The following is a 72,089-nucleotide window of genomic DNA, read 5'->3' as shown; positions in this document are numbered from 1 at the left end:
TTAATAATGTTGTCTACCTAATCGGGAGTGAACTAAATATTTGAAAGTGGAGTTTCATTAATATTCAACTCGTTGCATATTGAGCTTCACTTAATGTGTAGTGTTTGCGTGAGGTGAATTGCCATGCCATGCCTTGCCTTCCATATTTGAAACTGATCATGTATCATATGTGTTGTGCATCATATCGTGCATGTGTGTGGTGAATATCGTGTGTTGATGCTTGTTTCTGGTTTGCTTCGTCTCGATAGAGTTCCACAAGCGTGTCGGAATGTGAGGACCGTTCGACTATGTCAGTTCGTCTGCTTCACGAAGTCGTTCTTCTTCCAAACAGGATCTTAGGCAAGATGACCATTTCCCTAGATACCATTACTATCAATGCTATGCTAGTTGTCTCATTTCTTTCGTGATGTCTCGCTGCCTACCACCTGTTTAACATGCCTTCCAACATTGCCATGAAAACCTTCAACCTATTCCCAACCTAGCAAACCACTGTTATGCTATGTTACTGCTTGCTTAACCATGTGTTAGCATTGCTAGTTGCAGGTGCAGTTGCTTCCATGTGCAAACATGGGTTCCTTGTTATACCACCAGATTAATGCTATTTAATTTAATGCACCTATATACTTGGTAAAAGGTGGAAGGCTCGGCTTTCTAGCCCGGTGTTTTGTTCCACCTTTGTTGCCTTAGTTTCGGCTACCGGTGTTATGTTCCATAAATGAGCGCTTCTAACATGCTTGGGGTTGTTATGGCCCCCCCCTAGATTCTTGTTTTGGAATAAAGCTCGTCTGGCAAGGCCCAACATTGGTAATATATTTGTCCAACATAATAATACTGATATTAATGTGACGCATAGGGAGTTAGCGCTACCCGAGGAGTAATTCAACATAATACAGGGGGCCAGTGCTGATGGTGTTGGTCCGAAACAGAGCAACTTATTAACGCTACCCGGGGCAACTCGGTGTCTGGCGTGGTAACCATCGCTCATCCGTCGTGTCCTGAGAATGAGATACGCGGCTCCTATCGAGATTGTCGTCACGTCGGACGGCCTTGCTGGACTTGTTTTACCTTTCTCGAGCGTCTTGTGCGAGGGATTCCGAGGATGCTTTGGGCTATCTCGAGGTTGAGGTTTTCCAATAAGAACCCGAGGAATCACGGGTTTCCCTGATCGAGGTCATTCCGTCGCAGCGTGTGCTAGTTTGTGATGGACTAGGTGGAGCACCCCTGCATTGTTAAATCTTTCGGAAAGCCGTGCCCGCGGTTATTTGGCAACGTGCAAACTTTGTTTGACATCCGGCTCTAGATAACTTGAAGTAAGCTTAATGAAAATATGCCAACTGAGTGTGTAACCGTGACTGCCTCTTTCGAGAGCTCCTTCTACGATCGAGGACACGGTGGGGTTATGTTTGACGTAAGTAGGTGTTCATGATCATTCATTTGATCATTATTAGTTCACGTCCGATATGCGTAGATCATCCCCCACTTTTATTCTTGTACTCGTAAGTTAGCCACCAAATAAATGATGCGTCGCTTGTTGCAGCCTCACCACTTAACCATACCTCACCCATTAAGCTTTGCTAGTTTTGATACCTTTGGAAATGAGTTTGCTGAGTCCCATGTGGCTCACAGGTTACTACAACACCAGTTGCAGGTACATGTAAAGAGTTATCATGACGTGAGCACGATGATTGTGCTTTGGAGTTTCTTCTTCTTCTTCATCATCGATCTAGGATGGGTTCCATGCCAGCAGCCTAGGATAGCAAGGATGGGCATCGTTCTTTTATTGTTTGTTTTCGTCCGTAGACGGACCCTGCTCTTCTTCATGATGATTGTATGTATTGTACTGATGCGACTCTGATGTAGCTTGTGGCGAGTGTAAGCCAACTCCTTATACTCATCTTTTCAGTACATGTACTTGTAATGATATCCATTCTTGCGAAACGACGAGATGCGTTTCTATCCCTGTCGAGGCCCTCGCGCCAAAATAAGGATAGGACCGCATCTTGGGCGTGGCATGTTGGTATCACAGCAGTACCAACCTAGGATCCCCCTTGATTGATCGAACTTGGCCGAGTGGAGTCTAGTGAAAAACTATTTTGATTCTTAGTTATATCGGAGAGTAGGTTTCTTTTTTCTCCTCGTCTATGCTCTGGTAAGGTTTACGACTTAGGAAATTTTAATTCTACTCCTATTCTCACTCAAAAAATATTAGGATCACGTGGATATTTTTAGAATCTATACGATGTCGATGTGAGGAGTTCTGACTTGGTGCCTCCTGCTGTGTTGATTTTATTCTAGGGAGTTGAGCTCTAGGGGATTCTTGAGCACATCACTATCATTCAGATTTCTTAGTATCTCAGGATGAAGGATGTTCAAAATTTCTTCAATGATGGTAGTGGCAGATAACCCCGGCATCTCCAGTATTGGTGCAAAGAGTTCGGGGTACTGCCATACTTGGTATCGTTGTGATTACGAGGATCTGAGATAGATGAGTTTCTGACATCTCTGGTTATGTGTTGACGAATGTGATACACTGGACGGGTAGTGTTATTGCTAGGAGTTGAGTGATGGATTTTACTCCTTGTATCCGTGGACCCGATTGCATGTCCAGAAAATTTCAGGAGTTCTTAGGTGGGAATTCTAGTAGTTACTTATAGGACAATCTTCCAACAGATGCATGATGTGAGGTTGGGGTTCGACATCTAGTGGATTCGTTTGTTCACGGTCGTCTTACAACGGTTCTCGTTGTGTCTTAAAGAGTCCTTGTATCTTGCTATGACCCGGGGATGCTTCGTATGTCGTGTGCACTACCTTGTACATGATGGCTACTATAGGATAGAGCCCGTGCAAATCCATCCACGAAAATATCGTATGGAATCTCAGTCATGAATTTGTTCTGGCTTGTTTCATAAGACGCATCCTTTGTTTTGTTGGAATATGGTAATTCGAGTTGCTTTGATGTCAAATAGTGATGCATAACTTTCCGAGAGGTGTTCTCACATTGTTATGGGAATGCACATTCTTTTTCTCAATTAAATTCTCTTATCAATTCTTCTCAACCGGCGTCGTCATGTCAATTCTTTTCAACCGATGTGCTTCTCTTCAAGTCAATTCAATCCTCTTCAATATTTGGAAGATCAATCTCTCATTTCTTCCGGAGTTTGTCTCATCTGTCTCAAGTAGTCTTTGTTTTTCCCCGCCCTCCCTCCCTCTTTCTCCAATGATTCAATTATCATCTAAGTGCATTTCATTTCGTTGTTGCTTCCGCTATCTTTTATTTTCTCTCTTATCTGGTGATTCTTGTGAAGATTTGCATGGGTTTCGAGTTCATCATTTCTTTATTTTGTTATTTTACCTGATGGATTCAATTCAAGATTCTGGTGTTCATCATATACTTTTCATCCGTTCAATGATTCTTGTTCTGGAAATTCTTATCAAGCCTTTCTTGTTGTAATCTCTCTCTATTCTATCCGGAGTGTTCTAGATATCTTAGAAGCTTTCATTCTCAAATTCTTCTCAATTGTTGTCTCTTCGTTCATCTCTCAATTATCCCGGTGCCTTGTTGAATTTTTCTATTAGGCGGCTCAAGATCTGTTCGTTCTCATGTTTTCCATCCATTTCTATATCCCCATATTATCTAAATTCTTCAGGTTGATCATGATCCCTTCGTTCTCATGTTTCTTCATTCATTCAAGTTATTCCCATTCAATTGTGAATTCTTTCGATGGTCCGTTCTAGATTTCTTCAAGTTTGTGATCTATCTCTCTCTTCAACTTCCTCAAGAAGAATAAGTGCTATGCAAAATCCGCTGCTTGTCATCAATTTAACTTGACAAAGGATAAACATAACATAATCCTTATTCTTGTTTCAGCAAGCTGGTTTCAATGACTACAACATGATCCACCCTATAGCAACGGTTTTTTCCGTATCTAAAAGTCCATATATGCGTTGTTAGTGTCTTTACCAACGATTTGAGATGCGTTGCCTTATCCAGTGTTGCTAACGTATAATGCAACGCTTATACTTCCGTTGGTAAAATAGACCGTTGCAAAAGTACAACACATAAATCAGAATTTTACAACACTTTTATATGTTGTACTTAATGTACATGAATTCAAATCTAATTGCTTGGCAACAAAGAATTTGCAACGCTTATTCTTCCCATCAATTAAATTAATGCTCCGCATATATAACTTTCTATTGCAAATGAGAAAAATATAAGAGAATATATGTACGAAAGGAACAAATCATATATTGGATAAAACTTTAGGATTACAATAGTGGATATTACAGGAGGAACATCATCCAAATGTGATGCATAATGTAAGTATTTTCTAGAAAAAAAAACTTAAATTGAAACCATCCATCAACATCCCTACAACTTAACAACAAGTTAATTGAGCGACATGATCCAACAGGAACAACATCCCTACTAACTTAATTAAAACTAAAAGCATCCATCATCGTCATCATGAACCAGAACACCATCACCACCATTGAAGTATACTTGCCTCATGCATATATCTTCAGAATCTACAAAAAAATAAGAATATGAACTGTTAATACACAATATGTTGACATGACACAAGTAGTGATAGAGGCATGATGTTTCACATACAAAGGTCCAAGGGAATGCAATCTTTGTTTTTTCTTCATTACCAATAATATTATAGGTTTTGCGACTCAGTACCAAATCTTCAGTTTTCAGAAGTGTCATGTGAACATGAAGTCCGAGAATACATTACAGTTTCAGCACCATCAAGTTTAAATTTAGGATCAAAACTTACAACTACAGAAAGAGCTACGTACTTGTTAAATGTAAGTGGAGACATGATACAATGAAAAATAAGGATAAAGCCACGTAATTGAAATGTTTAAATAATCGAACCATTTTATTAACGAAGTGAAGTTATAGAGATGTAAATGAAACTTTAGTCTATTTTAGGAATACAAATAGAAACATGGTCAGTCTACAATAATGATTGCAAGTTGACATCTTTCAAGAAGTCTGGTGCAAATAAAGGAATTACAATAGGGGAAAGAAGTAGACATATAGTTACTAAGCTAAATAACAACTATGGTGAAAACCTTTGTGTGATCTTTCACTTCATAGCCTTGAACTGGCCTGCATATATGAGTAGCAACTAAGAATTTATAAAAGAAAATCCCTCTGTTATTAGAACAGTGTAGAAGTATACAATGAATGAGAATGGATTAACACAAAAATTGTAACTAGCACATAATTATAAGCCAGCCGCAAGGAATGAATCCTTACCATATGGTATGGCTTATACGAATCTATTATTGTCATTAGCCTTAGTTTGCTAATACTAAAATTATAGAAAGATAGTTTGTATAGATAGTTTTTAACACCTAAGCCAATAAAACATCTATCAATTTCTTCACTTGGTTCCTAGCATCTTACTTCATTTACATTCCATAAACATCGCCAAAAGAAAATTCATTTACGTTAAATGTAAGGGAGACTACAGATGCAGTGAAACTAGTCTCATGATTTGTCAACTTCAAGATTACAGCGAGAGGAAGGATTCTAGCACTTAGGTTTATCTATCCATCGAGTAGGCCTTCCTACGGGCTGCAGATCGAGTGCTAACATGCCCTTACGTATCCCTTCCTGTCATAGTCGTATTCTGAATTTATTTTTGATTTATTTTGGTTCAAAAAATGTGATACGAAGGGATATGAGTATCTCGCGTGTATCCCAGCGTAGCCCCGCCCTAGTGCAGTATCCTACACCGATACAATACTTCTGTGTCGTATCCTTGCAACATAACATGGCTGTTGTTTCAGAACATATGATTCAAGAGATGAATTTGTCGATGTTTGGCATTAGTTATGGACGTGTTTTCAAGGCAGTGACTGGTGTTGTGCATGTGGGGGTTCTCCATCTATGCAACCTTCCCTATCATACCAAAAAATGATTTTAATCTAAGTAGCAGGCAAGACATAGATAATAAAAAAACTCGACAGAACAAAGAGGCCACTAAATCCATAGTTTTAGGTTGATCAATTATCCTGATGTTTTTTGAGTGAGGTAGCATTGGATATATTCAGATGTTAGGAGGTTCGGCCTTTACTCCCGGGGTAGTTTGAAGTCAAGTCACTGTCACATACCTAGCCTACTCAACGTACAACGTCGCGTTGGCCATGTCCTCCACCCCCAGCACCGTGCCATCGAGTTCCATGGTCCTGTATTTGCTTTCAACTTCCTGCCTAAGCGCATCCTCGTCGACTCCATGGCACATCTCATCATTGACAGTCAGCAGTGTCATGATGGAGTTCACAAGCAGCTGGTTCCTCCCTGCACGTGTACAGTAGAAGAGGACAACATCGGTTAGAGGAAGGGGGAGGGAGAGAGGACGTAGCCACGGGAAGGGACACACTCATCAGACGCGAGGAGGATGTCATGGCCACCGGCGCCGGAGCCAACACCCGAAACCCTAGGGGGAGGGTCGCAGGTGGTCTTGGGTGGCCGCAAGCACCAGATGGAGTGCGCCACGATTTGATGGGGATCTTGGGGTCAGGGTGGGGATGCGGTGGATTCGGCAGTCGCTGGAGATTCAAGGTGGGAGTACGGGAGGGGGAGATCTGGTGGCGAGGTGGGAGGAGAAGAGGGGGAGATCCGGCGGCGAGGTGGGGAGGAGGAGGAAGAGGTGGCGGTGATCTAGGAGAGAAGAGGGGAATCGTGGGCTTATTTTTCATACGTATGCTATGACAGGGGCAAGGCCAACCTTTTTTTTTGCAGGGAGGGGCAAGGCCAACGTGCAATGTATACACTACAACGTTTATATCCATATCTGTGGCAAATTCTGCAACATATAGTTAAAATGTTGTAAAATTTGTGTTGCTTTATAGGGGGTATCTTTGTAGTGAATTCTTCTCCGAGAGTGGTTCATGATATCAATTCTTTATCACAAGTGCTTCATCTTTGTTTTATTGCAATACCATAATCTTATTCTTTCATCCTTCATATATTTGCATCATTCCCTTGTAAACGAAGGTTCATCATGGTGGTTCTTAAGCATTCAATTCTTTCTCAAGGTGTTCTTCAAGATTCTTGTGGTAATACCTCAAGTATTCTTGCTCTGCATTTCCAAGTGCAATTCTTCACACGTTATCCTTTGAGGTGGTCTTATAGTGTTCTCATTAGTGGAGGAGTCTCGAAGAGAGTTTGTTTCAAGAATGAGATATTTAAATCCACCAATTCCCTGATCATGAGATTTTTTTCAACCCATGATTTCTTCCTTGAGCTATCTTGGTTTAGATTTAACATGAAGCTTGTTCTAAGGATTTTTGCTATTATGGTGTTGCCATTAATCCAAGTTTTCGATGTTTCCTCTTGGTGTAAGAAGTTTTCATATCTTGTCGCTCCCAATGAATCAATTGTTTTCCAATTGTGGCTGGTTTTCACCTCATTATTTGAAATGGTTTCCATAAGCCCACAACAAGCTTGTTCTTTTTGTTGTTGTTTTTCCAACAACTATGTTCAATTCTTCTTCTATCTATCATCTTCAATTCAATTCAATTCTTCAATTCAATTGTGATAGTAGTTGTCATTTTCTTCTACATTCTTTCTTCCCTATGACCTAGTTTCTATTCTCTTGTTCCGGAGTTGTTGTGATGTTGCTCTCTTCAAGCTATCATCTGTTCTATCAAGTTCAAGTGTTTTTCCCTTGATTATCAATTTAGTTGGTTTTTTGTGAATCTTGTCGAGATCTATTCTTCTTATCTAATTTTTTTCCTCAATTTCCTACCGAAGTGGTGCCGAAATTTTGTGTGAATTCTTGCCTATTTCTCACATCATTCTTCATCTCTTTGCAACCTTCAAGGATCCTTGGTTCACTCGTTTGTCAAGAAGCAACTAAGTTCTACTTCTTGCTTTCTCATCCTCTTACCCCCTTTCATTCCTAGATCTTGGGGCGTGATCTCTTGTTAGTGTAGAAGAGTTGTGACAGCCTGAGACCGACGCTCCAGAAGATTCCCCTTTTATTCTGTTGCCGCCATGCAATTAGATTGTGTGTCACATTCATCATCGCATGATGCGCATCATGCGCATTGCATCGGCACTCCGTTGCCGCCAGTTTTCAAAACTGCATCTGTTATTAGTTGTCGGTTCTCCCCGTTTTTGTCGTTGACCGTTTTGAGACCAACCACACATGCACGCGCCCGCGGGATCGTTAAATCTTGTTTTGAAAAGTGCCTTAAAAATATTCTTGGATTGGGTTGAAACTGGGCGTGCGGCCTTTATGGGTTGTAGGTAGGGCTGCGTGCCAAATTTCATCGCAATCGGAATCCGTTTGATACCCGAACGGTCGACCATAGCGGCTCCGCCATCGGTTTATCGTTGGACATTTTCGTTGTTTTAAAACTCGTGTCACGGGCTGCTCATTTCCCTCTCATCTTAGCCCAAAACCACTCTACACAACCCCACTAGCCACCTAGCCCTACGCCATGTGCGGAGCCTTCCAACTGCGATCGAACGGCTCAAATCAGACTAAAATCTACTAACCCTAGCCCCTACCCTATTTAAACAGCTCCCCCTACCTAATTTAGACGCCCCTAACCTAGCCTCAATTTCCACGCAGCCCCAAACACTAGCCTCCACTTGGCGCACCTTGTCCCACCTCCCAGCCGCCAAGGCCCGCCAGGCCTGCAGCAGGCCCTCCCGGGCCCGAACCAGGGCCACCGCCGCCGCCCGCGAGCAAGCCCGCGCTGCCACACGCAGGGACTTGCCCGCAAGCCTCGTGCCCGAGCCCCATGCAGCAGCCTTGCTGCCCGCCGCCGCGCCCTTGTCTGCCGGAGACGCCGCCTCGTGCCGCCAGCCACACAGGAGACACAGCCGACCAGCAGCCGCACCATCCCGTGCCTACCCCACCACCCCTCGCTGCCTGCCATGGAGGTTGCCCGAGCTTGCCGCAGCGGGTGCGCGCTCGCCACCTCCCTGGCACCTCTCTGGCTAGCAGCCGCAGTCCCCATCGCCGGATCCGCCCATTTCCCCACCGGATCTGGGCACCCCGTCGTGTGGAGTCCGCAAGAGCTCCGACAGTTGCTCCGTTGACACGGGGCGCACACAGCCATGGGAGGAGGACGACGCCGCTGCAGACGCATGCATGGGCTGGCCTCCCATCTCCTTGCATGGACATGCTCCTCCACCAGGCAAGCAGGCCCAACCAGCCGCGCCAGCCTCCTCCACCAAGCGCCACATAGCTTGCCCCAGCCCATCACCAAGCCGGCCTTCTAAAGCCCAAGGTGAGCGAGCCCCCGATAACCCCTCTATTCCACGCCCAGGCGATGGTTAGATATGTTGCGCCCGATGCACTGTTTAGTTTCGACCCGTTAGTATTTTTTTAGGTTTTGCGAATTTTGTTTTTATTCTAGAAAAATGGATATTTTTCAAATGCCCATATGTTTCAATCTGTGCGTCGGATCGCAGCAAGTTAGATATGTAAAACATGTAGAATTTGACATAGATTAAGATTTTCCAACTCTCATGCATATTTAGAGCTGTTAGACATACTGTTTGCATCGGTTTGCGTGTCGGCATGATAAAAACAGTTTAGTTCATAGTTAATTAACCGTAGCACCGTTGGAGATGAGCCATATATGAAAATGGACTACAACGACAAGTAGAATCACATGAACCACTTTGTTTTGCCGTTTAACAAACATAAAATGTGGCTAGGACAAATCCAGAGAGATTACAAAGTAAACATGTGGGGTCATTTCGGAGATGCTATATGTCGTTTCCGGCCTCATTTAAAATGCCTAGATAGGTAGATTACTTGTGCTTCACCCCTTGCCATGTTTAACAACATTTAATAATGTCGTGTACCTAATCGGGAATGTGGAGTTTCGTTAATATGCAACTGGTTGCATATTGAGCTTCACTTAATGTGTATTGTTTACGTGAGGTGAATTTCCATGCCATGCCATGCCTTGCGTTGCATATTTGAAACTAATCATGCATCATATGTGTTGTGCATCATATCGTGCATGTGTGTAGTGAATATCGTCTGTTGATGCTTGTTTCTGGTTTGCTTCGTCTTGATAGAGTTCCGCAAGCATGTCGGAATGTGAGGACCGTTCGACTAAGTCGGTTCATCTGCTTCACGGAGTCGTTCTTCTTCCAAGCGGGATCTCAGGCAAGATGACCATTTCCCTAGATACCATTACTATCAATGCCATGCTAGTTGTCTCGTTTCTTTCGTTATGTCTCGCTGCCAACCACCTGTTTAATATGCCTCCCAACATTGCCATGAAAACCTTCAACCTTCACAACCTAGCAAACCACTGTCTAGCTATGTTACCGCTTGCTTAACCATGTGTTAGCGTTGCTAGTTGCAGGTGCAGTTGCTTCCATGTGCAAACATGGGTTGCTTGTTATATCACCAGAATAATGCTATTTAATTTAATGCACATATATACTTGGTAAAAGGTGGAAGGCTCGACTTTCTAGCCTGGTGTTTTGTTCCACCTTAGCCGCCTTAGTTTCGGCTAATGGTGTTATGTTCCATAATTGAGCGCTCCTAACATGCTTGGGGTTCTTATGGGGACCCCCTAGATTCTCGTTTTGGAATAAAGCTCGTCTGGCAAGACCCAACATTGGTACTCTATTTGCCCACCATAATAATACTGATATTAATGTGACGCATATGGAGTTAGCGCTACCCGAGGAGTAATTCAACATAATATATGGGGGGGTAGTGCTGATGGTGTTGGTCCCAAACAGAGCAGCTTATTAACGCTACCCGAGTTAACTCGGTGTCTCGCGTGGTAACCATTGCTCATCCGTCCTGTCCTAAGAATGAGATACGTGGCTCCTATCGGGATTGTCGGCACGTCGGACGACCTTGCTAGACTTGTTTAACCTTTCTCGAGCGTCTTGTGTGAGGGATTCCAAGGTTGCTTTGGGCTATCTCGAGGTTGAGGTTTTCGAATAGGAACTCGAGGATATCACATGTTTCCCTGGTCGAGGTCATTTCGTTGCAGCGTGTGGTAGTTTGTGATGTACTAGTTGGAGCACCCCTACATGGTTAAATCTTTCGGAAAGCCGTGCCCGCGGTTATGTGTCAACGTGGAAACTTTGTTTAACATCCGGTTCTAGATAACTTAAAGTAAGCTTAATTAAAATATGACAACTAAGTGCGTAACCGTGACTGTCTCTTTCGAGAGCTCCTTCTTCGATCGCGGACATGGTGGGGTTATGTCTGACGTAAGTAGGTGTTCAAGATCATTCATTTGATCATTATTAGTTCACGTCCGATATGCATAGATCACCACCCTCTTTTATTCTTGTATTCGTAAGTTAGCTACCAAATAAATGCTTACTCGCTTGCTGCAGCCTCACCACTTAACCATACCTCACCCATTAAGCTTTGATAGTCTTGATACCTTTGGAAATGAGATTGTTGAGTCCCCTGTGGCTCATAGATTACTACAACACCAGTTGCAGGTACATGTAAAGGGTTATTATGACGTGAGTGCGATGATTGTGCTTTGGAGTTTCTTCTTCTTCTTCTTCATCGATCTAGGATGGGTTCCAGGCTGGCAGCCTAGGATAGCTAGGATGGACGTTGTTCTTTTATCATTTGTTTTCGTCCGTAGACGAACCCTGCTCTTCTTCATGATGATTGTATGTATTGTACTGATGTGACTCTGATGTAGCTTGTGGCGAGTGTAAGCCAACTCCTTATACTCATCTTTTCAGTACATGTACTTGTAACTATATCTATTCTTGCGAAACGACGAGATGCGTTTCTATCCCTGTCGAGGCCCTCACGCGAAAATAAGGATAGGACCGCATCTTGGGCATGACAGTATATCCCCAACATTAGCCCACAGGTTAGCCTTAATTTATTCATGGTAAGCTCCTGAAATAAGAATAATAAAAATGTTAAGGGACCGACTTTCTCCTTGGCCAAATTATTTCAATGAAGTGGCTCCTCGAAAATCCGGGTTTCTTCTTCAACCATCTTGCAGGTCTGTATCCTTTGCAATAATATTTTGGGAATAATAACACATGTGCCGTTGAATCGGCCTCCAATGCTTTATTTTGATGGAAATTTTGGGAATAAGAAAACCACACAATGTTGAGCCGGCTTCCATTGCTTCGACTTTGAAAAAAATGGTGGGAATAAAGAAATCCACGTGATAATGAACCAACTTTCAATGCTTCAACTCCACTTAAAATTGATCGATTGAGGATGTTCTTCCTCTTTCTTTTTTTAATCTCCATATTACTTGTAGCCCCAAGCTCCGAGTGTGACAGCCCGATGCCGACGCCCCAGAAGATTCCCCTTTATTTCCGTTTCCGTCGTGTGGTTAGTTTTATTTGTTGCATCATCATTTAGTTTGCATCGTCGCATCATGCATGGCATCATGTCATTCGTGTTTTGTCGGTGTTGCTTGTTGCTTCGTGTTGTTGGGTGTCAGTGCCTTGTGAGTGGCGTTGTCTTGTTGGAGTGATGAGAGTGGATGCGTGAGAGCCACCTCAAACCCTGTTGCACCGCACACCTAAAATCTCCTCTCCCCTCGTATTTCGTTTTTGTGGTTTTGCTAAAGTTCCGTTTTAACCCCTATTTTTAAAAATAAAGACTCGTCTTATTTTAAAGAAAATAATTTTATTAAATGTGGGGGCAACCCCTAGGTTTTGCTTTATTTTTTTCCCTTTGTTATTTAAAAAAAACTAGAGACCCTTTAATTTATAAAAGGGGTTTGATTTTTTTATTCTTTTGTAAACGGGTTTTAATTTTAATTCTTCAAAAGATTTTATTTTATTTCTTTTAAAAATGCCCAACTATTTCTTGTAGTTGGGAATATTTTTTTCAAGGGATTCAAAGGCATTTATTTTATTCTATTTTTGTTAAAAACTTTTCTTTGTTAAATTTCTTCGGTTTTAAAAGATTTAAAGAAAAAAAACCAAAGGGGGAGGACCCCAGGCCAAGGCCTCCCCTCCCTGCCCTAGCGAGAGGAACCGCAGCCCCTCGTCCTCCTCGCGTCTCCCCCTCGCCTCGATCCTCCTCCCTGTCCCTCGACCAATCCCCTCCACCTCGGCCGCCGCCTTGCCCCCCTCTCCTGCCGGTTCCTCCCCTCCACACCCCCTCGACCCGCGTGCCCTGCCTGCTCCGCCGTGCGCCGCCTCACCGCCGTTCCCCGCATACTGGGCTCGAGCTCGCCAGCCCCCGCCTGCAGGAGCCCCACGCCGCCTCGCCTACAGGTGGCCTTGCCCGCCGTTCCCCATGCGCCGGCGCCGCCTCCAACTCTCGGCCGGCCCGGGGCCCCCGCCAACGCCGCTGTGCCATGGCCTCTCCTGCTGCTGTTGCCCCCGCCAAAGCTCTTGCTATTGCTGCTGCGTTTGGTGTTGCTGTCGAAGGCTGCTGGTGGTGTTGCCGCTGATGTGCTGCGTGCCGTTTTTGCTATATGATGTTGCTTGCTTGCTGCTGCTAGATAACTGCTAGTGTAGCTTTGCTGCTTGCTGTCCCTGCTATTGCTGTTGCTAGTTGATGCCTGCTGCTTGCGTTGACTGCTAACTGTTGTCGCTGATGCTGCTGCCGCCGCTTGCTGGTTATTGCCGCTGCTGTGCTGTTGTTGTTTTGTGCTGCTGCCTTGCCGAGCCACTGCAGCTGCCCTGCTGATGCATGCTGCTGCCCTCCTTCCCGGTTGCGCCGCTAGCTAGCTTGCCTGTTGCCTGTTGCCTTTTGCTGATTGCTGTTGCGCGTGTTGCTACTAGCTGTTGTTGCTAGCATATGCTGGATGTCGTTGCTTACTGTAGCTGCTTGCTAATGCTATAGCTTGCTGCTAGCTAGTCGTGCCATAGCTTGATTTTGCCATCGTCTGCTTTTAGTTGCTAGCAGTAGTTTCTGTTTATTGCTAGGCTATTTGTGCCATAGCTTATTGCTATGCAGCTGTTGTTGCGTCGCCGGTTACCGACGGCGAAGGCCGTGTGCACCTTCCCCGCCTGCCGTGGTTCGTCGACAAGTTCGCCGGGAACCACGACATCCTCGACGGACCCCGAACATCGACGAAGACGTGATCGACTTCCGAGGTGAAGACCGTAACCGACGCCGAAGACCGTGCACCGACGACAAGAGAACGACTACCGTCGACGTGACCTGAGTACGACTACTTCCTCGACGACAACTACGACCACGACGACCGTTGTTCTCCTTCACCTTCACCGAACCCCTCCGTTTGCATGCGTCGAAGGTATACCGATGAGACGTGGCCGAGAACCGTATGCATGTGTTGTATGAGTTGAATGTATGTATGCACCGTATGTTTGACCGTTGCACGTTGTCGCTCTATGTTGTGCCCGACACATGGGAACCCGGTAACCGGGATCACCCCATCTTATTTACCGTTCCCGCACGCGTTCCCAGTTAGCTGGCACCGATATCTCGACGAGTTATCGGGAAAGGGACGTTGCCGTGGCATCGTTTCCGATTTGACGCCATGGTCCCCTTTCGCTCGCCTTGGCGACACTTGTTTCTTTCTCTTCTTGCCGTGGTGTTGATAAACTTGCATGCATGACGCATACATGGCATATACCGTGTGTTGCATGTTCTTGTGCCGTAGCTCCGATCTTTGTTTCGCGTGTTAACCGACTAGGATGACTTGTAGGATCACCGCTTCACCCCTTGCCATGTTAACCACACTTCATATTGCGTGTAAATTAACGGGAGTGAACTAAATAATTAGTCGTGGAGTTTCGTCGATATGCAACTCGTTGCATATCGAGCTTCACTTAAAGTGTAGTGTTTGCGTGAGGTGAATTGCCATGCCATCCCTTGCATCATTGATCTAACCATGCATCATAATAGGTTTGCATCATGTTGTGCATCGTGTGGTGAATATCTGTATTGATGTTTGTTTCCGGTTTCCTCCGTCTCGATAGAGTTCCGCAAGCGTGTCGGAATGTGAGGACCCGTTCGACTACGTTGGTTCGCCGACTTCACGGAGTTGTTCTTCTTCCAAGCGGGATCTCAGGCAAGATGACCATTTCCCCAGATACCATTACTATCATTGCCATGCTAGTTATTTCGATGCTATCGTTATTGTCTCACTGCCTACCACGTGTTAAATATCAACCTCTCAATCATGCCATGATAACCTTCAACCTGTTCGACCTAGCAAACCACTGATTGGCTATGTTACCGCTTGCTTAACCATGTTGTTACGTTGCTAGTTGCAGGTGTAGTTGCTTCCATGTGATAACATGGGTTCCTTGTCATATCACCATATTAAATGCTATTTAATTTAATGCACCTATATACTTGGTAAAAGTTGGAAGGCTCGGCCTTTCCAGCCAGGTGTTTTGTTCCACCTTTCCCCCCTTAGCTTCGGCTACCGGTGTTATGTTCCATAAACGAGGGCTCCTAACACGATCGGGGTTGTTATGGACCCCCTTGATAATTCGTTTTAGATTAAAGCTGGTCTGGCAAGGCCCAACATTGGTTCTACATTTTCCCAACATAATAATTCTGTTAACACTGAAATGCATAGGGCGTCATGAACCCGAGGAGTAATTTTACGTAAACAGGGGGGCCAGTGCTGATGGTGTTGGTCCCAAATGGTCTGCCCGCGGGGCCACCACGGGGAAACTCGAGGTTTGGCACCCGTAGCTAGTTCCATCCGTCGTGTCCTAAGAACGAGATACACGGCTCCTATGGGGATCGTCGACACGTCGGGAGGCCTTGCTGGATTAGTTTTACCTTTGACGAGATATCTTGTGCATCGGGATTCCGGTGATGCTTTGGGTAATCTCAGAGTTGAGGTTTTCAACTAAGGAATCCGACGAGATCGCGAGTGTCATGATTGAGGATTTCTATGCGGCTTGTGGTAATTTGTGATGGACTAGTTGGAGCACCCCTGCAGGGTTAAATCTTTTTGGAAAGCCGTGCCCATGGTTATGTGGCAACGTGGAAACTTTGTTTAATACTGGTTCTAGATAACTTGAAGTTAACTTAATTAAAATATGCCAATTGTGTGCGTAACCGTGACTGTCTCTCTCGTGAGTTCCTTCTCCGATCGAGGACACGGTGGGGTTATGTCTGACGTAGGTAGGTATTCAGGATCATTCATTTGATCAACAATAGTTCACGTCCGCTATGCGTAGATCTCCCCCCTCTTATATCTTGTACTCGTAAGCTTAGCCACCAAATATGTGCTTAGCCGCTGCTGCTACCTCACCACTTAACAATGCCCTACCCATTAAGCTTTGCTAGTCTTGATACCTTTGGAAATGAGATTGCTGAGTCCCCTGTGGCTCACAGATTACTACAACACGAGTTGCAGGCATAGGTAAAGGTTACTTGATGCGAGCGCGTTGATTGTTCATTTGGAGTTGCTTCTTCTTCTTCTTCTTCTTCATCGATCTAGGATGGGTTCCAGGCCGGCCGACTGGGATAGCAAGGATGGACGTCGTTCTTCTTTTCTCGTTTGTTTTCGTCCATAGTCGGACCCTGCTCTTCTTCATGATGATTATGTACTGTACTGCTATGACTCTGATGTAGCTTGTGGCGAGTGTAAGCCAATTCTATATATATAACTCTTCTTTTTAGTACATGTACTTGTATCGATATCTATTCTTGCGACACGACAATATGTGCTTCTATCCCTGACGAGGCCTTCGTGCCAAATTGCGGATAGGGTCGCGTATTGGGCGTGACAAGTTGGTATCAGAGCAGTACCGACCTAGGAGCCCCCTTGATTGATCGAACATGGCCGAGTCGAGTCTAGTGAAAAACTACTTTGAGTCTAGTTATATATCGGAGAGTAGGATTATTTTTTCTCCTCTTCTATGCTCTCGTGAGGATTCTTGACGTAATAATTTATTCTACTCCTCTTCTCACTCAATTTTTTTTAGGATCACGCGGATATTCTTGGGATCTATGTGATGCCGATGTGACAGAGTTCTGTCTTGGTGCCTCCTATCTGCTTTGAGTTTCAGGGGAGTTGAGCTCCAGGGGATTATTGAGCACATCGTTATTATTCAGATTTCTTAGTATCTTAGAACGAAGGATGTTCGTAATTGCTTCAATACTAGTAGTGGCGAGATAACCCCGATGTCCCCAGTACTGGTGCAGATTGTTTGGGAGTACTGCTATACTTTGTATCGTTGTGATCACGAGGGTCTGTTGTAGATGAAGGTCCGAGATTATGGTTGTGTGTTGACGGACGTGATATAGGTGACGGGTTAGTATAGGAGTTGTGTGAATATTACTCCTTGTATCCGTATACCAGATTGCATGACCAGATATTTCAGGAATTCATAGGTGGGAATTCAAGTAGTTGCTTGTAGGAAAATCTTCCAACAAATGCATGATGTTAGGTTGGGGTTCGACATCTAGTGGATTCGTTTGTTCACGGCCGACTTACAGCGGTACACGTTGTGTCTTAAAGAGTCCTTGTAGCTTGCTACGACTCGGGGACGCTTCGTATGTCGGGTGCACTGCCTTGCACTTGATGGCTACTGTAAAATCGAGCCCGTGCGTTCCTGTCCATGAAAATATCGGACGAAATCTTTCGCATGAGTTTGTTCTGGCTTGTTTCATAAGCCTCACCCTTTGTTTTGTTGGAATATGGTAATTCAAGTTGCTTCAATGTCAAGTGGTGATTTCAGACCTTTCCAAGAGGTGTTCTTATATTTTTATGTGAATGCTAATCCTTTTGCTTAATCAGTTGTCTTGTCAATTCTTGTTAACCGAAGTCATCGTATCAATTCCATTCAACCGGTGTGCTTCTCTTCTGTGAATTCAATCCTCTGTAATTTTGCAGATCATTCTCTCAATTCTTTCCGGAGTTATCTCATCTGTTCCAAGTTGTCTTTGTTTTTCCCCGCCCTCCCACCCTTTTTTCTTCGGTGATTGGTTTCCATCCAAGAGTTTCTCTTCTTTGTGCTTCCGCTATCTGTTCTTTTCTCTCTTACCCGGTGATTCATTGTGAAGATTCTCAAGAGCTTCATGTTCATCCTTATTCAGTCTTGTTATTTTTCCGGTGAATTCAATGTAGTTGTCCGTGTCATCTTATCCTTTTCATCCTTAAATTCTTTCCCATGTTGGAGATTCTTATCAGCCTATCCTCTTTTTCTTCCATATTTTTTTCTATCCGGGGTGTTGAAGATATCTCAGAGTTCTGGTTTTCAATCCTTCAGTTATTTCGAGGTGCTAACCTCATCTAGTTTTCTTATACCGGTGCAATATCTCTCGTTCTAGCAACCTTTTCAACGGTGGTTTCTTCGAGTGGGCCCATAACCCACATGTTCTTTCCTAGGATCATTCCTGGCTCTTTTAATCTTTTTCCAGAGATCATTAATTCTTTTCAACTATGACATAAGCATGATTGTCATCAGTCATATTCCTTCTCCAAGATCTATTTGAATTAATTCTTATATTTGGCTCAACCTTCCATTCCTCTTTATTCCGGAGTGTCTCATTAACTCTTGGTGGTGTTCTCTCTTCATTCTCTACTTTGAAGACCGAAGGAGTGTTTTTCTCAAATCCTTGTCATTCTCTTGCAAATTCATCATTTCAGCCTTGTGCCATCATCTTAACTGTTATCAATCATGAGTATTCCCTTTTGTGCTATCCGGTGCTTCTCTGAGTTGTTTTCATTCTCGATCCTCCGAAGGCCATCATGTTAGAAGATTCTTCGTTCTCAGCTTTCAGCTTTCATCCTCAATTCTTCCCCATTATTGTCTCTTCGTTCGTCTCTCGTTTATCCGGTGCCTTGTTCTAGTTTTTTCTCACGTGGCTTATTATCTCTTCATTCTCATGTATCTCCATTAATTTGTGGTGTTTCCATTCAATTGTGAATTCTTACGGGTGCGTCCTTCAATCATGCCTCAAGTGATGCTTATCTCTCTCCTCAATCATTTCTAGAAGATTAAGTTGTATGCTAAATCCTTTGCTTGTCATCAATTAAACTTGATGAAGGATAAGCATAACATAATTCTTATTCTTGTTCTTCCTTCTTCCAAGAGATTTCAATTCTTGTTCCGGAGTGGCTTATGATATCGATTCTTTTCTCAGGTGCTTATCTTTATTTTCCGGAGTTCCAAGTTCTTTTAAGTATCTCTTCGTGAAGCTTCATCGAAGACTTTGCAAGGCTTCAATCTTATTCTTTCATCCTTCATATCTTTGCATCACTCATTTGTATACGGAGGTCCTTCTTGGTGGTTCGTCAAGATTTCATTCATTCTGAAGTGTTCTTTAAGATTCCTGTTGGAATACCTCAACTATTCCTTCTCTTCCATTTCCTATGCGTTTGTTCTCCTTTATTCTTTGAGGTGGTATTATAGCATTCTTGTTAGTGTAGGAGTTTCAAAGAGATTTCCTTTCAAGAATGAGATAATTAAACCCACCAATTCTATGATCATGCAATATTTTCAACCCATGATTTCTTCATTGAGCTATCTTGGTTTGGATTTCACCTAAAGCTTTTCCTATGGATTATGCCATCATGGTGCTTGCCATTGATCCAAGTTCTCAAGGTATCCTCTTGGTGTAAGAATTGTCCATATCTTGTTTCTCCCAATCAACCCTTGTTTCTTTTAGTGGTTGGTCGTCACCTCTTATATGTTGAGATGATTTTCATAAGCCCACTACTATTTTGTTCTTCATTGTTGGTTTTACGAGCACCACGTCAACTCTTTGTCCAGAGGCTCTTAAATTCTATTGTGATAATAGTTGTCATTCTTTTTCTTCATTCTCTTCTTCCGCTTGAGCTAGTTCCTATTCTATTGTTTCGGAGGCTTTGTGATATTGCTCTTTTGGGTCAATCATGTTGTTCTATCAAGATCATGGTGTTCCCTTGTTCTATTTACTTGTTTGTTGTGAATTCTGTCTAATTCTCTCTTCTTAACGAATTTTTTGTCCCATTTTCCTACCGAAGTGCTGCCAAAATTTTACGAGAATTCTTTCTTATTCCTCATATCATTCCTCATCACTTTGCAACCTTCAAAGATCGTTGGTTTCACTCGTTTGTCAAAGAAGCAACTAAGTTTTTACCTCTTGTTCTTTCTCATTCTCTCCCCCCTTTCATTCTTGGATCTCGGGGCGAGATCCTCTTGTAGTGTAGGAGAGTTGTGACAGCCCGATGCCGACACCCTAGAAGATTCCCCTTTATTTCCGTTTCCGTCGTGTGGTTAGTTTTATTTGTTGCATCATCATTTAGTTTGCATCGTCGCATCATGCATGGCATCATGTCATCTGTGTTTTGTCGGTGTTGCTTGTTGCTCCGTGTTGTTGGGTGTCAGTGCCTTGTGAGTGGTGTTGTCTTGTTGGAGTGATGAGAGTGGGTGCGTGAGCGCCACCTCAAACCCTGTTGCACCGCAGACCTAAAATCTCCTCTCCCCTCGCATTTCGTTTTTGTGGTTTTGCTAAAGTTTCGTTTTAACCCCTATTTTTAAAAATAAAGATTCGTCTTCTTTTAAAGAAAATCATTTTATTAAATGTGGGGGCAACCCCTAGGTTTTGCTTTATTTTTTCCCCTTTGTTATTTAAAAAAAAACTAGAGACCCTTTTATTTATAAAAGGGGTTTGATTTTTTTTATTCTGTTGTAAACAGATTTTAATTTTAATTCTTCAAAAGGTTTTATTTTATTTCTTTTAAAAATGCCCAACTATTTCTTGTAGTTGGGAATATTTTTTTCAAGGGATTCAAAGGCATTTATTTTATTCTATTTTTGTTAAAAACTTTTCTTTGTTAAAATTTTTTTGTTTTAAAAGATTTAAAGAAAAAAAACCAAAGGGGGAGGACCCCAGGCCAAGGCCCAGCCGGCCAAGGCCCAGGCCTCCCCTCCCTGCCCTAGCGAGAGGAACCGCAGCCCGTCGTCCTCCTCGCGTCTCCCCCTCGCCTCGATCCTCCTCCGTGTCCCTCGCCCGATCCCCTCCACCTCGGCCGCCGACTTGGCCCCCCCTCTCCTGCCGGTTCCTCCCCTCCACGCCCCTTCAACCCGCGTGCCCTACCTGCTCCGCCGTGCGCCACCTCGCCGCCGTTCCCCGCATACTGGGCTCGAGCTCTCCAGCCCCCGCCTGCAGGAGCCCCGCGCCGCCTCGCGTGCAGGTGGCCTCGCCCGCCATTCCCCGTGCACCGGCGCCGCCTCCAACTCTCGGCCGGCCCGAGGCCCCCGCCGGCGCCGCTGTGCCATGGCCTCTCCTGCTGCTGTTGCCCCTGCCGAAGCTCTTGCTATTGCTGCTGCGTTTGGTGTTGTTGTCGAAGGCTGCTGGTGGTGTTGCCGCTGATGTGCTGTGTGCCATTTTTGCTGTATGATGTTGCTTGCTTGCTGCTGCTAGATAACTGCTAGCGTAGCTTTGCTGCTTGCTGTCCCTGCTATTGCTGTTGCTAGTTGATGCCTGCTGCTTGCGTTGACTGCTAACTGCTGTCGCTGATGCTGCTGCCGCCGCTTGCTGGTTATTGTCGCTGCTGTGCTGTTGCTGTTTTGTGCTGCTGCCTTGCCGAGCCACTGCAGCTGCCCTGCTGATGCATGCTGCTGCCCTCCTTGCCGGTTGCGCCGCTAGCTAGCTTGCCTGCTGCCTGTTGCCTTTTGCTGATTGCTGTTGCGCGTGTTGCTACTAGCTGTTGTTGCTAGCATATGCTGGATGCCGTTGCTTACTGTAGCTGCTTGCTAATGTTGTAGCTTGCTGCTAGCTAGTCGTGCCATAGCTTGCTTTCGCCGTCGTCTGCTGTTAGTTGCTAGCAGTAGTTTCTGTTTGCTGCTAGGCTATTTGTGCCATAGCTTAGCACTATGCTCCTGCTGTTGCATCGCTGGTTACCGATGCCGAAGGCCGTGTGCACCTTCCCCGCCTGCCGTGGTTCGTCGACAAGTTCGCCGGGAACCACGACATCCTCGACGAACCCCGAACATCGATGAAGACGTGATCGACTTCCGAGGTGAAGACCATAACCGACGTCGAAGACCGTGGACCGACGACAAGAGAACGACTACCGTCGACGTGACCCAAGTACGACTACTTCCATGACGACAACTACGACCACGACGACCGTTGTTCTCCATCACCGAACTGAACCCCTCCGTTTGCATGCGTCGAAGGTATACCGATGAGACGTGGCCGAGAACCGTATGCATGTGTTGTATGAGTTGAATGTATGTATGCACCGTATGTTTGACCGTTGCACGTTGTCCCTCTATGTTGTGCCCGACACATGGGAACCCGGTAACCGGGATCACCCCATCTTATTTACCGTTCCCGCACGCGTTCCTAGTTCGTTGGCACCGATATCTCGACGAGTTATTGGGAAAGGGACGTTGCCATGGCACCGTTTCCAATTTGACGCCATAGTCCCCTTTCGCTCGCTGTGGCGACACTTGTTTCTTTCTCTTCTTGCCGTGGTGTTGATAACCTTGCATGCATGACGCATACATGGCATATACCGTGTGTTGCATGTTCTTGTGCCGTAGCTCCGATCTTTGTTTCGCGTGTTAACCGACTAGGATGACTTCTAGGATCACTGCTTCACCCCTTGCCATGTTAACCACACTTAATATTGCATGTAAATTAACGGGAGTGAACTAAATAATTAGTCGTGGAATTTCATCAATATGCAACTCGTTGCATATCGAGCTTCACTTAAAGTGTAGTGTTTGCGTGAGGTGAATTGCCATGCCATCCCATGCATCATTGATCTAACCATGCATCATAATAGGTTTGCATCATGTTGTGCATCGTGTGGTGAATATCTGTATTGATGTTTGTTTCCGGTTTCCTCCATCTTGATAGAGTTCCGCAAGCGTGTCGGAATGTGAGGACCCGTTCGACTACGTTGGTTCGCCGACTTCACGGAGTTGTTCTTCTTCCAAGCGGGATGTCGGGCAAGATGACCATTTCCCCAGATACCATTACTATCATTGCCATGCTAGTTATTTCGATGCTATCGTTATTGTCTCGCTGCCTACCACCTGTTAAATATCAGCCTCTCAATCATGCCATGATAACCTTCAACCTATTCGACCTAGCAAACCACTGATTGGCTATGTTACCGCTTGCTTAACCATGTTGTTAGCGTTGCTAGTTGCAGGTGTAGTTGCTTCCATGTGATAACATGGGTTCCTTGTCATATCACCATATTAAATGCTATTTAATTTAATGCACCTGTATACTTGGTAAAAGGTGGAAGGCTCGGCCTTTCTAGCCTGGTGTTTTGTTCCACCTTTGCCCCCTTAGTTTCGGCTACCGGTGTTATGTTCCATAAACGAGGGCTCCTAACACAATCGGGGTTGTTATGGGGACCCCCTTGATAATTCGTTTTAGATTAAAGCTGGTCTGGCAAGGCCCAACATTGGTTCTACATTTGCCCAACATAATAATTCTGTTAACACTGAAATGCATAGGGCGTCATGAACCCGAGGAGTAATTTTACATAAACAGGGGGGACCAGTGCTGATGGTGTTGGTCCCAAACGGTCTGCCTGCGGGGCCACCACGGGGAAACTTGAGGTTTGGCACGTGTAGCTAGTTCCATCCGTTCTGTCTTGAGAACGAGATACGCGGCTCCTATGGGGATCGTCGACACGTCGGGAGGCCTTGCTGGATTAGTTTTACCTTTGACGAGATATCTTGTGCATCGGGATTCCGGTGATGCTTTGGGTAATCTCAGAGTTGAGGTTTTCCACTAAGGAATCCGACGAGATCGCGAGTGTCATGATTGAGGATTTCTATGCGGCTTGTGGTAATTTGTGATGGAATAGTTGGAGCACCCCTACAGGGTTAAATCTTTTCGGAAAGCCGTGCCCGCGGTTATGTGGCAACGTGGAAACTTTGTTTAACACTGGTTCTAGATAACTTGAAGTTAACTTAATTAAAATATGCCAACTGTGTGCGTAACCGTGACTGTCTCTCTCGTGAGTTCCTTCTCCGGTCGAGGACACGGTGGGGTTATGTCTGACGTAGGTACGTGTTCAGGATCATTCATTTCATCAACAATAGTTCACGTCCGCTATGCGAAGATCTTCCCCCTCTTATATCTTGTACTCATAAGCTTAGCCACGAAATATGTGCTTAGCCTCTGCTGCTACCTCACCACATAACAATGCCTCACCCATTAAGCTTTGCTAGTCTTGATACCTTTGGAAATGAGATTGCTGAGTCCCCTGTGGCTCACAGATTACTACAACACCAGTTGCAGGTACAGGTAAAGGTTACTTGACGCGAGCGCGTTGATTGTTCATTTGGAGTTGCTTCTTCTTCTTCTTCTTCTTCATCGATCTAGGATGGGTTCCAGGCCGGCAGCCTGGGATAGCAAGGATGGACGTCGTTCTTCTTTTCTCGTTTGTTTTCGTCCGTAGTCGGACCCTGCTCTTCTTCATGATGATTATGTACTGTACTGCTGTGACTCTGATGTAGCTTGTGGCGAGTGTAAGCCAATTCTATATATATAACTCTTCTTTTCAGTACATGTACTTGTAACGATATCCATTCTTGCGACACGACGAGATGCGCTTCTATCCCTGACGAGACCTTCGTGCCAAATTGCGGATAGGGTCGCATCTTGGGCGTGACACCGAGTTAATCAGTTCATGATGACTCGGTGCTTTGCGTAGAAAAATATATTGACTATGTAACCCCCAAGTGATGATGACCCACAAGTATTGGGGATCAATCGTAGTCCTTTCAATAAGTAAGAGTGTCAAACCCAACGAGGAGCAGAAGGATCTGACAAGTGGTTTTCAGCAAGGTAAAATCTGCAGGCACTGAAATTGTCGGTAACAAGTGATTGTGTGGTGAGATGATTCGTAGCAAGCAACAAGTAACAAAAGTAGCAACAGTGCAGCAAAGTGGCCCAATCCCTTTTGTAGCAAGGGACAAGCCTGAACAAAGTCTTAGACGAGGAAAAACGCTCCCGAGGACACACGGGAATTTTTGTCATGCTAGTTTTCATCATGTTCATATGATTCACGTTCGTTACTTTGATAGTTTGATATGTGGGTGGACCGGCGCTTAGGTACTGCCCTTACTTGGGCAAGCATCCCACTTATGATTAACCCCTCTCGCAAGCGTCCTCAACTATGAAAAAAGAATTAAGACAAAGTCTAACCATATCATTAAACTAGTGGATCCAAATCAGCCCCTTACGAAGCAACGCATAAACTAGGGTTTAAGCTTCTGTCACTCTAGCAACCCATCATCTACTTACTACTTCCCAATGCCTTCCTCTAGGCCCAAATAATGGTGAAGTGTTATGTAGTCGACGTTCACATAACACCACTAGAGGAAAAACAACATACAACACATCAAATTACCGAACGAATGCCAAATTCACATGACTACTATTAGCATGACTTATCCCATGTCCTCAGGACCAAAAGTAACTACTCACAAAGCATAATCATATTCATGACCAGAGATTTAATGAGTAGCATCAAGGATCTGAACATAAACTCTTCCACCAAATAATCCAACAAGCATCAACTACAAAGAGTAATCAACACTACTAGCAACCTTACAAGTACCAATCGGAGTCGCGAGACGGAGATTGGTTACAAGTGATGAATTAGGGTTTGGAGATGAGATGGTGCTGATGAAGATGTTGATGGTGACGAGTCCTCTCCGATGAGAGGAGTGTTGGTGATGACGATGGCGACGATTTCCCCCTCCGGGAGGGAAGTTTCCCCGGCAGGATCATCCTGCCGGAGCTCTAGATTGGTTCTGCTCAAGTTCCGCCTCGTGGCGGCAGCGAAACCACGAAAAAGCTCCTCCTTGATTTTTCCTGGACGAAACCCTCCATATAGCAAAAGAGGGGGGCAAGTGGGCCAGCAGGGTGCCCACAAGCCCCCATGGCGCGGCCTGGGGGGGTGGCGGCGTCGTGCAGGCTTGTGGCCACCCCCTGGCGCCCCTCCGGCACTTCTTCGGCCCAGTATTTTTCATAAATCAGGAAAAAAATCCTCGTTGATTTTTACGTCGTTTGGAGTTGCGCAGAATAGGTATCTCAAACTTGCTCCACTTTCAGGCCAGAATTCCAGTTGCCGGTATTCTCCCTCTTCATGTAAACCTTGCAAAATAAGAGAGAAAAGGCATAAGAATTGTACTGTGAAGTGAAATAACAGCCCAAGAAGCGATAAATATCAACATGAAAACATGATGCAAAATGGACGTATCAACTCCCCCAAGCTTAGACCTTGGTTGTCCTCAAGCGAAAGCCTAGCTCAATAAATATGTCCACATGTTTAGGGAGAGAGGTGTCGACAAAACAAGATACGAACATGCATGCATCATGATCAAGCTCAAAACAGCAATACCAACATATAATCTGTGATGCTAATGTGACAATTCGTTCACAAAGTAAAGCTTGGATCAAGAACCTTACCGAGAAGTAACAACCGATAGCCTTTAGTCATGGAAGCAATTGCAATTTATCACAACATCAGAAAGAGTCAAATAAGAGCTTGTAAAGCAAATCCACATACTCAATCATTCTTTCGTTCTCTACAATTGCTACAACTCACGTGGTACTCATGAGATCAAAGTTTCAGCTGGACACAGAGAAAGGTAGGGGCTTATAGTTTTGCCTCCCAACTGCTTACCTCTAGGGTAAGGTCAACGATAATAATTCACGAATACTTATTTCCAAGTTGACATATGAATATAGATCTTTCCCAAGCATATGACGTTAGCCAAGATAAAGGCGAGATAAGGAATTGGTGAAGATCACCATGACTCTTTCAAGGGCAAAAAGTAAAGGTACAAGATAGGCCCTTCGTAGAGGGAAGCAGAGGTTGTCATGTGCTTTTGAGGTTTGGATGCGTGTCCTCTTAGTGAGGAGGAACGACAATTTATATTGCTTCCTGTGATAAAGAACTTTATTATGTAGTATGTCGCTTTTATGTCTTCCTCATCACAGGTTCGTACAAAGCTTATTTTCCACACACTAGTAGATCATACATATTAGAGAGCAATTTTTATTGCTTGCACCGATGACAACTTACTTGAGGGATCTTATTCAATCCATAGGTAGGTATGGTGGACACTCATGGCAAAACTGGTTTGAAGGTTTATGGATGCACAAGTAGTATATCTACTTAGTGCGAGAGGTTTGGCTATCGTGAGGTGGAAGCAATGGTTACATGCTAAGGGATCTCTAATCATATAACATTGTTCGGAACCAAGAAATCACAATTCATTATGTTGTCTTCCTTGTCCAACATCTACTTCTAGGCATGCAATAGTTTAGTGAGTGTTCACAATCATAGATGGTGTCAGAGATGATATATTTATATGTTAACCTCTCCTTCTTTATCATTTCCTTTTAATTGCAACCATGACCAAGGTCTACGTTTGCCTACCCTCAGAAAGTTTCAATCCTCATTCTTTTTATATGTGAGCCATCACTTCCCATAAGATCATTACATGATCTTTCATGCTTTTGTTCTATTCTCACTCTTTTGATCATGGCAAGAGGCAAAGCCCTTCAACTAAGACACTCTTTATTATATGGCTCACGTGCTCGAATACATCGGGGGTGACACAAAGCAAAACTCAAAACTAAAACACTAAGACTTTTAATCTACTAGAGAAAGAGAAAACTGAAAAGGAAAACTAAAACAAAGGTAAAGGCAAAAGATGTGATGGTGATATGATACCGAGGCAACTCCCCCAAGCTTGGCACAAGCCAAGGGGATTGCCCATACCCATGCTCAGTTGTCTTCCTTTGGTAGTGATGGTGGTGGAGTTGTTGCAATATTTGACTCCAAGAGGGCCATAAGGATCCAAGTCCCCATAGACCTTGGAATTAGCAAGGTAATCTGCCACAAAGCTCTCCCCCTCTGAATCCTGAGAAGACATCTTGACATAGATCTGTGGCAGAAAACAGGCTCGAAACGAAAAACAGAGGAAATCTGCGTGATGTAGGGGTCAGACCAAACGGGAGTATATATATTGATTTTTTCCAGACCATAAGGAGTACCCTGCACGAAACGGAGTCCGGGAGGCGCACGAGGTGGCCACAAGCCCTCACGGCGCGGCCAGGGGGTGGGCCCGTGATACGTCTGAAACGTATCTATAATTTTTGATGGTTTCATCCTGTTATCTTGTCATCTTTGGATGTTTTATGTACCTTTTATATCTTTTTTGGGACTAACTTATTAATTCAGTGCCAAGTGCCAGTTCCTATTTTTTCTGTGTTTTTGGCTCTTTTTAGATATGATTTTGGAACGGAGTTCAAATGGCATAAAATCCCCGAAATATTTTTTTCCCGAACGGAAGAAGATCAGGGTGCTTGAGGGCCAAGCCAGGAGGGCTACAGGGGGCCCATAAGCCCCCTAGCCGCCACCAGGGGGCGGCGGCTAGCAGGCTTGTGGCATCCCTGGCGCCCCCCTGACCTAGGTCCTTCGCCTATATATTCCCTAAAATACCGAAAAAAATCAAGGAATCCACAAAAACACTTTTCCGCCGCCGCAAGCTTCCGTTTCCGCGAGATCTCATCTGGAGACCCTTCCCGGTGCCCTGCCGGAGGGGATTTTGGAGTTGGAGGGCTTCTACATCAACATCATCGCCCCTCCAATGACTCGTGAGTAGTTCACTTCAGACCTACGGGTCCGTAGTTAGTAGCTAGATGGCTTCTTCTCTCTCTTGGATCTTCAATACAAAGTTCTCCATGATCTTCATGGAGATCTATCCGATGTAATCCTCTTTGGCGGTGTGTTTGTCAAGATCTGATGAATTGTGGATTTCTGATCAGATTATCTATGATATATATTTGAGTCTTTGCTGAATTCTTATATGCATGATTTGATATCCTTGTAAGTCTCTCCGAGTCTTGGGTTTTGTTTGGCCAACTATATCTATGATTCTTGCAATGGGAGAAGTGCTTGGTTTTGGGTTCTTACCGTGTGGTGACTTTTCCCAGTGACAGTAGGGGCAGCAAGGCACACATCGTGTAGTTGCCATCAAGGGTAACAAGGTGGGCTTTGTCGTAGATATGAGATTGTCCATGTACATCATGTCATCTTGCTTAAGGCGTTACTCTGTTCTTTTGGACTTAATACACTAGATGCATGCTGGATAACGGTCGACGTGTGGAGTAATAGTAGTAGATGTAGAAAGTATCAGTCTACTTGTTTTGGACGTGATGCCTATAGATATAATCATTGCCATAGATGATGTCACGACTTTGCGCGGTTCTATCAATTGCTCGACAGTAATTTTCTCACCCACTGTTTACTTGCTTTCATGAGGGAAGCCACTAGTAAACACTACGCCCCCTGGTTTATTCACACCTATCGTTTCCACTTCGCTTTTACTTTGCTTTGTTACTCTGTTGCTTTCAGTTCTCACTTGGCAAACAATCTATAAGCACTACAAGGAATATGCTAATACACGAGCTATTTTTTCATCGCTACATCGTCACAATTTTTAATTTACGACGATCTCACGACGAAAAACCAAGCGTCGAAAACGGAGCGTCACAAATGAACCGCAACGACGTTTTGATCAAAATCGTCGTAACTTTTATGAAAATTACTGGATTGTCGTAACCTTTACGACGATCCTAAATCGTCGTTGGCAATCTAACACAGTCCTACGTGGCAAAATTACGACGAAATCAAAACATCATAGTTGAAATCAGCCCAGCCCATTTCAATTGATCACATGGGCTGGTTTTATTTTTTTGGGCTTTTTCTTATTGGGCCTTAGCCTACTTAAAGACACTTCTATTTTTTTTCAATTTTTTTTATAATTATAATTTGGGCCCTGGCCTTTTAGTGCCCAAATACATTTGGTCCAGTTTTAGCTTTGGCCCTTTTTCATTTTTGAATTCAGCTATTTTTTGTTCCAGAACTTGGTTTCATTTCTATTTGTTGGGCCTTTTTCAACCCAATTATTTGTCCAATATTAAATCCAACACTATTTCTTATTTAAATCAAGAAAACTAGTCAAATTAAAATCACCCATCATATAAGATCACATAATACATCTCCCAGGTTTACATAACACAATAACTCATCTCATGAATACATTTCCTTACACACGAATATAGCAAGAACGGACAGAATTGCACAATAGAACAATGCCACATCTGCTACTATTCCAACAGTACAATGGACTTCATTCCACTCTCGTGTGAGACATGCTCGAGATGCGACAACTTGTTATCCTACAAGAACATTACACTGCACATGAATCAATCAAAAGAAAATAAATATTAAAAATATTAAAAATAAAAAGATTTGTGTTCATCCTGAAGATGATGTAAAAAGAAATGCGAACAAAAGTGAGAGAGACATGCACTTAGTTTCCACTCCATTTTCATCCCTAGTGCTAATGCATCATTATTCTTAGAGGCTGTGTAAATTAAAGCAGTGTGCACTATGTGTAGTATGTACTTTAGGAACCTTCCGGCGTGCCGCATTATTGTTGATGGTAGCTTTTTGGATCAACAAGCTGCTGCATATAGTGAGCTTGGGTTACATTTATTACACTAGTTATAAAAAGATGGATAAGAATACTGGCACAATATAATACTCCTACTACATATATAGTTAAATAACGTGGGCAGGAGTTGGAATGTACCAGTAGCACAGTAGGAGTATTATAGCCAAACCTATTTTTTACAGTCCCGTCAATCCTAGTCTTTGGATACATGGAATCAATTACTACTGTGCGTCCCACGGTACGACAATGTAGGAGATCGACATCCCGACTGAGCAATCGACATATTGATTGACACATGAGTCCTGTAATCCCACCCAGACTAGACTAAACATTTTGTAGCATGCTTAGGTAGTCACCAATTATAATCACAAAGAGGTACGATCACGTAACTGGAGTGCTTGGCATTGCACTGGAGTCGGTGACTGAAAAGCAGTTGTCTTATTGTCCGTCCACGAGCTGTTTATCAGCTGCCCCCATTCGTTCAAGCACCAGCACCACCAGCCATTAGGCACCCGCTTTGCTTCAGTACAGTGCAGTGTTAATTTCCATTGAAGTGTTTATGTTGCTCATACCGTCAGGGCATTCTTATTCACATGCTGGCATATGGTCTGGGGCACCGCGACACGATGGCAGGGTGTGACACTATGCAAAACAGTTATTATGGAACATTAACCCCATAACTTAAATTGCTCGTGGTGGACTGGAGTTAGCTTACATACGTACTGCTATCACACTTGTTTAAAGAATAAAGATCTCCGTAGTGCTGGATTGTCAAAATATTCATCCCTATTGATTAGCAGTTGGCTATTTTATTCCTGTTGAAGGACAGGAAAGGTCGCCTATGATAAGGAAATGCTCTGAAAGGACCTACAACGCTATGGGCTGAAAGTCTTTGCGCCAGTACAACATAAAATGCTATAGCCTCTTTTCGAGCTGGTCACTTCCTTTGTTCAGGCCCTATTTTTTCCTAAGAAAAATTGTTTTGTTCAGTTCTGTCTTCTATTTTTGCGCATCCTTGAAACCTTTTCCTTTTCTGCAGCAACAGTGCAACCTCCTGTGGCATAGATATTCAGAGTTGCTATCGATGCGAAACCGTGTTTTTTTTGAAACCTATGCGAAACAGTGTTCTTCTGGTATTATGAGTTTCTGCCAAGCGAGAGGTACAGCTAAGAAGCGCACACAGTTTGGAGAAATCTATTCGAGATGTAAATCAGGTAGTCTACGGTGCCTTCTACAAGAATTGCAGCAAAGGGGACGGAAATCCAGGGTCATAGATCTCTTAGCTGGTGGTTGAGAAACTACTCCCTCTGTCTACTGCATATATAGCTGGTTATATAATACTCCTACTGCATATAGTGAGCTTAGGTTACGTTTATTACACTAGTTATATACTCCAGCCATGGCATCAACTCAGAACCGGAAAATGAACGTTGTGTGCAGGAGTTGGAATGTACCAAGTGCACAAGCTCATATCTAAGTATGTTGCTATCAAACCAAGGTAAAATCATGAATGTGTTTGTTCAGCTGTGGTACTACCTCGATTGATGTGGCAGAACTTCCACTCGGTGCCGTGCAAATCCTTGGCGACCACCTCCTGAGACGGCCGCTGCTGGTTGTAGTCCTGCGTTCTTGGAACCAAACCAGAGAGCTTGAGCAAACAAGTTGACTGAAAGCGCAATGGCGAAAAGAGCATATTTAGCCAAGTAATTGGATAGGAAGTAATTGTTCTTATCATGGGTTCTGAACAAACAATTCGAACCCTAAAAGTATCAGCTCATAGCACAAGCCCAGCTAATCAGCCAACACTACAAATCACAGACATCAAGCAGTATTAACAGGTTTGAAAGAAAAAAATCCTCTTCGCCAACCCTATGGAACCGGCTGGATACTAAACTAGCCCAATCAGCCGGCCACGAATCTCGAGCTCTGGCCCGAACCAAGTCGGCGCGCACGCATCCTTCCAGCCCAGCTCCAACGACCCTGCCAAGCTCCACCGTGCCGCCCCACGCGGATTCATGAAACCCTAACCCTAACCAGCGGAGCTCGCGCAAGGGGCGTGGGCGCCGGCGAAACCACGGACGTCGTCGTGAAACCCTAACCCTAACCAGCGGAGCTTCTGGCTTCACATATAATTAAATAGCCTACTGTTACTATCATGTATGTCAAATATGAAAGAGGTAGAAACAATAGTTATGTACATTCATTGCAAACAGACCTATAAAGAAGAAGAGAAACCGCTACTGTGCTTCAATCATCGATCCAACATTGCAGACACACCTAGGAAAAAATTTCAATCATCGATCCAACATTGCGGACACACCTAGGAAAAAATTAATAAACATGTCCCCTAATATAAAATATCATTGGGCATGATGTTGCTCTACGACTACATCAGGTAGTTAATACCTCCATGATACTACAAGTAGAATATACCTACTCTTATCAAATGATTTTGATTGCGGGGTGGACAAGGGAAGACGGTGCATACTATCACTATGCACAACTACTAATTTCAAGAACAACAAAGCTTAAATAAAGGTTGAAGTTCAGGGTATCCAGGAAAAATATTATTGCTGCGTGCAGCCACGGAGGCCCGGGATGTTGCTCGTGGCCGAGGAGCTCCGAACGAGCGAGGCATGCCGACCGGAGCTCGTTTCCCTCGCGGTTAAACACTCTTATATTTCTTTAGAGAGGGAATAACTAACAGAGTAGCACCCCACATTAAATTGACGAACAAAATGCCTTTTCTGCCTCTTGGTGGACTCTTTCATCAGTACTGAACATGGAATTTGAAAATTAAGCAAGCAACAAACATGAGCAAGCACATCAAATCAGCTGGTCAAGGTGGGTGAATTAATCCCAACATTCAACGTTGCACACTTTTTTGTGTACCCTATATGAATCTATGCGCAGCAAGATACTTCACATCAAACACAACTGAGTAGCTATGGGAACACATGAAAGCTGATGGACGCATGATTCAGACAATGAATTCGAAGGAGCAACAAACAATATGATGCGCTGCCAAGGTGAATCAATTGATACCGACAAAATCAGGAACAGGGGAGCGAAGGGAGCCCTCACCGCGAAGATCCGCTGGAGCTCGGAGGGGTCAGCTTCCTCCACCTGATGCGCTGCCAAGGGGCGGGGAGGGAACAGATGCGTCGCCTCCACTGTCGACGTGGTCGTCGCCTCCTTCGATGGCGAGGTCGCTCAGGAGATCGTTGACAGTGAGCACTTGACCTCCGACCCCCCCGCATCTCAGTGCACAAGAGGTCGCTGGACCGAGAGAGGTTTCGAAGTGACGGGACCGCGTGGAGGCCAGGCGGCGTCGCGGGATCGGAGGGGGGTGGCTGTGCTGGATCCGACCGGGGGGCGTCGCCTCCCCTGCCGCAGGATCCTCGTGGGAGACGTCGGGATGCAGAGCTCCTCACCTCGTGGTAGACATCGGGCTGCGGAGCTCCTCACCGTGCCGGGGGCAGGGTGCACGAAGCGGTGGCAGCCGGTGACCGTCGCGTGCACCGAGCGGCCTTTGGATGGTGGGGTGGGGGCGACGGCCGGTACGGGAGGAGGAGGGGGTGGGGAGGGGAAACGGCGATGTCGGGTGTGGTTGGGGGAGGAGGCGGGTGAGGTGAAGCGAAGGGCGGCGGTGCAAGGGAGGATGGCTCGGGCTGGGGGTGGGGGAGGGGAGGAGACCTACCGGCGGCGACGATCTGGATCTAGGAGAGGAGGGGGTCTGGATCTGATCTGGATCGAGAGACCGAGGGAGGAGGGTGTGCCTCGCGCGTACGTTCAGGAAAGCTGATCCGTGGAATGGATCGACGGCATGGTGTGGACGGCAGGTTGTGGACGGCTCAGATCGACTATAGTGGGGGTGATCCGTGGGCTGTCTCCTGATTGGTTCGAAACGTGAGGTTTTTTTAAATTATGCTTTAGTGCTAAAAATAAGGTGTTTTATGAAGCAGCTATCAAAAATATTATGCAAAATGACATCATTAAAATTTGCATTAAATTTATACCACATTTTATGGATGATAACCAATTTTTATGCATTTCCGATTCTTTTAGCTATTTTTGTTCATTTAAACAATTTTTTGTTGATTCTCTAAGAAGCGGGTCAAATTTTAAAATGAATATTGCTGAATTATTTTTTAACCATGGAAGGAAGAGTTTTCACATATTTGACGAATATATGATCCAAAATATTTATGAGATTTTTTCGAGAATTTTTGGAATGACATAATAGTAGGTTGCTTCACAAACTAGACGGGATCTTCTTGGGCTTGCTCTTCCTCGACGCCCGCGCCACGCCGGTGGCCGCGCCGTTGCCGTTGCCTACGCTGCCGCGCGCCGCCGCCTCCAGCCTCGCCGCCCCGCCGCATGGCCGCGCACGCACTCCGCCGTCTCGAGCTGGATGTCGAACTCGACGGGATTCTTGAGGCCCCTTCAGTGCGGCTTGCCGCACTTGCGCGTGTGGTGGCCCAGCAGGCCCCAGCCGAGCGTGGCCCCGTCCGGGGCGGTCCCCGCGAGCGGCGCAGTCGAGAGAAGTTGGTGGAGAAGGTGGTGGTGCGTTTGGCAGCCGATGGTGGTAGGGGAGTTGGTGGAAGGGAGCGGCCGAAGGAGCCGTGGTGGGAGGCGACGACGAGGGGAGAGGGAGGTGGGTGGCGGATTTGGATCGGGGAGAGGGCCAGGGTTCCTGTGCGCGCGAGAGAGAGGGATGGATGGATGGGGATGGAGAGATGGATGGATGGATGAACGCCATGTCATCGATCCATGCCACAACCAATTCCACCTATTAGAATAAAGCATATGTAATTGTATTTTTCCTATTGTTTCGCTTCTACTTTTTCACATGATAAAATCTAAATATAATCTCTTGGAGTAGACAAGCTTGCATCTTGGAATTACAAACAATGTTGTCAAAGGGGCTTTTCATTTTCTTTGCACGAAAAATCCATTTTCCATTTTTCGAGTGCCCAAAGTAAGTTTTTTTATAAAGGACCTACCAAATATTTGTTGCAAAACTGGACCAAATTATTTTTCTAAAATTTTAAGTCTTATTAAATGTACAATTGACCAAATGGTTTGGTGCCAAAAGCTTTTGATCCACCTCTTGTGAAAAAGATAAATTTCCTTTGATTCAGGTGGAAGCAGGTCAAATTTCAGCTACAACTGTTTGATAGATTGCTCTTTAATTTTCCCAAAAATCATTTCTAAGTACATAATTATCTATTTTATCATAGAAACACCAATAAAATTGCAAGAGTCAAGCCCTAGCTACGAACGGTCATACCCGCCGTTTGGACCGCATTTTGAAACACGCACGAAAAATTCAAAACAAATCAAAAACTTTAAAAACCTTCGCACTGTGTCATTATATGTGACCAAGTTACCAGGAAAAATAATAAAGTTGTAATATGGCAATTATTTAAAAAAAATATTCTCAGAAATGGGCTATCATGTGTGAAGATTCATGGCTTTCAAGCCAAATAATCAATCTTATGGCCACATTCATGGCATAGTTTGTTCAAATGATCTAATATTGTGCACAAGGGTGTGTATTGAAATGGCAAACAATGTTGCTTAAGGAAGTTTTCATTTTCCTTGTATGAAAAAATCATTTTCCATTTTTCAAGTGTCCAAAATGAGTTTTTTTGTGAAGGACCTACCATATATCTGTAGCAAAATTGGACCAAATCATTTTTCTAACATACTAGGACATATTTAATGTACAATTGACCAAATGGTTGGGTGTTAAAGGATTTTTATCGAGCTCTCGTGAAAAAGACAAATTTTCGTTGAATCAGCTGAAAACGGTCAAATTTGAACTGCAACTACATTATAGTTTGCTCTTTATTTTTCCTAAAAATCATTTCTAGGTACACAAATATCTATTTAATCATAGAAACACCAAAATATTTTCAAGATTCAACCACTAGATAGGAACGGTCATACCCGCTGTTTTGACCGCGTTTTGAAATGGCCATGAAAAATTCAAAACAAATTCAAAAAAATGGAAAACCAATGCATTGTGTCATTATATGTGACAAAGTTACCAGGAAAAATAATAAACTAGTAATGCGACAATTATTTTAAATAAGTGTTCTTAGAAATGGGTTATCATGTGTGAAGATTCATGGCTTTCAAGCCAAATGATCAATCTTATGGCCACATTCATGACATAGTTTGTTGAAATGATATAATATTATGCACAGGGGTGCATATTGAAATGGCAAACAATGTTGATTAAGGAAGTTTTCATTTTCCTTGTATGAAAAAATCATTTTCCATTTTTCAAGTGACCAAAATGAGTTTTTTTGTGAAGGACCTACCATATATTTGTTTCAAAATTGGACCAAATCATTTATATAAAATACTAGTCCATATTTAATGTACAATTGACAAAATGGTTGGGTGTTAAAAGATTTTATCCACCTCTCATGAAAAAGACAAATTTATATCAATTCAAATGGAAGCGGGTTAAATTTGAACTGCAGTTGCATTATAGTTTTCTCTTTATTTTCCCCAAAAATAATTTATAGGTATATAAGTATCTATTTAATCATAAATACATGATGTGGTGCATTGACGTCGAGGTTTGGATGGTGGTCGAGGGCCCCAACTCCGGAGCGCGTGAACTTGCATGCCAGCCGCATGGTCACCGCCTGACCGTTGCGTTGCCACGCGTTCTAGGTGGAATAGGCATGTGTGGTATGTTGGACAATCCCTCGGTAGGTTTTAGCAAGAAGAATACAATAGACGAATCTCACGAGGAGACTGAATTAAGCTCAAACATGAATTAGCAGCCAAGTGTTTGATTAGCGGTGCGGGTAATTCACATAGACAATGGGACTAAATTTTGGTTGAGGATGATCATCTACTAAGGGGACTCTCTTGGCAAATTTTTAGCTCAAATGGATGAATCTAGGTGGCACTTGCTTTGCAAAGTAACACACTGTGTAGAAATATAGATGTTGAAGCTGGGATCAAATGAATGAATGGATTGAGCTGGAATTTGGTGTATGATGTTAATTTGGGCATATGAAGGCACTGTATAAAAATTATACCATTTGGACATGCCAAAGTGACACTTCCTTCACAATGTGCCAATCTGGACAGAAAATGGTAATTGAAACTGGGCTCACATAGATGATTGGATTGAGCTGAAATTTCGAGGAGGAGGATAATTTGGGCACATTAAGGTACTGTAAAATTTCAAAAATTTGGATAAACAAAAATTGTACTTCCTTCACAATGCTCTCTACTGAACAGAATATTGGGAAAAATATTGAGGGAAAGTGGCTAAATTAAAATGAGCTAAAATTTGGTGGAGTGAGGTTATATGGTCAGTGTCATCCCGTGGTAAATTTTCGTCAACTATAAAGCAATATAAAATGTAGTTGCTTCACAAAATGAAAATATTACCAGAAACAAAGATTGGATGATGAGCTCACACGGATTGTTAGATGTGGCTAAAATTTTATGGAGAGCTATGTTTTGGGCACATAGCTGATGTGGAAAAATTCAACTCATGAGGATATTCCTATCTAGTACTTCCTTCACAAAGTTGTTAGCTAAACACAAACTTTGGAAATTTGGTGAGAAAGATTTACTAGGCAAATCGTTACGAAATTTTTCATGAGGCAATGATTTGGATAGGAAAGAGTGCCCAAAAAATATGAGGGTAATCAAAGAAATATAAATAGCACTTCCTTCAGAAAGTGCTATTTTGAAAAGAATAGAAAAATGAATATTGCTGAATTATTTTTGAACTATGGAAGGAAGGGTTTTCACATATTTGAGAAATATATGATCCAAAGTATTTGTGAGAATTTTTCAAGAATTTTTGGAATGACAGAATAGTAGGTTGCTTCACAAACTAGGATGAGGTGGGATAGAATGGACCCACGAGTGACATGTCAACATAGTTAGAACGTGTTACGACATTTTTAAAATCATCATAAAAGTTATGATGATCTAATTTTATGCGGTTACGACGTTTTTGACTCACATCGTCGTAATTTATATCTAGATTTGATCCCCTCAAACGGTTTACGACGATCTCAGATGAAATCGTCATAGATTTATGAGGAATTCATCAACGACATCTTAAAAAACGTCATGTATGAGCATATTTCTTGTGATTGACAACCCCTTCATAGCGTTGGGAGCAAGCTTTTGTGTTTGTGCAAGCACTTGTGATACTCCTTCATTGGATCGATACCTGGGTTCTCAAAACTAAGGGAAATACGTACCACCGCTGCGCTACATCACCCTTTCCTCTTCGAGGGAACACCAACGCAAGGCTCCAAGGCCACGGGGGAAATCCTTTGCATATTTGCCTAGGAAGTCCCTTAAGGTGTAGCCGTAGCAGAAGGATTCCTGGTGCCGTTGCTGAGGAGTATCAAGACAATAACAGTCTCCCATCAGCACGTTTCTGGCGCCATTGGAAGGTCTTTTGTTGCAGTAGCAGAAGTATTTCTGGCGCCGTTGCCGGGGAAGGAGAGATCTATCCAAGTAGGTGTCACAAACTCATCTCTTGCATTTACCTTTTTTGCCAGCTGCCTCTCGTTTTCCTCTCCCCCACTTCACATTTTCCGTTTTCATTTGCCTTTTTTCCTTTCTCCTTTGCCGTTTTCATTTGCCTTTCTCCTTTGCCTTTTTCGTTTGCCTTTTTCGTTTGCCTTTTTTCCGTTCGCCTTTTTGTTCGCCCTTTTTCTCGCTTGCTTTCGGTTCGCTTGTGTGCCATGTGCCTTCAATATGCTTGCGTCTTCGCTTGGTGAAAATCTATTGATATGGATCCTCACCCACTTGCTAATCTCTTTAAGAGATCCACTTATGTGGAACCAATTGCTAGTGAGTTGAGTGCACTTGACTTTCTCTATGGAGTTTTGCTTAAGATGCGTGAATCTAAAAATTGTGATGAAGAAATTCATGAAGTGATTCACGAGGGCTCCTTGGATGAAAAGCATGATTGCAATGGTTTCACTATAAATTCTATTACTGACAATCATGCTAAAAATATGCAAAACCCTAAGCTTGGGGATGCTAGTTTTGCTATGACCACTACTTGTTGCAATGATCATGAGTGGGGTGATGATTTTTCTTATGATCTTGAAAATTTGTTTAAACCTCATGATGAATATGATATTTGCAATAATATTGAAAGTGGGTTTGGAGAAGTCATGACTTTAGTTGATGATAATCCCACTATTTTTGAAGAGCGTCAACTTTGCATGCATGTGGATCATGAAAATAATATCCTATGTGATAGTTACATTGTTGAATTCGAATATGATCCCACATGTAATTATTATGAGAGAGGAAAATATGGTGGTAGAAACGTTCATATCACTAATCACATCTCGTTATGTTGATATTGCTATTGTCTCTTTCTTCTTCCTTGCATTTGGTAACTATTGGTTGTCTTGCCAATTTGTTTTCCTATAAAATGCCTATGCATAGGAAGTATGTTAGACTTAGATTCCATCACCTTTTTCCTAGCTAAGGGCGTTAAACAATAGCGCTTGTTGGGAGGCAACCCAACGAATCTATCCCTTTTCTTTCTGTTTTGTGTTTTCCTCACTTTCATAATTCTGTTAAGATTGTGTTTTTTGTGTCTCTTTTTGCGTTTGTGCCAAGCAAAACCGTTATGATTAGTCTTGGGGATGATCGTTTGGTCATGCTAGAAAAGACAGAAACTCTCTGCTCACCAAAAGAATTTTCATTTTTTTTCTGTAAGAGCTTTTGAGTTGATTCTTTTTTCTTCTGATTGCTACGCACATTATTTAGACGGTCTTAATTTTTCAGAATTTTTGAAGTACCAGAAGTATACGAAGTATACAGATTGCTACAGACTGGTCTGCTGTTAACAGATTCTGTTTTTGTTGTGTTGGTTGCTTATTTTGATGAAACTATGGATAGTATCGGAGGGTATTAGCCATGGAAGATTGAAAATACAGTAACCCAAGATCAGCACAAGTAGAATTTAAGTTTGCTTCGGTACGTAAGGAAGTGGTGGAATGCTTTCTTATACTAATGTTATCACGAGTTTCTGTTTAAGTTTTGTGTTGTGAAGTTTTCAAGTTTTGGGTGAAGTTCTTATGGACAAAAAGATAAAGAGTGGCAAGAGCTCAAGCTTGGGGATGCCCAAGGCATCCCAAGATATTCAAGGATGCCGTAAAAGCCTAAGCTTGGGGATGCACCGGGAAGGCATCCCCTCTCTCGTCTTCAATCCGTCGGTAACGTTACTTGGGGCTATATTTTTATTCACCAGATGTTATGTGTTTTGCTTGGAACATCTTTTATCGTTGGAGTCTTTTATTTTTGTTGTGTCACAATCACCCTTGCTGCACACCTAGAGAGAGAGACATGCACTCACCGTGATTTTGTTGAGCTTCACTTATATCCTTTGGTAGACAATTCAGCTCACATGTGCTTCACTTATATCTTTTGAGCTAGATACTTTTGCTCTATGTGCTTCACTTATATCTTTTAAAGCACAGCGGTACATGGCTTGGTAGTTGATATATACTTTGAAAGTAGTCTCAAAAGGGGTAGTTATCCAAAGGGATACGAAAACTTCCACCTTCATGTGCATTGAATAGTTAGAGAAGTTTGATTCATCTCAATTAGTTTTGAGTTGTGGTTTTGGTAATATTGAAATTATGCTAGTAAGGTGTTGTGGATCTAGAAATACTTGTGTTGAAGTTAGTGATTCCAGTAGCATGCACGTATGGTGAATTGTTATGTGATGAAGTCTGAGCATGATTAGTCTTTTGATTGTCATCCTTTGTGTGGTGATCGGGATCGCGCGATGGTTTATACCTACCAACCCTTCCCCTAGGAGTATGCGTTGAATGCTTTGTTTCGATTACTAATAAAACTTTTGCAACAAGTATATGAGTTCTTCATGACTAATGTTGAGTCCATGGTTTAGATATACTTTCACCTTCCACCATCACTATCTTTTTAGTGCCGTGCAACTTTCGCCGGTGCACAAAACCCACCATTAGCCTCCGTCAAAACAACCACCATACCTACCTACTATGGCTTTTTCAAAGTCATTCCAAGATATATTGACATGCAACTACCACCATGACATGTTCCACCACTTCTACATTGCCGTTGCATGATCGTAAGATAGCTAGCATGATGTTTCCATTAATGTCTATGCCATGCTAGAACATTGTCACGGTACACTACCGGAGGCATTCCATATAGAGTCATCATTGCTCTAAGTTTTGAGTTGAAAGTGTGATGATCATTATTTATGGAGCATTGTCCCATGTGAGGAAATAAAAGAGGCCAAAGATTCCCACCAAAAAAAAAGAGGCCAAAGAGCCCACACAAAAAAAATGATGAGAGAAAAAGAGAGAAGGGACAATGCTACCACCTTTCCACACTTATGCATATTAAGCACCATGTTCTTCATAATTGAGAGTCTCTCTTTTGTCACCACCATATAGCTAGTGGGAAATTTTCATTATATAACTTGGCTTGTATATTCCAATGATAGGCTTCCTCAAAATTGCCTTAGGTCTTCGTGAGCAAGCAAGTTGGATGCACACCCACTAGTTTTCTTTAAGAGCTTTCACATACTCTTAGCTCTAGTGCATCATTTGTATGGTAATCCCTACTCATTCACATTGATATCTATTGATGAGCATCTCCACAGCTCATTGATATGCCTAGTTAATGTGACCATCTTCTCCTTGTTTTCTTGCAACCTCCACCACACTCCACACCACTTATAGTGCTAAAACCATGGCTCACGCTCATGTATTGCGTGAGAGTTGAAAAGGTTTGAGAAAGTAAAGGTGTGAAAACAATTACTTGGCCAATACCGGGGTTGTGCATGATTTAAATTCGTTGTGCAATGATGATAGAGCATATACCAGACTATATGCTTTTGTAGGGATAACTTTCTTTTGGCCTTGTTATTTTGAAAGTTCATGATTACCTTGTAGTTTGCTTGAAGTATTATTGTTTCCACGTCAATAGCAAACTATTGTTTTGAATCTAATGGATCTGAACATTCAGGTCACATAAGAGGAGTTACAAAGGACATCTATGCTAGGTAGCATGAAAGCACCAAAAATTCATTCTTTATCACTTCCCTACTCAAGGACGAGCATGAGTTAAGCTTGGGGATGCTTGATACGTTTGAAACGTATCTATAATTTTTGATGGTTTCATCCTGTTATCTTGTCATCTTTGGATGTTTTATGTACCTTTTATATCTTTTTTGGGACTAACTTATTAATTCAGTGCCAAGTGCCAGTTCCTATTTTTTCTGTGTTTTTGGCTCTTTTTAGATATGATTTTGGAACGGAGTTCAAATGGCATAAAATCCCCGAAATATTTTTTTCCCGAACGGAAGATGATCAGGGTGCTTGAGGGCCAAGCCAGGAGGGCTAGAGGGGGCCCATAAGCCCCCTAGCCGCCAGCAGGGGGGCGGCGGCTAGCAGGCTTGTGGCCTCCCTAGCGCCCCCTGACCTAGCTCCTTCGCCTATATATTCCCTAAAATACAGAAAAAAATCAAGGAATCCACAAAATCACTTTTCCGCCGCAGCAAGCTTCCGTTTCCGCGAGATCTCATCTGGAGACCTTTACTAGTGACAGTAGGGGCAGCAAGGCACACATCGTGTAGTTGCCATCAAGGGTAACAAGGTGGGCTTTTTCGTAGATATGAGATTGTCCATCTACATCATGTCATCTTGCTTAAGGCGTTACTCTGTTCTTTTGGACTTTATACACTAGATGCATGCTGGATAGTGGTCGACGTGTGGAGTAATAGTAGTAGATGCAGAAAGTATCGGTCTACTTGTTTTGGACGTGATGCCTATAGATATAATCATTGCCATAGAAGATGTCATGAATTTGCGCGGTTCTATAAATTGCTCGGCAGTAATTTGTTCACCCACCGTTTACTTGCTTTCATGAGAGAAGCCACTAGTAAACACTACAGCCCCGGGGTCTATTCAAACCTATCGTTTCCACTTTGCTTTTACTTCGCTTTGTTACTCTGTTGCTTTAAGTTCTCACTTGGCAAACAATCTATAAGGGATTGACAACCCCTTCATAGCGTTGGGAACAAGCTTTTTGTGTCTGTGCAGGTACTTGTGATACTCCTTCACTGGATCGATACCTTGGTTCTCAAAACTGAGGGAAATACTTACCACCGCCGCGCTACATCACCCTTTCCGCTTCGAGGGAACACCAACGGGGGAAATCCTTTGCATATTTTCCTAGGAAGTCCCTTAAGGCGTAGCCGTAGCAGAAGGATTCCTGGTGCCGTTGCTGAGGAGTATCAAGACAAGAAAAGTCTCCCATGAGCACGTTTGTGGCGCCATTGGAAGGTCTTTTGTTGCAGTAGCAGCCCGCGCCGTGCAGGCTTGTCGCCTCCTCGCGCACTTTCCGGACTACTTCCAATTTTTGTATTTTTTCAAATATTCCAAAACGGAGAAAATTTCCTACGGGAAAAGTTTTGGACTCTGTTTTCTTACCGATTCACATACCTCTTCATTTTCGGAGTCTGAAACAGGCTGATAAATGTCCCTTAGGTATTCTTCCGGAGTTATGGTATTGATAATATTGCTTTCAACATTTATGGGAGTACTTGAGATATAGCGCTTGATTCTCTGTCCATTTACAACTCTCGGACAATTACCTTCAGTGTTGTTGATCTTGATAGCACCGGAACGATATACTTCCTCAACAACATAGGGACCTTCCCATTTAGAGAGAAGCTTTCTTGCAAAGAATCTTAAACGAGAGTTATATAGTAAGATATAATCACCTACATTGAAGTCACGCTTTTGTATTCTCTTATCATGCCACCTCTTAACCTTCTCTTTGAACAACTTGGCATTCTCATATGCTTGAGTTCTCCATTCATCAAGTGAGCTAATTTCAAATAACCTCTTCTCATCGGCAAGTTTGAAATCAAAGTTGAGCTCTTTGATTGTCCAATAAGCTTTATGCTCTAGCTCAAGAGGTAAATGACATGCTTTACCGTACACCATTTTGTACGGAGACATGCCCATGGGATTCTTATAGGTAGTCCTATAAGCCCATAGTGCATCATCGAGCTTCTTAGACCAATTCTTTCTAGACCCGTTGAAAGTCTTTTGCAGAATTAGTTTAATCTCTCTCTTGCTTAGCTCTACTTGACCACTGGACTGAGGGTGATATGGAGATGCAATTCTATGGTTGACATCGTACTTAGCAAGCGTTTTGCGGAAAGCACCATGAATGAAGTGTGAACCACCGTCGGTCATTAGATATCTAGGGACTCCAAATCTAGGGAAGATAACTTCTTTCAGCACCCTAATAGAGGTGTTGTGATCAGCACTGCTAGTGGGGATAGCTTCTACCCACTTAGTGACGTAATCAACAGCAACTAAGATGTGAGTATACCCATTGGATTTTGGAAAAGGTCCCATATAATCGAAGCCCCAGACATCAAATGGTTCAATGACTAGTGAATAGTTCATAGGCATTTCCTCACGTTTGCTAATATTACCTATTCTTTGACATTCGTCACAAGACAAGACAAACTTACGGGCATCCTTGAAGAGAGTGGGCCAATAGAAACCTGATTGCAATACCTTGTGTGCAGTTCTATCTCCCGCATGGTGTCCTCCGTAGGCCTCAGAGTGATACTTCTGTAGGATCTATCCTTGTTCATGTTCAGGTACACAACGTCTAATAACACCATCTACTCCTTCCCTATAAAGGTGAGGATCATCCCAAAAGTAGTGTCTCAAGTCAAAGAAGAACTTCTTCTTTTGCTGGTACGTGAAACTAGGTGGTATGTATTTGGCAACGATATAGTTTGCATAATCAGCATACCACGGTGCACTACGTGAAGCATTGATGACATTCAATTGCTCATCGGGAAAGCTATCATCAATAGGTTGTGGGTCATCAAGAACGTTCTCCAACCTAGACAAGTTATCTGCTACGGGGTTATCAGCACCCTTGCTGTCAACAACATGCAAATCAAATTCTTGTAGCAAGAGAACCCATCTAATAAGTCTAGGTTTAGCGTCCTTCTTCTCCATGAGGTACTTAATAGCAGCATGATCAGTATGAATAGTGACTTTGGAATCAACTATGTAAGACCTGAACTTCTCACATGCAAACACGACTGCTAAAAATTCCTTCTCCGTAGTAGCATAGTTTCTTTGGGCACTGTCTAGAGTTTTACTAGCGTAGTGAATAACATTCAACTTCTTATCAACTCTTTGCCCTAGAACAGTACCAACAGCATAATCACTAGCGTCACACATGATCTCAAAAGGTAAGTTCCAATCAGGTGGTTGAACAATAGGTGCAGTTATCAAAGCCCTCTTAAGTATTTCGAAGGCTTCCTCACAATCATCGTTAAAAAAAGGAATATCCTTTTGTAAGAGACTGGTAAGAGGCCTAGAAATCTTAGAGAAGTCTTTGATGAACCTTCTATAGAAACCAGCATGACCAAGGAAACTTCTTATACCTTTGATATCTGTGGGGTATGGCATTTTCTCGATTGCATCAACCTTAGCTTTATTGACTTCAATACCTCTTTCAGAAATTTTATGTCCTAAGACGATGCCTTCATTAACCATAAAGTGGCACTTTTCCCAATTCAAGACAAGATTGGTGTCTTTACATCTCTGTAAGACTCGATCAAGGTTGCCGAGGCAATCATCAAAGGAAGACCCGTAAACGGAGAAGTCATCCATGAAAACCTCGACAATCTTTTCACAAAAGTCATAGAATATAGCCATCATACATCTTTGAAAGGTGGCAGGTGCATTACACAAGCCAAAAGGCATACGTCTATAAGCAAAGGTACCAAAAGGGCAGGTGAAAGTGGTTTTCCCCTGATCAGATTGTGCAACTCGTATTTGGGAGAAACCAGAATAACTGTCTAGAAAGCAGAAGTGTGTGTGTTTGGACAACCTTTCTAGCATTTGTTCGATAAAAGGCAGAGGGTAATGATCTTTCCTAGTGGCTTTATTCAGTTTCCTGAAATCGATCACCATCCTATAGCCAGTAATAATCCTCCGTGGGATCAATTCATCCTTATCATTAGGGACAACGGTAATGCCTCCCTTCTTAGGGACGCAATGCACCGGACTCACCCAATCGCTATGAGCAACAAGATAGATGATACCTGCTTCCAGGAGCCTTAGTATTTCTTTTCTCACTACTTCTTTCATCTTAGGATTTAATCTCCTTGATGATCAGCAACTGGTTTGAAATCAAGATCAGTTTTGATCTTGTGCTGGCATAGAGTGGGACTAGTGCCCTTAAGATCATCAAGAGTATATCCAATTGTAGCACGGTGCTTCCTCAGGGTTTTTAGTAACTTCTTTTCTTCATGCTCTGAGAGGCTAGCACTCTTTATGGCAGGATATATCTCCTTTTCATCCAGATAGGCATACTTAAGAGTATCAGGCAACTGTTTAAGCTCGAACACAGGATCACCCTTTGGTGGGGGTGGATCCCCAAGCAGTTCAACATGCAAGTTATTCTTAAGAATAGGATATTGTTCTAAGACAACTCTATCTATTTCATCCCTTTCATCCATATGCATATCATTTTCATGCTCAAGCAAGTATTGCTCTAAGGGATCAGTAGGAGGCACGACAATAGAAGCTAAGGCAATAGCTTCGTCCCTACTAGGCAACTCCTTTTCATGAGGTTGTCTACCAAACTTGGAGAAATTGAACTCATGTGACACACCTTCAAAGCCAACAGTGACAGTTTGCTTCTCACAATCAATATGAGCATTGACAGTATTGAGAAAAGGTGTGCCAAATATGATGGGACAAAAGCTATCTTGTGCGGTAGCAAGAACGAGGAAATCAGCAGGATACTTCGTTTTACCACACAAGACTTCAATATCCCTAACAATTCCCACAGGGCAGATAATATCTCTATTGGCAAGCTGAATAGACATCAATAGGCTCTATCTCAACAGGTGAAATCTCATCTTTGATTTCATCGTATAAGGATTGAGTTATTGCACTAACACTAGCACCCACGTCAGATAAACCATGATAACAATGATCTCCTATCTTAACAGAAACCACAGGCATGCAAACAACAGGCCTATGTTTGTCTCTAACGGGAGGTTTAGCAATTCTAGCAGCATCTTCACAGAAGTGAATATTATGTCCCTCAACTTCTTCAGACAGAAGATCTTTGATAATAGCAATGCTAGGTTCAACTCTAATTTTCTCACGGGTGTAGGTGTTCTAATATAGCCTCTACGTATGACAGTTGAAACTTTAGAATAATCCTTTACCCTAACACGGAAAGGTGGTTTCTCAATGTAAGCACTGGGAACCACATGATCATTATAGGCAATGACTCTCTCTTTAACTGGAGTGGGTTTAACTATATTGACTTCTATAGGAGGATGATATTTAAACCACTTCTCTTTGGGGAGATCAATATGAGTAGCAAAGGATTCACACAATGAAGCTACTATCTCAGAGTCAAGTCCATACTTAGCGCTAAAGTCACAAAAAGTATTTGTCTCAACAAAGGATTTAACGCAATCAAAAGTGAAATTCATACCTGACTCCTTACCTTCTTCAAGCTCCCAATCTTCAGAGTTGCGTTTAACTGTCTCCAATAAGTCAATATCTCTCCATAAAACAACCGGTACAAGAAGTGTCAAGCATGGTGCGATCATCATGAGAAAGCTGAGCATAGAAGTTCTGAATGATAATTTCTCTCAAGAGCTCATGATTGGGGCATGAATATAGCATTGATTTAAGCCTCCCCCAAGCTTGAGCGATGCTTTCTCTATCACGAGGCCAAAATTTATAAATATAATTCCGATCACGATGTACTAAATGCATAGGATAAAACTTTTGATGAAATTCCAATTTGAACTGATTGTAGTCCCATGATCTAGTATCATCACATAGCCTATACCATGTCAACGCCTTATCCTTCAAAGATAAAGGAAAGACCTTCTTCTTGGACTCATCCTCGGGCACACCTCCAAGCTTAAATAAACCACAAACCTCATCTACATAGATTAGATGCAAGTCTGGATGTGATGTTCCATCTCCTGTAAAAGGATTAGCCATCAGTTTCTCAAGCATACCCGAAGAAAATTCAAAGAAAATATTTTCAGTAGGTGCAGAAGGTTGAGGAGCAACTATTTGTGCTTCCGTTCGAGGTGAAGATACCCCGAACAAGCCCCTCAAAGGATTAGTATCCATAGTGACAAGTGACAATAAATTTCAGCACACTATATGAATGTTTCCTTACCAAGTTCCACTTATCGAAGGCGCTTCACTCCCCGGCAACGGTGCCAGAAAAGAGTCTTGATGACTCACAAGTATAGGGGATCAATTGTAGTCCTTTCTATAAGTAAGAGTGTCGAACCCAATGAGGAGCAGAAGGATTTGACAAGTGGTTTTCAGCAAGGTAAAATCTGCAAGCACTGAAATTTTCGGTAACAAGTGATTGTGTGGTGAGATGATTCGTAGCAAGCAACAAGTAAAAAAAGTAGCAACGATGCAGCAAAGTGGCCCAATCCCTTTTGTAGAAAGGGACAAGCCTGAACAAAATCTTATAGGAGGAAAACGCTCCCGAGGACACACGGGAATTTCTGTCATGCTAGTTTTCATCATGTTCATATGATTCGCGTTCGTTACTTTGATAGTTTGATATGTGGGTGGACCGGCGCTTGGTTACTTCCCTTACTTGAACAAGCATCTCACTTATGATTAACCCCTCTCACAAGCATCCACAACTACGAAAGAAGAATTAAGACAAAGTCTAGCCATAACATTAAACTAGTGGATCCAAATCAGCCCCTTACGAAGCAACACATAAACTAGGGTTTAAGCTTCTGTCACTCTAGCAACCCATCATCTACTTACTACTTCCCAATGCCTTCCTCTAGGCCCAAATAATGGTGAAGTGTTATGTAGTCGATGTTCACATAACACCACAAGAGGAAAAAGAACATACAACATATCAAATTACCGAACGAATGCCAAATTCACATGACTACTATTAGCCTGACTTATCCCATGTCCTCAGGAACAAAAGTAACTACTCACAAAGCATACTTATATTCATGACCATAGAGGTAATGAGTAGCATCAAGGATCTGAACATAAACTCTTCCACCAAATAATCCAACTAGCATCAACTACAAAGAGTAATCAACACTACTAGCAACCTTACAAGTACCAATCGGAGTCGCGAGACGGAGATTGGTTACAAGTGATGAATTAGGGTTTGGAGATGAGATGGTGCTGATGAAGATGTTGATGGTGACGAGTCCTCTCCGATGAGAGGAGTGTTGGTGATGACGATGGCGACGATTTCCCCCTCCGGGAGGGAAGTTTCCCCGGCAGGATCATCCTGCCGGAGCTCTAGATTGGTTCTGCTCAAGTTCCGCCTCTTTGGCGGCGGCGAAACCACGAAAAAGCTCCTCCTTGATTTTTTCTTGGACGAAACCCTCCATATAGCAAAAGAGGGGGGCAAGTGGGCCAGCAGTGTGACAACCCGATGCCGACGCCCGAGAAGATTCCCCCTTCTATTCTGTTTCTGTTGTGTGTTATTTTTATTGGTTGCATCATCGCATCATGCATGGCATCTTGCATCGTCTGTCGCGTGTGGTGCTTCGAGTGCTCTCCGAGTCTTAGGGCGATAGGAACTCCCCTCCTCTCTTCTCTTTGATTTTGTTTGGGGTTGTGTAAAAGTTTCCGATTTAACCCCTTTTAAAAATCGTCTTCTTTCAAAATTCCTTTTATTAAATGTGGTGGAAACCCTTGGGTTTTTATTTTATTTTCATTGTGTTTTGTTTTAAAACCCTCTCATTTTATTTTCTCTTTTAAAGGGATTTTATTTTATTCTTTAATTAAAGAGGTTTTATTTAATTCTTCGAAGGGGTTTGAATTTTATTCTTTTGTAAAAGGGTTTTGATTTAATTCTTAAGAAAAAGGTTTCATTTTTTTAATTGTTTTAAAAAGGCCCAATCTATTTTAAAAGTTGGGGTGTATTTTAAAAGGAGTTAAAAAAGGCATTTTTTCTATTTTTGTTTAATCTTCTTCTTTTAAAGTGTGTTTTTCTGTTATTTTTTTTAAAAAGAAAAAAAACCCCAAAGAGGGAGAGACCTTCCGAGGCCCAGGCCCAGCCGCCCCTGCCCTAGCGGCTAGCGACAGGAGTCTGTGCCTCCTCGTCCATCTCCCTCGCATCCTCCCGTGCGCCGTCGCCTTCCCCAAGCCCCGATCCCCTCCTCTCGTCATCCCCTCCTCTGCGCCTCCCTCGCCCGATCCTCCACGCCATGGCCTCGCCTCGCCCCTCGCGCACCTCTCTGCTCTCCCCGCGCGCCGCCTCGCGAGCTCGCCGTAGCCGCCGGGTGCTCGCCCCGTCGCCGAGCTGCCTTGGTCGCCAAGCCCCGCCTCTTGCAGCCCCGCGCACCGCCCCGTTGTCCCTGCCGCCGTGGCCTGTCGTCGCCCGCGCCTCCTCGCCGCCGTGCCCGCCATGGCCAGCCCCTTCCTCCCCATGGGCCGAGCTGTCGCTGCTCGTGGTGGCCGCCCTCGACCTCTCACCGAAGATGTGCTGCCGCCCGCCTGCCGGTCCTGCGCCGCCCCGTCGAGCCGCCTCCAACTCCCAGCCGGCCCGAGGTCCCGCTGGCGCGGCTATGCTATCGCCTCTCCTGCTGCCGTGCGTCCTGCCATTGCTAAGTTGCTGTTAGGTGCCGCTTGCCTGCTGTTGCCTTGCCTGCTGCTGCCTGCGTATTTGCTGCTGCCTAATGCTGTTGCCGATGCTGCTTGTTGTAGCTAGCTGCTGGCGTTGCTTTGCTGGCTGCTGCTTGGATTGTTAGCCTGCTGCATGTGCTTGCTTGCTGCTGCCTGCCGACGCGCTGTGTGCTGCCGCTAGGTTAGTTGCTTAGTCGTTTTCTGCCTGCTGTTGCTTGCTGGCCTGAAGTTTGCCGTTGCCGCGTGTTGTTTCTGCCTGATGCTAGCTATTGCTGTCGATTGCTGTTGCTGCTGCCTTGCTTGCCTAGCTAATTGCTGCTGCTTGTAGTTTGCTGCTAGGTGGCTAGTGCTTGCTGTTAGGCTGCTGTAGATGCTTGCTTGGTGTAGTTGTTGTTGCTTGCTAGCTGCTAGGTGGTTTTTTCTGGTGGCCTTGCTAGTTAGGCTAGGTGCTGCTAGCTTGCTAGCTTGTTGTTGCAAGTTGCTGCTGTTAGATGGTGGCATGTTGCCGTTGTGTCGCTGTTGCGTGCTGCTGGTGCTGCTTGCGTCGCGTTGCTGTTTGATGTTGCCGGTTATGTCGGCGAAGACCGCGTGCGTCATTCCCTCCTTCATGGAACCGACAAGATCGGCGAGAACCACGTCGTCCTTGACGACCCCCGGAACATGGTCGACAACCGATGCGAAGACCGTGCACCAACGACAAGAGAATGACTACCATCGACGTGACCCAAGTACCACTACTTCCACGACGACCATGACTTCCACGACGACCGTTGTTCCCCTTCACCGAACCGAACCCCTCCGGATTGCATGCCTCAAAGGTATACCGATGGGACGTGTTGTGTACCGAACACATATGATGTATGAGTTGAATATATGTATGCACTGTATGTTGCCCATTGCACGTTGTCCTCTTATGTTGTGCCCGACACATGGGAACTCGGAAGCGGGATCACCCCATCTTTATTTAGCGTTCCCGCACGTGCTTCCAGTTCGTTGGCACCGATATCTCGACGAGTTATCAGGATAGGAACGTTGCCGTGGCTTCGTTTCCATTTTGCCCCCATGGTTCCCTCTCGCTCGCCGTGGCGACATATGCTTCTTTCTCTTCTTGCCCGTGATGTTTGAACTCGCATGCATGACGCATTCATGGCATAATATATTGTGTTGCATGTCTCTTGTGCCGTAGCTACGATCCTTGCTCCGCGTGTTAACCGACTAGGATGTCAGGTAGAATCACTCGCTTCACCCCTTGCCATGTTAACAACATTTAATATTGCGTGTTAAATAATCGGGAGTGAATTAAATAATTAATCGTGGAGTTTCGTCGATATGCAACCCGTTGCATATCGAGCTTCACTTAATATTTAGTGTTTGCGTGATGTGAATTGCCATGCCATCCCGTGCATCGATGAACTGATCATGCATCATATTAGGGTATGCATCATGTCTTGCTTTTGTTGTGGTGAATATTTGTGTTGATGTTTGTTTCCGGTTTGCCCGTCTCGATAGAGTTCCGCAAGCGTGTCAGAATGTGAGGACCCGTTCGACTACATTGGTTCGCTGACATCTCAGAGTCATTCTTCTTCCAAGCGGGATTTCAGGCAAGATGACCATTTCCCGAGATACCATTACTATCATTGCCATGCTAGTTTTATCGCTTCTATCGCTTATGTCTCGTTTCCTACCACATGTTAAATATCAGCCTCTCATCAATGCCATGAAACCTTCAACCTGTTTAACCTAGCAAACCACTGATTGGCTATGTTACCGCTTGCTTAACCCTGTGTTAGCGTTGCTAGTTGCAGATGCAGTTGCTTCCATGTGATAACATGGGTTCCTTGTTATTTCACCGTATTTAAATGCTATTTAATTTAATGCACCTATATACTTGGTAAAAGGTGGAAGGCTCGGCCTTTTTAGCCTGGTGTTTTGTTCCACCTTGGCCCCCTTAGTTTCGGCTACCGGTGTTATGTTCCATAATTGAGCGCTCCTAACACGATCGGGGTTGTTATGGGGACCCCCTTGATAATTCGTTTTAGATTAAAGCCGGTCTGGCAAGGCCCAACATTGGTAATACATTTGCCCAACATAATAACTTTGTTAATACTGAAAGCATAGGGCGTCATGAACCCGAGGAGTAATTTCACATAATACAGGGAGGGCCAGTGCTGATGGTGCTGGTCCAAAATAGAGCACCGTGCGGGCCAACCCGGGGTAACTCGGGTGATGTCTATCAGGCCACCGTACGCTTCGCTTATCCGTCGTGTCCTGAGAATGAGATACACGGCTCCTATCAGGATCGTAGACACGTCGGGCGGCCTTGCTAGATTAGTTTTACCTTTGACGAGATATCTTGTGCATTGGGATTCCGGTGATGCTTTGGGTAATCTCGGAGTTGAGGTTTTCCACTAGGGAATCCGACGAGATTGCGAGCTTCGTGATTGAGGATTTCTATGCGGCTTGTGGTAATTTGTGATGGACTAGTTGGAGCACCCCTGCAGGGTTAAATCTTTCGGAAAGCCGTGCCCGCGGTTATGTGGCAACGTGGAAACTTTGTTTAACACTGGTTCTAGATAACTTGAAGTTAATTAATTAAAAATATGCCAACTGTGTGCGTAACCGTGACTTTCTCTTTCATGAGCCCCCGCTCCGATCGAGGACACGGTGGGGTTATGTCTAACGTAGGTAGGTGTTCAGGATCATTCATTTGATCATCCGTAGTTCACGTTCGTTATGCGTAGATCTTCCCCCTCTTATTTCTTATACTCGTAAGTTTAGCCACCCAAATATATGCTTAGCCGTTGCTGCAACCTCACCACTTAACCATACTGCACCCATTAAGCTTTGCTAGTCTTGATACCTTTAGAAATGAGATTGCTGAGTCCCCTGTGGCTCACAGATTACTACAACACAAGTTGCAGGTACAAGTAAAGGTTATTTGACGCGAGCGCGTTGATTGTTCATTTGGAGTTGCTTCTTCTTCTTCTTCTTCATCGATCTAGGATGGGTTCCAGGCCAGCAGCCTGGGATAGCAAGGATGGACGTCGTTCTTCTTTTCTCGTTTGTCTTCGTCCGTAGACGGATTTGTCTTCGTCCGTAGACGGACCCTGCTCTTACTCTTGATGATTATGTAATGTACTGATGTGACTCTCATGTAGCTTGCGGCGAGTGTAAGCCAATTCTATATATATATATATATATATATATATATATATATATATCTTCTTTTCAGTACATGTACTTGTAACGATATCCATTCTTGCGACACGACGAGATGCGCTTCTATCCCTGACGAGGCCTTCGTGCCAAATTGAGGATAGGGTCGCATCTTGGGCGTGACAAGCAGGGTGCCCACAAGCCCCCATGGCGCGGCCTCGGGGGTGGCCGCGTCGTGCAGGCTTGTGGCCACCCCCTGGCGCCCCTCTGGCACTTCTTCGGCCCAGTATTTTTCATAAACGGGAACAAAATCCTCGTTGATTTTTACGGCGTTTGGAGTTGCGCAGAATAGGTATCTCAAACTTGCTCCACTTTCAGGCCAGAATCCCAGTTGTCAGTATTCTCCCTCTCCATGTAAACCTTGCGAAATAAGAGAGAAAAGGCATAAGAATTGTACCGTGAAGTGAAATAACAGCCCAAGAAGCGATAAATATCAACAAGAAAACATGATGCAAAATGGACGTATCAGGTGCCAGGTCGTGTTGCGTGCATCATCCTGGGACTTGTAATTGTCTTATACCTATAAAGCTTCGGCTAGTGTATCCCCCAAGGATCGGGTTGTCTTGTCTGCAACAACCCGAGACTTGAACTTTTTTGTAGATAACTTTGAGAAATCTGGGCTGTCCATCTAAGTCATTAGTTGTAAGCTGAATTTTTTCTTTTCACATGTGTAGCCCCGAAGGGCCAACTCACGAGTATGTGATGGGCCGGGTCCTCAGTTTGGACCTCATAATCTTTTAAACAGCTGACTACTGTAGCCCCCAAGTGCTGGGTCGCATGCCTGTAGCGACTTGGGTCTTTATAAAATTTGATCTGAGTGGTGTAGCCTCCAAGTGCCGGGTCATTTGCTTGGAGAGACTCAGGACTTATATGTACTTCTCCTTTGAAAGGAAAACATCATATGATGTAGCCCCCAAGTGTTGGATCGTATGCTTGCAACAACTTAGGACTGTGTGAGAATAATATAACTCATCATAATGTACTTTAAAAGTTATCTTGAACTTGAATGAATCCTTAGCCGTGGTTGTAATGTGACCCGATAATTTATCGTTTGTATGAATATCCTGGAACAATGCCTTTGTGCTTGAAATGAAATCCCTGCTCGTGGTTGCAGTGCAACTTGACAAATATATGTTTGAGAAATCCATAAGTTGAAGAAATCCAAGAGCCGGTCAATTAGATGACCCGTCATTATATGTGATATGCTGGCTCGGTAATATGTAATATACCAGCTCAGAAATATGTGATAGATTGGCTCTTCGAGAATATTTATTTCTGCTGAGCTGGCTTGAAAAAACTCCAATCATTTAATACCGGTTATGATAAACCATGTGAGGATCCGGCCATTTTGGCTATCAAAGATTTATTTGTTCCTGCAAAAGTTGTGACGTAACCCGGTTTGAAGACCGACATGATATGTATGTATCATGCAGGATGCAATGATGCACTGGAGGATCATGCATGTATATCATAATAGAATAAAAAGTGCCAGGTTTCGAGGCTTGAATCTTACTTCAATGAAACTAGCATGATAGCCACTAGTTTATCCTCACTTTCTGTAAGCCGAGCCTCACATGACCAAATTGATGTTTTAACCTGGATAAGTTTGGATGCGACTTATCCTAGAATACATGAGGTTGGAGCAGCATGATGTGAATATGCACGTTTAACCAAGTTCCAAAGAAGGCGACTTAATAGCCCATGGAGTATCCTCGCTTTCTGTAAGTCGGCTCTCACATGACCCAATCGATGTTATAACCTAGATAAGTTCAAGGTCCATGTGGATTGACTTTATCGAGAGTACATGGGGTTCGGAGTAGCATCATGCAGACATGCATGTTTAACCATGAATTTTTATCAATAAGGCAGGACACCCATGTTTGAACTGTGCATCGTGGAAACTAGTTCTCTTTGGTGACCTTTAATTTTTCGCCGATAAGGCAGGACACCCATGTTTGAATTGCGCATCATGGCAGCTAGCCCTCTTTGGTGGCCTTTAATTTTTCGTCGATAAGACAGGGCACCCATCTTTGAACTGCACATCATGGCACCTATTCCCCTTGGGTGATCTTCTATTTCTTGCCAATAAGGCAACATCCCATGGGACCGGGTTATCTTTCCTGTATTGACCCAATATTTTTGAATTTGTTGAAAACCACCAGATCTCTTGATCCATGACTGTGTAGCCCCCAAGTCCTAAGTCGACTCGAGGAGGCGGCTTAAGAGTCTTCATACCTGGCTGTATCATAAGCCGGTGTAAACTTGACATGTGAATGATGAAATATATTGAAGCTGGAGACGATATGGTGAGTTCATGATAATCTCGATGCTCATTGTATATCTTTGGAAAATGTCATGGACAAATTGAGTGCATATGCGTCTTGACTCATTCTTTGCTATTCTCACTTGGTCCAGCTATCCTAGCTCCTCCAGGGCATTTTTTTTCTTTGCTGCTGGCTTTTGAATTGTCGGCTCAATAATGGCCAGCTCAAATTGTAGCTTCTTCACGGATGTTTCCTTCATGGCAAGCTCTATTGTTTCTTTTGATATGTTGAAGTAGACCGTATCGCTAGAATAACATGCCAATATGTCTATCCATTGTGCAATCTCGTGCGATTGGAGGCTGGCGCGTGTTTTGGCGATGTTGCGTAAGATATGTTTACGGATGTCACACTTTCCTTTGCTCTAATGCTGTAGGATGACTCTAGTGAGCAGGCACTACACCAACATGTTGATGTAGACTAGACCACAAGAGCGGCAGCTTGAGCACGTCCATTGGGTGACTCGTATGGGTGTATGTGCTCCTGGCATGTTGATGTAGATGTGGAATTCAGCCGCGGCGTTTGAAAAGCAACGCAAATAGCGAGTCGACCATGGCATTGTAAGCCGACACGGACGACGAGTCAGCCACGTCATTTTTAAGCCGGTGCGGACGGCGAGTCGGACATGAACGACAAGTTGACCGCATTATTTGTAAGAAGGCGTGGACGGCGAGTCGGCCGCATCACTGGAAACTTGTGCGGGTGGTGCTGGTGCATGATGACACTTACGTGAGCTGTGTACTCGCAATATGACGCCGCTTTTGTAATAAGTGATTGCCGTGTGTATAAAAAATACCATAGGACAAAGTAGTTATCCTCAAAAAGTGTACTGATGAAATGAATAAATAAGGTGGATAGCACCTGGTATTTTTCACGTATTAACGTCAGAGGGCTTATGACATGTTCGATATAGAGCAGGCCAAAGGATGACATCTCCTTAACCGGACTATATGATGTCAGGTCAAATGCGCGTCGAGTGGACGACCCAACGCAGATGAACACGACTTGTCCTCTAGTTTTTTCAACCTTCTCCCACTTCTCCTTGTTTTTTATTGTCCTTCAGCCGGCTCCCGCAATGGGAGACAGTTCGCGAGGCAACACCAACGCAGTGCTGGAGCCGGCCTAGGTGTGCGGGGGCAAGTGAGGGGCATGTCGGGCAAGGAACAGGGCAGCGCGGATGCTGGACCGCATCATAGCCGGGGTGCGCAGAAGGGCGCGTGGCGTGTCGATGGGCCATTGCGGGTGTCTTAGATGCGCGACCTCAAGGGGAGAGTGAGCTTGCGTGGGGGCGGTGTGGCAGGCGAGATGGGGCGAGTGGCGCGGAACGCGTGGCGGCTGAGGCAGGCGAGGCAGTGCCTCTCTAGCTCGAACACGCGGCAATGGGTCTTCACGATGGCGGCTCAGATGTGGAAGGGTGTCTAGTCTGGTTCAGAGCAAGTACAATAGAGCCAAGTCAGCTGGCTATAAGAAATAAAGTAGTGTATATTTGCTTAGTTGGAGGAAAGAGAAGAGGAGAGAAAAGGTAAGCGGACTCTTAGTTAAGAGCCAGCTCTAGCACGTGCTCCTAGGAACTTTGTGAGAGTGAAAGGTGGACCATATAATAAATAAGTAGTACACTTGTTTAACCAACTATTGTACGTGTTAGCTAGTCCCTCCATCATGGTTTAGAAGACACGGTTAAATTTACGTGCATTTCTACAATAGACAAGGTTTAGGGCGCATTGCATTTACTCCTAGCAACTAATTAGTACTCCGTTGTATTACATTTATATACATGCATAGTGTGAATGCTATTTTTCAATCCATTTCACAACCAATCAATAACCACCTAGGTTCCAGAGAATTTCGAAACACGCCTTCCAAACCGTGACAGAGGGAGTATAAGGTGGGATATACATGACATATCAATGCCTTATAACCAGTAGCTGGCTATACTATTAACCATGCTCTCACGAACAAAGTGACAACAACAATGGATGGACAAATAAGCTGTTTGGGAAACCTCCAGCTCCGTCAGTTCCAAGGATCCATGGAGTATCCGTTTTCCAGCTCCACATGTTTACACTACGGATGCGGCTGCTCCGGGAACGGAGCCGGGAGCAGGAGGGTCTCCGAACACGGTTAAAGTAAGGCGCTGCGGAGGTGAGGCAGTGCTACCGCGGAGCAGTAGCTGATACGTCTCAAACGTATCTATAATTTTTGATGGTTTCACGCTGTTATCGTGTCAACTTTGGATGTTTTGTTTACTTTTTATATCTTTTTAGGGACTAACTTATTAATCCAGTGCCAAGCGCCAGTTCCTGTTTTTTCTGTGTTTTTGACTCTTTTCAGATCTGATTTTTGGAACGGAGTCCAAATGGAATAAAATCCCTGAAATAAATTTTTCCAGAACGGAAGAAGATCAGGAGGCTTGAGGGCCAAGAAAGTGGGCCCACAATCCTTGTTGCCGCGGCCAGGGGGGAGGCCGCGACAACCAAGCTTGTGGCCCCCCTGGCGCTCCCCTGCCCTAGGTCTTTGGCCTATAAATTCCCTAAAAATCCAAAAAAATAAGGGCATCCATGAAAACACATTTCCGCCGCCGCAAGCTTCCGTTTCCGTGAGATCTCATTTGGAGACCCTTCCCGGTGCCCTGCCGGAGGGGACTTTGGAGTTGGAGGGCTTCTTCATCAACATCATCGCCCCTCCAATGACTCGTGAGTAATTCACTTCAGACCTACGGGTCCGTAGTTAGTAGCTAGGTGGCTTCTTCTCTCTCTTGGATCTTCAATACAAAGTTCTCCATGACCTTCATGGAGATCTATCTGATATAATCCTCTTTGGCGGTGTGTTTGTCGAGATTCGATGAATTGTGGATTCGTGATCAGATTATCTATGATATATATTTGAGTCTTTGCTGATTTCTTATATGCATGATTTGATATCCTTGTAAGTCTCTCCGAGTCTTGGGTTTTGTTTGGCCAACTAGATCTATGATTCTTGCAATGGGAGAAGTGCTTGGTTTTGGGTTCATACCGTGTGGTGACCTTTCCCAGTGACAGAAGGGGCAGCAAGGCATTCATCGTGTTGCTGCCATCAAGGGTAACAAGATGGGATTTTATCATATATATGAGATTGTCCATCTACATCATGTCATCTTGCTTAAGGCGTTACTCTGTTCTCATGAACTTAATACACTAGATGCATGCTGGATAGCGGTCGACGTGTGGAGTAATAGTAGTAGATGCAGAAAGTATCGGTCTACTTGTTTTGGACGCGATGCCTATAGATATAATCATTGCCGTAGATAACGTCACGACTTTGCGTGGTTCTATCAATTGCTCGACAGTAATTCGTTCACCCACCGTCTACTTGCTTTCATGAGAGAAGCCACTAGTGAACACTACGGCCCCCGGATCTATTCACACCTATCGTTTCCACTTTTGCTTTTACTTTGCTTTGTTTCTTTGTTGCTTTCAGTTCTCACTTGGCAAACAATCTATAAGGGATTGACAACCCCTTCATAGCATTGGGTGCAAGCTCTTTGTTTTTTTGTGCAGGTACTTGTGATAATCCTTCATTGGATCGATACCTTGGTTCTCAAAACTGAGGGAAATACTTACCGCCGTTGTGCTACATCACCCTTTCCGCTTTGAGGGAACACCAACGCAAGGCTCCAAGGTCACGGGGGAATCCTTTGCATATTTGCCAAGGAAGTCCCTAAAGGCGTAGCCGTAGCAAAAGGATTCCTGGTGCCGTTGCTGAGGAGTATCAAGACAAGAATAGTCTCCCGTCAGCACGCTTGTTTCTGGCGCCGTTGGAAGGTCTTTTGTTGCAGTAGCAGCAGCGCGTTGGGTCAAGTTGCGGAGCAGCGACGTGCAAGTTAGGGCGACTCAGAGCAAGGCCATGGCTGAGGAGCTTGGCGCTACAGGGCAACATGGTGCGGTGCGGGGCTACCGGGGCGCAATGGCGATTCCGGGCGCACGGGAGGGGCATGCGGTGGGAGAAATACCACATCGGGCACGACGCAGCGCAACAGCGGGAGCTGCGGCTGGAGGCGAAGGCGCAGTGGGTTGAGACGCGCGTGCATGTCAGAGTGGAGGTGAGGCCATGTTGCTCAGGCGCGCAGATGCACATGCCATGGCAGCGGCGGCAGATGCAGCAAGACGAGTCACGGCTACAGTTGGGAAGAGGCTAGGCCTCGATTGTTTACGGGTCAGGGCTGGCCTTGTCCAATCCGTCTCCGTTTTCTCCTCTTGGTTGTGGTTCCTCTTCTTTTTTTCCTCTTTCTTTGTTCTTTCACAGATCAATCTAGCACCTCTCGAGAGCTGCTGTGTATACGCGTCGTACTTTTTTTTTTATCTATAGACATGATCTGTGCTGATTCTGTCCACAGAAACTGGTGCACGCTATCGAAATTATCTTTGACTTCAATCTAATTTATGCTCCTACTGAAACTTTCTCAATCTTAACCGATGAACTCGTTGTTTATGTACACACTTCCGCACTGGGTCTTCTTCATCCGGCTAATCATGAATTTCTCGATCCTTGAGAAGCTCCCTAAGACCTTAATAGCATCGTGTATGGTCTAACGGTGGACGTCAATTGTCGTGGTTTTGTTATGGTAGATGTCTAGATGAAAGGATTTAGGTGTGAGGCCATCATAACTACGTGACGTCTTGAGAGGTGTGATACGTCTTCGTCGTATCTAAGTTTTTTGATTGTTCCATGCCAATATTATACAACTTTCACATATTTTTGTCAAAATTTTATATGATTTATTAGACTAACATATTGATCTAGTGCCAAGTGCGAGTTCCTCTTTGTTGCATTTTTTTCGCAGAATATCCATATCAAACGAAGTCCAAATGCTATAAAAATTTACACAGAATTATTTTGGAATATATGTGATATTTGGGAGGTGGAATCAACGTAAATGGAGGCCCACAGCCTCAACTACCCACCAAGGCGCGACCCATACCACCAGGTGCGCCCTGCCCTCTAGTGGCCACACCGTGAGTCGGTTCAGGCTCTTCTTTGGGCGCAAGAAAGATAACTTATGGAAAGAAATCATGTAACAATTTCAACTCAATCAGAGTTACAGATCTCCGAGAATTTAAGAAGAGGTGAAGGGCGAGAAAATACGAACGCGAAACAGAAGAGAAGAGAGAGGGAGATCCAATATCGGAGGGGCTCCCGCCCCTCCCCTGCCATGGAGGCCATGGACGAGAGGGGTAACTCTCCTCCCATCTAGGGAGATGCCAAGGAATAAGAAGAAGGTGGGGGCCTCCCGCCCCACTCTCCCGGTGCCGCCGGAGTGCCGTCGGGGCAAGGAGCGTGACGACGATCTACATCAACAATCTTGCCGGCGTCAACAACAACTCTCTTACTCTCTATGCAGTAGTGTAACACCTCTTTTCCCACTGTAACTCTCTGCTTAAACATGGTGCTCAACACTATATACTATTTCCCAATGATATGTGGCTATCCTATGATGTTTGAGTAGATCCGTTTTGTCCTACGGGTTAATTGTGATATGATGTTATTGATATGAGTTGTGTGTGGATATGGTGCTGTCCTAAGATGCCCTCTGTGAGGCGCACACGTGAAGGATACATGCTGGAGGGTTTGCAATATGTTCATGATTCGCTTATAGTAGGTGTCGAGAGTGGCAACAACTTACACCCGAGAAAGGGAGTTGTGCGTGTATGAGAGTAAAGAGGACTTGATGCTTAATGCTATGGTTGGGTCTACCTTAATGATTTCTAGCAGTTGAGGATGCTTGCTAGAAGTCCAATCATAAGTGTGTATGATCCAAGTACGGAAAGTGTGTTAGCGTATACCTCTCGCTCATTGCACATGATAAGTATCTATCATGTTATATTCAATTGCCTATGGACAATCTTTTTGTTGCGTTACACAAGAAGCTTTCTACTAAACAACCCCTAATTTTTATTTCCACACTCTTTATTTTCTTGCAAAAGAGCACCTATATTTTATTTACTTCTTCTTTATTATCTTGGAAACCTATCTATTACACCTAGTTTTATTCTTGTTTTGGTAAAGCAAACGTTAAGTGTGCGTAGAGTTGTATCGATGGTTGATAGAACTTAAGGAAATATCTGTTATACCTTTAGCTCCTCATTGGGTTTGACACTCTTACATATTGAAAAAGGCTACAAACGACCCCCCTACACTTGTGGGTTATCAAGACCCTTTTCTGGCGCCGTTGCCGGCGAGCAATAGCGTGGGGTGAATATTCTCGTTTGTGCTTGTTTGCTTTATCACTAAGTAGTTTTTATTTTGTTCTTGTTTTCTATCTTAAGTTATGGATATGGAACACGAAATACCAAAAAAAATTAGTTGTACCTACCGAACCAATGATTAAAGAACCACCCAAAATCTATCATACTACTGAAGCTTTTTTACTTGGATCATCTTCGATTCCTATGTGCTTGTGCTGAAACCCCAACTAGTTTAGTTGAGGGAAAATCATTAGATGAGCATGCGTATTATGTGTGACATTGCTTATCTCAAAAAGGGAAACTTTTATAACATCATATTAATACTTTGCATTGCTATGCTTGGAACTTATGTGAAATATATGATTTTACTTGTTGTTCTGAAGACCCTAAGAAACACCTTCCCTACCAATGTGAGTTTAGTGATAATGGAACCTTATCTTCTTATGCTAAATGTGTTTATAGTTATTATGATGTTGAACAAATTGAAGAATTTGTTGCTTTTAAGGGTGCTTATGAAATTGCTTCTTTGATTAAAAAGTATGATGCTACTCCTTACAAATCTGAAAATTTTGTCATACTTACATATTGCTATGAAAACTATGCTTCTAATGCTTATGTTAGGCTATATCTTAAGGACCTCCTTTGTTGTCCAAGAATAGACTAATATTTTGCAGGAGTCTATGGAAGTAGAAATTGATGAATCTATGAGCTCATTGGATGAAAAAGATCATCAAGAGAGTGAAGAACAAAAGGAGGAAGAGAGAATTAGCTACCCTTGCCCACCTTCTAATGGGAGTAACTCTTCAGCTCATACATTGTTTAATTACCCTTCATGCTTACCGAAGAATGAATGCTATGATAACTGCTATGATCCTGTTGATTCTTTTGAAATATCCCTTTTTGATGAAACTGATGCTTGCTATGCTTGTGGCCAAGATGCCAATATGAATTATGCTTGTGAATATGAACTTGCTATAGTTCCTTATGTTAAGCATGAAATTGTTACTATTGCACTCACACACGATGGTCCTATTATGTGTTTGAATTCTCCCAACTACACCATATTGGAGAAGTTTGCTCTTATTAAGGATTATATTGATGGGTTGCATTTTACATTACACATCATAATTTTGCTGGATATCATATGCATGTACTTTCTGCTCCTACTTGCAATTATTATGAGAGAGGAACTGCATCTCCACCTCTTTATGTTTCCAACACAATAAAATTGCAAGAAACTGCTTATGCTATGTATTGACCTTTACTTGATGTGCATCAATTGTTCTTTTATGACTTGTCGATGTATAAGAAGAGAGTTAGACTTTGTCATTGCATGATATATGTTGCTTTGTGCTCACTACTAAATTACAAATCATTGTTAGTTAAAATTGGCTTTGATATACCTTGGGATCCGGGTGGATCCATTACTTGAGCACTTTATTCCTAGCTTAATGGCTTTAAAGAAAGTGCTGCCAGGGAGACAACCCATAAGTACTAAAGAGTCATTTATTTTTGTTGAGTGCTTTAAAAAGGTTTTAAAACAAAAAAATATAGAGGGAACTTAAAACTTTCTCAAAAAGAGAAGCGATTGGAAGGTTTTCATTGGAGAAGTGAGGGTCGACCTTGAACACTTGTGTTCATGCTCATGAAACAATGCAAAAAATTTCATGAGTTTCTCACAACAATAATTATCCCCTTATACAAATCCATTGTATTATAAAAATAATGTTCCATGATTTGCCTTTAGGATGATTAAATTGTTTGTTGGTATGTGCGGTGCAAAAATAGAAACTTCGGTTGTAGTGTGTGAATTTACAATTTTAACTAGAACATCAAAAGTTTCTGAAATTGGTACACAGTAATGCTATGAATTATTTTATTCCGTCCTAATTTTTATGATTTTTTTTATTTCGTCCTAATTTTTATGATTTTTTTAACTTAAATAATTATGGTCAACGTTCAGATTACTACAGACTATCCCGTTTTGACAGATTGTGTTTTTGATGCATTGTTTTGCTTGTTTTGATGAAACTGTCGATTGTATCGATGGTATAAGCCATGGAGAAGTTATATTACAGTAGCTATAATGCAAAACAAAATATGAATGGGTTTACAACAGTTCTTAAGGTAGTAATTTTCATTATTATACTTATGGATCTCACAAGTTTTCTATTAAGTTTTGTGTGGATGAAGTGTTCAAAGTTCGAGGAGGTCTCGATATGAGGAGAAGGAGGAGATGCAAGAGTTCAATCTTGGGGATGCCCAGGGCACCCCAAGTAAATATCCAAGGATACTCAAGCGTCTAAGCTTGCGGATGCCCCGGAAGGCATCCCATCTTTCTTCAACAAGTATAAGCTGGTATGAGATAGTACATAGTTGATTTCTAGAATGCTCATTGCAGTTTACTTATATTTTTGGAGTATGACTTTATAGAATGCTTCATGTGCTTCACTTATATCATTTGAAGTTTGGATTGCCTGTTTCTCTAAATATAGAAAATCGTTATTTGTAGAATGCTCTTCTTCTTCACTTATATTTATTAGAGCATGATCTTTTGTAGAAAGAATTAAACTCTCATGCTTCACTTATATCTATTTAGAGAGTCAAAAGGAATTGGTCATTTACATGGTTAGTCATAAAATCCTACATAAAACTTGTAGATCACTGAGTATTATATGTTTGATTCATTGCAATAGTTTTGCGACATTAAGATAGTAATATGTGGGTGCACTAGTTGATGATTGTGGATTAGTAAGAATATTGATGTTAAGGTTTGTGATTCCCGAAGCATACATGTATAGTCTTTGGTTATGCAATGAAGTTGGAGCATAATTTATCCTTGATTAAAATCATTTGTGTTGTTATAATCGGAGTCGCATGATGGTTAAGTCCTCCCAACCTTCTCCCTAGGGGCATGCGAGTAGTGCTTTGCTTCAGGGAGCTAATAAAATTTTGCAATAAGTATGTGAGTTCTTTGTCACTAATGTGAATCCATGGATATACGCACTCTTACCTTTCTGAAATTTGCTAGCCTTTACGGTATCGTGCATTACCCTTTCTCACCTCGAGAGTCGGTGCAAACTTCACAGGTGCATCCAAACCCCGTGATATGATACACTCTATCACACATAAGCATTATTATATCTTCCTCAAAACATCCATCATAGCTACCTATTATGGCATTTTCATAGCCATTCCGAGATATTAATACCATGCAACTTCCACCGCTTACATTTTGATGACTTGAACATTCATTGTCATATTGCTTTGCATGATCGTAAGATAGCTAGCATGATATTTCCATGGCTTGTCCATTTTTTGATGTTTGTGCTAAGCTAGATCATTGCACATCCTCGTACACTATCAAAGGCATTCATATAGAGTCATACTTTGTCCTAGGTATCGAGTTGTAAGTAAATAGAAGTGTGATGATCATCATTATTAGAGCATTGTCCCAGTGAGGAAAGGATGATGGAGACTATGATTCCCCCACAAGTCGGGATGAGACTCCGGACGAAAAAAGAAAAATGGGGGAGGCCAGATGAGCCCACCACAAAAAAAAGAGAGAAAGAAAAAAGAAAGAAAAATAAATAAAAATAGGAAAAATGAGAAAAAAGAGAGAAGGGGCGTGCTAATTCCACACTCGTGCTTCAAAGTAGCACCATGTTTTTCATATGGAGACTCTCCTATGTTGTCATTTTCATATACTAGTGGGAGTTTTCATTATAGAGTTTGACACACACCCACTTAGTTCTCATATTGAGCTTTCATAAAATTATAACTCTTAGTGCATCTGTTGCATGGAAATCCCTACTCCTTGCATTGATATCTAATAATGGGCATCTCCATAGCCCGTTGATACGCCGAGTTGATGCGATACTTTCTTATTCACTTTTACCACTTTGAAACCTACCACCATATTCTATTCCAGCTTTATGCTATATCCATGGTTCATGCTCATGTATTGAGTGAGTAATAAAAGGCTAAAGCGCATTAAAAAGTATGATCCAATTGCTTGATTTGACACCGAGGTGCTCATGATTTATACCTTATACTAGGACGACCAAGCATGACAAACTATATGATTTTGTAGGGATAGCTTTCTTTAGCATTGATATTTAAAAAGACACGATTGTTTATTGGGATACCTGAGTATTAATGTCTTTTTGTCAAATGATAGTCTATTGCCTTGAATCACTTGTATCTTAAAATTCATGCCATAATTAGATATATGATCAAGGTTATGCTAGGTAGCATTCCACATCAAAAATTATATTTTTTATCATTTACCTACTCGAGGACGAGCACGAATTAAGCTTGGCTATGCTGATACGTCTCCGCCGTATCTATAATTATTTATCGTTCCATGCCAATATTATACAACTTTTACATATTTTTGGCAACATTTTATATGATTTATTGGACTAACATATTGATACAGTGCCAAGTGCTAGTTCTTGTTTGTTGCATGTTTTTTGTTTCGTGGAAAATCCATATCAAACTAAGTCCAAATGCGATAAAAGTTTACGAAGAATTATTTTAGAATATATGTGATTTTTGGGAGGTGGAATCAACATAAATGGAGGCCCAGAACCTCCACTACCCACCAGGGAGCGGCCCATACCCCCTGGTGTGCCCTGTCCCCTAGTGGACACACTGTGAGTCAGTTGGGGCTCTTCTTCGGGCACAAGAAAGATAATTTATGGAAAAAATCATGTAAAAATTTCAGCCCAATCGGAGTACGGATCTCCGGGAATTTAACAAACGGTGATGGGCCAGAAAACAGGAACATGAAACAGAAGAGAAGAGAGAGGGAGATCCAATCTCGGAGGGGCTCCCGGCCCTCCGATGCCATGGAGGCCATGGACGAGAGGGGAAATCTCCTCCCATCTAGGGGGGAGGCCAAGGAAGAAGAACAAGGAGTGGTGCTCTCTCCCTGTAACACCCCAAAATTTTAGCCATGATTTTATTTATTAAAATTTGGCCATGGTTATTCTAATTTTTTATTTTTGGGTTTTCCGCTGTTTTCAGATCCCTCCTTTGCTTATTTTATAAAAGGATCTCCTTCCTAAGTAGGAGTTTTTGAAGAAAAAATATCATTTGACTTGAGTGTTTGCCTCAAATATTTTTTCCCTTCATTCCCAAACCAGTGAAGGCCTTTTTATAAATATTTTTTTAATTTTTTATTTATTCAAAATTGGCTTCTTAATACTTTAAAGACCTGATTTTTACTGCAACCATTTGGTAACTTTGTTTAAAAATTCCACAAAATTTGGCAATAACCGAGTATGATTTTGGACAATTTTATGGAAAAATATAACCAAGTGTTTTGGAATAAGTGAGCACATCATCTTCTTTTTATTCTGATCCAATTTGGTATTTGTACTAGAACCCCTAGTTATAATTCTTCAAAACTTCTGCAAACATTTGATGTTCTCAAGGAGTTCATATGAATCACTTTTGTGCAAAAACCCAGTTTGGTGTTTTAAAAATTTTGAGCACCACATCCTATTTTCTGTTCTGGACCAGTTTTGCAGTTTGCACTGCAACCCTATTATTTTATTGCCTGAAGCTTTTGAAAATTCTACTGCTTGTAGAGGACCGTGCAAAACCCTTAAGTCGAGGAGATCAGGCCCTTTTGGATATAGTAAGCCACTGTTTTAATCTCCCTAAGATGCTGCCCAGAACTGTTTTTCTCTTATTATTGCATTGACTAGTTTCTTATTTTCCAAAACTACCTTTGCCACCTTTGTTAGCATCCATGGAGACCTTGGGCTGGAAAAGTTAGTGTCCTTAAAACCCTTCTAGATGCCCCTGGCAATCTAGCAAACACCTTGCACCCCTGACCAGTTTTGACATGTTGTTGAGTTTGTGTGGTGAAGTTGCCCCTAGGACAAAACCTGCATGTCCACTAACCCCGTGTCACCCCTAGAAATAGAACTGGACATTGGTAGCTGCATCTGGAGTCCCTAGCATGCCTTGGCATTCCTTCGAGCACCTCAGGGGCATGCCAAGAGCGCGCTCGAGAGCGCGACTTTTGCACCGAGCGCATCCGAGCCGCCGCGTCCCACCTAACCCAGGCTCTGTGGCCCTTCCCCACTCGCAAAGACGGTCAACGTCAGGTCAAGCCAACCGACCGGGCCTGAACCCTGCAGCTGTGCCGGCCGTCGAAGCCAACATCACCTACAACAGCAATGGCAGCTCAACCACTGCTTTCTACCATGGGCAGCACCGCCCAATCGCCCCCCGAGTGCTACCTGCCCTTGGACCACCCCCTATGCGTGTACCCTTGCTGCCGAGCCCTGCCGCCGCCCTCTGTTGCTCCTATGACATCGCCAGGAGGTGTCACCACCGTTCTTATCCATCGCCACCATCAGACCGACACTTCCCCGCTATAAATAGAGCCTCCCCGAAACCACATCGCAGTCCACAAGCCCATGAAGCCACAACCACCCTCCCTTGGTTCCAATTTGACCAATAATTAATGTCTTCCCCGTCTCCGGCAAGCTTCGGCCGCCTCAAGCCCAACCTAAATTCACAACCAATCGCGCATCGCCGACGTTGTTTTCCCCTCGAATGGAGCTGTGTAGGCATGGCGAAGCTTTCCCCCTCTCTGCGTGCTTCAAGGTGGATCATGGGTGGAGTCCCTTGCTGGCCCACACCACCGTCCGCCGGCTTCGTAGTCGTCGGAGCTCCCGAGTCCCCCGGAGACCATGCCACCCCTTCCCCGAGTCGCCTTGAGCCCCTGAGCGTGTTAGTGCCCTCAATTCCCCATTGGTGGCCCCAGTCGCCGGTGAGCATCGCCGGAGTTCCGCCTTCCCTTCGAGCATGCTTGACCGAAGTCAAACCTGCCCATGAGCCCTCCTCGTGAGTGACAGAACCAAGCCACGGCTCGCGTAAGTGGAGACGCCTTCCCCAGAGTACGATTTCCCCTATCTCAAGCGTATTAAATTCTAAACCGTTTTCCTTTTGCTGAATTATTTCAAAAACTAATTCTTGACCAAACTTTGATTGGCCACATCTTTTAAAATAATAGTCCAAATGAGTTGACTCTTTTTCTCACCTCTTTCAAATTTCATCTAGTTTATTTTAGTATTTATTTTAAAATTTTCCAAGCAACTTTTGAATGCTCTTTGTATTGAATGTTGATTTGAACATTTTTCTTAAATAGGAATTTGAATAAAGATCAAACTTTCAAAAAATTTGATGTGCACCTCACCAATCTACACATTGCATGCAAGCATCCTGAACCTGATATATTTTGGTGGTGTGTGGGTTGCTTGTTGTGGTAGACATTATGGTTTTGTTAAGTATGTAGTGATATTTCATGTGATAATCATGCATGTGGCTTTATTATTGCAAGTACCATTATTGCATGAATGAGGTGCTTGGAGAGTAGTCACATTTGTCTGCCACACATGCCTACCGGATGTGATCCAAAGAGAGTCGGTGTCTCATGTAGATAGACTCTCGGACTGACATTTCGTGGGACAAGAATAGTCAGCGAGGCATGTTGGGGGCATGATAGGTAGTGACTCTGTCTGTGGTGATAAAAAACTTTTATTGTGGTAATCATGCAGGGAATAACTTGAACCTCCTGAGTCGACCGTAGATCGAGTCTTGTCAATATGTCAGCTTAACCCATTCGTGTTACCACAGACCATCCTGAAAGGGAATATGGTTTAGTAGGTCGTAAACCTATTACTAGGTACACACCAAGTAGAGAGGGCGGAATGAAGGTATCCGGAGCACTGAACTAAATCCATTCAACCGGTCAGGGAGCATGGGTGTTTCCAGTCTCGGACCGAGAGGGAAGAGCTCTTCCCTTGTAGCACGCAGTATGAATTTGATCCCATGCTAGTCAGGTTGGAGCCAACCGTCTTATGTTTTTTTATCTCGGAGCGTAGCCCGGGTGAGGCCGGTCTTTGCGGGGGAAAAGGGGTGTGTATTGGTTCTGAGTGTTTACTTCAAAGATACCATACACGGGATTAGTCCGAGTGACTATTGGAACTCGCGGGTTGTGGGTAAAGAGTACACCCTGTGCAGAGTCAAAACTATCCGAGTAGCCATTTCCACGGTCAAGGACGACTGGTTGACTAGTTAAGTGCCAGTCTGAGTGTTGGTCTTCGGAGGAAGTTAAAGAAATCACGAGACTAATCATGAAATATGGTGGATGATCGTACTATTGTTTTTACTGTGGACTAACCCGTGTGATTATGATTATTGGATATCCATGGGACGATTCTACCTCCTGGATATTCAATCTTTATTATTTAATTTCTTATAAGCCCTTTATGTGGTGTCGCTCCGATCCCCGACTGTGGCCTGCTTATTATATTTTTTTATAAGCCCTTTATGTGGTGTCGCTCAGATGCCCGACTGTGGCATGCTTATTATATTTGTTATAAGCCCTTTATGTGGTGTCGTTGAGACGCCCGACTGTGGCATGCTTGTTATATTTCTTATAAGCCCTTTATGTGGTGTCGCTCAGACGCCCGACTGTGGCATTACCGTTAAGATGTTATTCAAAGTCCTATATGTGGTGTCGCTCAGACGCCCGACGGAGGCATGTCTTATATCACATCTCTTCAATTTTCTCTTATTGATTGCTCACTAATTTCTCAGTACGATTAAATTTACATTGCTATCACTTGAGAAGTTATAGTATGGTTTACGAAATATTGTCTTTTTATTGCAAGCGCATAATAACCCCTGCCAATTCATGTTTGTTTTCATGATGTTTGCGAGTACATTCAAAGTACTCACTGGCTTGTCCCTGGCTATTGTCTTGGCCAGATTGCGTGCTTGGAAAGGAGGAACCCGACGATAACCCGGAACTTAGGCACCAAAGACAGCAGCCGTATGAGATAGGAATTATCCAGGTCAGCTGTTCCTATGGGAATTGGAGTCCCATAGACGTTGAAGATCCCCGAATTGCTTCTGCCATCAACCAGTAGAAACCCTTTTGATGTACTCTATGGACCACCTCGGTCTTGTACCTCAAGTTTGTATTTTTGCTTGGATAATTGTATCAAGGATTTATGCTCCAGCTAACAGTATTCCTAGGGCTGGCATGCACAAGGGCCATTTTGAAGGGAAATTGAAATCCTCAAAAATCCGTTCTTGACAACCTTGGTATTAGAGCAAGGCTGACCATTGGCTAATCCTATCTTAGCTGGGTCAATAAATCATAGGT

The sequence above is a fragment of the Hordeum vulgare genome, chromosome 6H, assembly GCF_904849725.1.
Source record: "Hordeum vulgare subsp. vulgare chromosome 6H, MorexV3_pseudomolecules_assembly, whole genome shotgun sequence".
NCBI classification, from domain to species: Eukaryota; Viridiplantae; Streptophyta; class Magnoliopsida; order Poales; family Poaceae; genus Hordeum; species Hordeum vulgare.
The sequence above is the reverse complement of the archived record's forward strand: the minus strand, read 5'-3'. Positions refer to the sequence as shown.